The following is a 72089-nucleotide window of genomic DNA, read 5'->3' as shown; positions in this document are numbered from 1 at the left end:
GGAGAATTTGGAGGGATTTAGGGTCCTAAAACTATTGGCTGCAGCACTACAAGATAGTTCATGAGCCTACATCTACAGCCCCTAGATTTTTAGCGCGAACTGTTTTCGGTTCTGAAAACAAAAATTCTTAATCTCTAAGTGATGTAAACATTACGGTAGGCTACTAGAAGTCTCTACAATTCGAATCTATACGATAAAATCAAAATGTGAGTGCTCTAAATGCTTAAAAATCAGAGCATTACGCATAGCTCACACGCTAGCGCAGCTGGAATAATGCTAACAGCAGAAGAAAGGCAAGGGCCACGAAGGGCATGAAAATGAGATGCCCTAGGCATCGGAAAAGAACAAAAGTTGACCAAGGGAGGTCGCGTATGAAAAGTGAAAGTGAGAAGCCTGTCAAAAGTAAGTGGAAACACTGCCAGGCTCAAGTAGGAGAACCGTGGTTGCCAGCCCATGGTCCAAAGTTCAGAGCCTAATGTCCCCCATTCAGTCGCCTCTTACATTCTATAACACCCACTCACAGGGTTAATTGTGGTAGGGAGAGGGTGAAACTGTGCCCACATAGCCTACTCTTGTCGAATAACACCAAGTGGTGTGATTAGTAACTATGTACCACCACTTCTCCTATCTTGCTGAAAACATTCAGTTTTTTTAATTTTTTAATACTAACAGAACTACAACCGGGTAACCACGGTGTCAGACTAGACAGACTACGTCTCAACGATCACGGCCACCTTGTAGGCTATTCACTACTAGCAGCCAGTATTGATAAGCTGCCACCGAGCTCGATAGCTGCAGTCGCTTAAGTGCGGCCAGTGTCCAGTATTCGGGAGATAGTAGGTTCGAACCTCACTGTCGGCAACCCTGAAAATGGTTTTCCGTGGTTTCCCATTTTCACACCAGGCAAATGCTGGGGCTGTACCTTAATTAAGGTCACGGCCACTTCCTTCTCACTCCTAGCCCTTCCCTGTCCCATCGTCGCCATATTACCTATCTGTGTCGGTGCGACGTAGAACAACTAGCAAAAAAGAAATGATAAGCTGTCTGATACCCTCCAGGCGATTTGTAGATTAGATCAACAAGTTAGCTCTTTTTCTTCTTCTAATTATTATTATTAATTGGTACTAAGGAGAAAGTTCTTCCATCATCCCTTGATGCAAACAAATATTTCTTTATCAACCATTTCACGAGCAACTCTTCACGTTGCTTCTCGTAACTCACAGCGACTTTGTAACGAAGTAAATACTTCAGCTGATTCCTTCCATGTTGCTTCTTCTAGACCACGCTTTTAGGAACATACTCCTCTGTATATGATAATTTAGCGAATTATTTTGATGAAGAGGGCAACTAAAATCCCCTGATGGAACTGATGAAGATAGCCTATAAGGCGAAACAGTAGTCAAAGTACATACCTGTGGTATAATCTCAGAACCCAGGACTTTTAAGTTATAGAAATATGTTTAACGATGGAAAGCAAGGGAAAACAAACTAAAACCTCTGATGCTAGAGCCCTGATGGGTCTTGGCCTACTATTCGACAGCTAGGCTGCCCGAAGTCCAGAAGATTACGAAAACGTGTGGTTAGCGCGCTGAATGTTCTGGGTCGTTATTCTTGACTTTCTTGAGCGGAGCCATTATTTCACTGTCATTTTGCTGCTGAATAGTTCTCACGTGACTGAGATGGCCTCGAACTAACTTTCAGATCCAGGTAAAAATTCCTAATCCGGCTGGGAATCGATCCCGGTAACTCTGTGCTACAGGCAAACACGATTCTTTCCAGACTGAGTTAACGAATAACTGATTCGACAGACGCAGTGTCAGAATTCACTTCTTCAGGAGTCCTTCAAGGTGCCGGAAGCTGTCGGTGATACAGAATTTTGCTTAAATACCTTGAAATGCCACCGACATCAGGAGAGATCGATCCCATAACCATGGGAACGGAAGGCCAACGACTAATCGGCAGTGGCATTGAGGTCGGCTGCAATAACTGTAATGCAAGAACGTGGATGATAGAAATTACAGGATGTGGTCACCTGAGTTTCGTAACCCAGACATGTTCTAATAGTGTCAATTATGATAGGTAGAATTAATGTAGGATCGCATTTTTCGAACGCGTATGATTACAACAGTTTGTAATATAATAAAGATAACTGAATATTAGCATGTAAACCTGAATGGAAAATGTATTCCTTTCAGAGTTTATGCTAGGAGCACCTCTCAGCTACTGGCATAGCATGCTACCATCTACCTTATGACAACAATTATTGCGTTTTGGATGGATAAATTAGAACTTAGTTGTCGAGCTACTACTGAGATTTTATTAGTTTTGTTGATTAAATCACTCATCCCAGGGAATAACAATGTAAGTCAAAAAATGTGAAGTTCTCAGGGGAAGCATTTTTTTGTTTTTAAACAATACAAAATCACCGATTCATCAAATGTTGTCAAACCATTCAGCGTTTTATGAAACAGCATTCTAAATACTGGTTTTGGTTGTATTTTGTCAAAAAAAATGAAGTATCAGCTTTGGATCGTGAATGAAACTGACTTGTCCTGTATTGAAAGAAAACGAACCAAACCAAACCAAACCAAACCCCATGGCACTACAGTCCTTGAAGGCCCTTGGCCTACCAAGCGACCGCTGCACAGCCCGAAGGCGTGCAGATTACGAGGTGACGTGTGGTCAGCATGTCGAATTCTCTCGGCCGTTATTCTTGGCTCTCAAGACCGGGGCCGCTATCTCCTTAATTGCAATCACGTAGGCTGAGTTGACCTCGAACCAGCCCTCTGACCCAGGTAAAATTCCCTGACCTGGCCAGGAATCGAACGCGGGGCCTCCGGATAAGAATTAGGATGCTATCTGGTAAGATGCAAGTCAATGTTTTCTTTTTAACAGAAGTACTGTATGTGGCAAATTCAATGTCAATAATTCATTAACAAGATAATAATGTCTACGTCCACAGTAAACACAGAAAACGTAGTGCACATAAGATAAACTGACTTATCTTGTTGAAGCCACTGGTTATTACCGGGGACTGAATAAGGTGGAAGTGGAATATGGCTATTTCTTCAATATTATGACGAAAGGAGTTGCCTTGTTAGTGTCAAAGATTAGAGATCATTGACCTTAGCAGGTTATTACAAAAATTAAAAAATACGAAAAACTGACGTGTCTGGTTTTTCGCCAGGATGAGTGAAATATGGAATGTGTTACCAGAGATCTTTTACATGTCGATAATGTACGTGTCCTGTCCTAAATTCGGCCTAGCTCAGGGATAGAAGCGCGTGGTAGGTCCTGATGTGGGCAATATAAACATCTACCTAATACGATACACCGAAGTATATGGACAGTTAACACGTACATATAAATCTAGTGAATGAGAACTCAAGTAATCCGGTAAAATCGATTTATTAAACTAAAAACACGAAATGATTCACACTAAATAAAACAGTATAAATCAACTAAACGCCTGACGATTGGTTGCATATAATAAAGAAAAGACACACGCACGTTTACATGAATTAATATTATTAGACAAAATATTTACATACAAAACGGGTAACGACCCTGAGATATTAAAATGAAATTTGTTACATAGAATATGTCTGAATTACATTTTATTCAGTTAAGTTGCTCGCCTTGTTAAGTCCCTAGTTCTGTGACTGAGGGATCGATTTTTAACCGTTCATGACAAGCGATAGTATTACCCGATACACCAGTAACTGGCCTAAATTACACATCACCTGCACACAGCTATATAAAACACTTGTTCAGTATGCGTCTGAATTACCCATACAAAATAGTCACAGATTCTAATTATATGGGTCCGATTAAGGATAAGGTCGGAACCTTTCTTTCCAAACTAGCCATCGGGCTATGTCTCCCCATTAACAAACAAAAGACATCACAACAAAATGATATACACTGGATATAACAACACAAAACACAAGATAAATCAATCCATCCTAAAAACAAAACACACAGAATATATACACGGAAGTCGATAGAGCTGTCGGGTCGAGAACCCAATATATCCGGCCACTGGACATCGCATATCTCACACCCAGATACAGCATAGGAATAGCATTTGTTATGTCAGGGAAATCAACTGGTTGGCAACGAAAACATCAAAATAACTGGGCTCTGTGGTCAGGCAATTCACGAAGATAACGAGATTATTTGTAACAACTTTCACTTTTTCTTTCTGCACTCAGTCTACAGCTGAGTCAAAGGGGCTTCTAACTGGAATGAACAATTACACGCCAGCCCTCGCCAACATTCTCGGTGATTTAGAATAGCACTGTGACCCGCAAAATATCACTCACCGCCTTACATAATCTCATATGAAATCGGCAGGCTTCTTAACTCATCTATATCATAGCTCCAAATATAACAACATGGCTTTCACTACCTATCTCATGTCATCGCATCCCAGTAAATATTCATAGGCAATTCTCTAGCCTCATATATAAATACTCCTCTGATCGACGACCGCTACTTTCATGAATCTGCCTGCCACCTCACTTAAAGACCCTATTCTACTTTCGACGTTGAAAGATCTCCCGTTGCGTTGCGTTTCCTCACAGCTGAAATTCATGCATCATGCAATAAAACATCCTAACATATACTGTCTCTAATCTAATCCTCTTTTACATTACGATGCTGATGGTGTACAGCCCATTAGGCTTTTATGAAGAAACTGCCCATACAACTCTATTTAAAATCAACACACACGGGAATAACATAAAAAGAACACTAACACACATCTACATCTAACCTTCTCTCCGTTATTTCCATCTGAATATATACAACACTTAGCTCGGGGACTTGGGATGCAAGCAGACCTGAACGTATTTAACTTTGCTGAAGTAATCAAATCAAATGCCACTCTGGCTTACATTTAAAGATTAGTTTACTTGTTTAAATCGGCCCTAAACTAGTGCATCTAGATATCGCTTCACATGATTATAGGACAAACAAACTTAACTTGGCAGAAACCTCTCCATCAGCGACTACTCACATAACCGCTATGTCATGCTTGCTTAGCCGATGACTACGGTACAGAGCACAGAGATGAGGGTCCTCTTGTGGACTCCTGGATAGTTCATGGTTGCTGTCTCCTTGATGTCAGCTGTACCTGGAACTGTTAAGTTAGAACCATCTACTTCTCCGCTTAGCGTGCTTGAATGCACGATCGCAACCTTCGGACTGGCTATTATTTGACTACAGCCTCCGCTCAGATATGAGTTCGATCCACGCGACACTAAATTAAAGGAACTGGCCCGGTTGCAATCTGTCCTTGTCAGCGGTTATAATTTAAAAGACTCGCATACGTTAATAAAACAGTTCTCATAAGAGTTAAATACTATATATAAATGCATACCGTCACTAGCTCTTGTGAGCTGAATCACAGTGACTCTATTTCAAGTTTAATAAACTTCAGAAAGAAATTGACTTGACGGCTCTCGAATCACTACACGTCATCGTTCAAAAGCAGGAGAGCCCTTCCCCTCACAGCGCAGATTTTATAGTCTCTCGAGGTCACCAATTCCAAGGGAAACCACCAGCAAACAGACCGTCATCCTTTGTACGAGCTCGCCAAATGTTAACGGCTGCTCCCGTTAATACGCACGTTTTTCAGTTTAGCACAAGTAAATAGTTTTAACAGCCCTTGTTACTGTATAATAATAATCTTAATTACGTAGGGTGTCAGATCTGTGGAATTTAGCTTATGAGCATTGTAACCCTGAGGAATACATGGACATGAAATTGTTACTCGGGAACCACCTTTGTTCTTCAGTGGGACCGTGGATATATCTGCTACTGCATGGAAGTTGGAAAGGAAGTGAATTCCTTTCTTGTCTTTCCAAATAATTGCAACCAGACCTTGGCTACTGCACCGGAACTGCAATTCACCACGTTACATGCTCTTGTCATCATCAAAGTCCTTAGGAAATCTAACTCTTCCCTTCTTCCCATTGCCGCAAGCATTATGCCCTTCTGTCTCAGATGAAGCATATGTGGCACGCAAGTGAAATAGTTATCAAAATACACTTGATGATGTTTTCCCTCGAGCTCTTCAGTAAGAACTTCCACTATCCTGGAACTTAGACACTTCTCAATAGTTTGCCCGACCTTTCCTGTATATATTTGAAGTTTTGAAATATATCCATCTTCATTTGCACGAACCCAAACTTTGTAACCGCGTTTGATGGGCTTTTGTGGCATATATTGTTTTAGAGCTGACCTACCCTTGAATCATAACGTGGACTCGTCCACAGCCTGCTTTTCTGTGGGCTTATAGCATTGTTTATTTCACACAAATAATCCAACAACGGACGAACCTTGAAAAGTTTGTCAAAGTTTTTCTCCCCTTTCATAGGCTGAGCATCGTTATCATTCATGTGAGTATGACTAAGCAGCCATGACAATCGGTTTCGAGGCACTATTGATGATATATATGCATCTCGGAGAGCAGGGTCTAAAGACCAGTAGTCCTTATAAGAAGGACTCTTCTTTATGCCCATCAACAAATTGATGGCAAGGAACATTTTCGCTTCTTTCTTATCACTTAACTTGAAAACCATGGAGCCTCCCGAGTTTCTGGGAACAGTAAAGGTTAATCTGGTACACTATGCTTTCTATAAGGTCAACGCCATATAAACAGTGAAATATTTCAATAGGATTTTGTTTGTGACCTGGTATATTCGGTCGACAGTCTTGAGAAAATTCCCCCTTTTCATGTTCATATATGTCTTTCACCCACAAAACAATGCCCTCACTATCTTCTTCCTTATCTTCGCTATAATCACTGTTCACACGCTTATTGTTATCAGCAAAGTTAGCTTCATTGACATTCCCACTAGGTGTCAGAGATGAATTTTTATCATCGTCAAAATGGTCTAAAATCTGTTTCTATCACTAATTCTTCTTCACACTCACTATCCGCGTCTGGAATTTCGAATACAGGATCACTGGGTATTTCGTCATGAATCTGCATTATTAACTCATTCCTGAGGTCGTCTCTTCTAGAAGAACGTGACCTTCCATAGCAACACCTTATAAGGAAAGAAAAAAGTTTTAAAAAATTGTGCAGTAAATGTATCGCGTCCCAGTGGTTTCAAATTGAAACCACGTACATTTACGTACAAAGCGTCTACAGTAAATTTTAAAAATGCTTGAAAATCATTTAATCTATTCCAAGAGATACATGACTCAATATATATTGAATTAAAAAATTTTTAAAAAATGAATTTACTTCAATCTTGAACAACCACTGCACAGAGCGCATTAACTAGGAACAATGTCATCACGTCAGTCACTAACAGTCTACCGGTCCTACTGTTGTGCGCACTCTACGCTAGAGAAATTTACAGAGCTGCGCGCGGAGCTGGTATCAGTCTGAAACCAGTGGGCCGCGTTAGCAAGGCAAATGAAAATGTGGTTTCAAACAGAAACCACTGGGCCTCAAAGGGATAAGTAAATTGAAGCATATTATTATATTGTTAAATACAATACGACTAGAAACGCTGATGTGTAATGTTTCATCCTCAAGGCTCGGGCTAACTCTGCCGGTTTTGAACCTGTGATCCTGGAACCTGTAGTCTGACCTTCTATCAGTGTTCACGGATGAACTCTCAGAATGCGTTGAATACTAAGTTATCCATGCCATCTGTTCTTACTTGTAAAATTCAAGTGTAAAATCGAAAGAGAACGTGCTAGGGCTATAATGGGTAGAAATGGATAGTTTCTTGTTCTTTGTTGTGTGCCAAGTGGGAACTCCAGCTGTACGAACTGTGAAATTGAACCTGGATATGACGAGAATATAGGCTAGAAGGACAACTTCCCTGGGGTTATGGCTCTAACAATGTTCTCACTTACGATCACGAATGCAGCACTTGGTGGAGGAGCATTAAACGTGATATGACTGGAGGAGGTTATAACTTTTAGTGTCTAGTTACTCGAGTATAAAGCTGCTTCCAACATGAAGATGCTTTAAAGTTACACCAAGTGTTAAAATATCTCACATTACCGAGGCTGCAGAGTCTCACAAATACCAGGGAAATATGATTTTGGGAGTAATATCGTTTCATGTAATTTCCTGACTGCGCATATTGGTGAATATAAAAAGGTTACAATCTCGTCTATGAGCAGAAATATTCCGTGATTTTTATAATTGTGTGCTGAGCATTAAAGTGTGAAATTCAAGCAATATGACTACGGCTGTAAGAACGTGGTGTAATCCCCAAGCTAAAATCCTAACCGTGTTCCCTACACGCGTATTGGGAAAATCAATATCAGCCATGGAATAGTGGTGTGGTGGGTTGGTCGGTTTATCTATATTTTCTGAACCTAAAATTTAGCCAGTAGTTTTTGGCCCCTAAATCCCTCCAATTTCGCCTTCTTCTAATAATAATTTTTATTTCACTAGCGTATTGCATTGCAATTTTTACTAACATGCAAATATAACTCAATATCAAAATTTAAGCTCGCATGTAGAGATTACCTGTTGAGTACCGCTGATTGTATCGTGTCGGCAGCCCTGAAGATGGTTTTCCGTGGTTTCCCATTTTCACACCAGGAAAATGCTGGAGCTGTACCTTAAACAAGGCCACGGCCGCTTCCTTCCCACTTCTAGCCCTTTCCTGTCCCTTCGTCGCCATAAGACCTATCGATGTCGCTGCGACGTAAAGCAACTTGCAAAAAAAAAAAAAGAGAAGAAGGAGCCTGTCCCACACACCCCTGTGGCAATGGTTAATGAATGACAGGTGACGTATGGTAGGTAGGCTAGCAACAATGTTATTTTACTGTACAGCTGAAGAACACTGCTTTCTTATAAGTAATTTTAATTTATTATTATTATTGAAATGAAAATCCATAGCCTGTTCCCAGTCATTCGACCGAGTCAGGAATGGAATGAATGAAGCCTCCTTCTAGCGGCGAGTATAGGAATTGTGCCGGCTGCCGAAGCCTGTCGTACCGAGCTCGATAGCTGCAGTCGCTTAAGTGCGGCCAGTATTCGGTATTCTGGAGATAGTGGGTTCGAGCCCCACTGTTGGCAGCCCTGAAGATGGTTTTCCGTGGTTTCCCATTTTCACACCAGGCAAATGCTGGGGCTGTACCTTAAATAAGGCCATGGCCGTTTCCTTCCCACTTCTAGCCCTTTCCTGTCCCTTCGTCGCCATAAAACCTATCGGTGTCGGTGCGACGTAAAGCAACTTGCAAAAAAAGGAAGAAGAAGAAGCCTGTCGCACACACCCCTGTGGCAATGATCAATGAATGACAGGAGAAGTGAAATGATATTGGAGAGTGTTGCTGGAATTTAATATGATAGGGAAAACCGGAGTACCCTGAGAAAAACCTGTCCCGCCTCCGCTTTGTCCAGCACAAATCTCACATGGAGTGACCGGGATTTGAACCACGGGACCCAGCGGTGAGAGCCCGACGCGCTGCTGCCTGACCCACGGAGTCTTTATTATTATTATTATTTTATTATTATTATTATTATTATTATTATTATTATTATTATTATTATTATTATTATTATTATTATTATTATTATTATTATAGTGCAAATGTACATATGTACTCATGTACATAGATCACTCTTTATAACCATACCTATATTTCAGTTACTTTATTATGTATTGTGTTCTTTTTATGCATTGCTTATATTATTCAGTTTTTACGTTACGTTTTTATTAAAACATTTTGCCTTTTTAGCTTTAATTCTCCAGATTTCTTTTTATTTTATTGTATTTTATGTGTTGAGCTTTTGCTTTCTTCCTTCATTATATGGTCTCCAAATCTTTAACTTTTAGCTGAGTTAAGTTCTATTTGATAATAGGATAGTACATTTGTTTTATATATGTATTATCTTGTAATTTTCGTGGTTAAATGTAAGAGAAGGCCACGAGCCCTAACTTCACCAGTGCTAAAGTCAATTAAATAAAATAAATAAATAAATAAATAAATAAATAAATAAATAAATAAATAAATAAATAAATAAATAAATAAATAAATAAATAAGTACGTAACACAACAGGAGAAAAGGGGAGCGCTGCGAATTAATTTCTAACTCTATCGTTTAAATACGGAATGTGTTACCAGAGATCTTTTATACGTCGATACCGTGCTACCAGAAGTGCTGAATTGTAATGCTCCCCTTTTAAGGTACGGGCTAACTCTGCCGGTTGTGAATCTGCGATCTTGGAACCTAACCTTCTATCTGTGTCTACGGAGGAATTCTCAGAGAATATTATAATATATTTTAGTGCCTCTGGAGCAGCATGCAAGAATTCCAAACAATTTCACGGTAGGAAGAGAGGGCATCCCGTTCAGCGCTGACAACGTTCTGCGAAACAAGTTTAGAGAATCAGGTTTGGCCTTGCCTCTGAGGAAACTATGCAGCAGTGATGAAGAGCAATTAATTCATTCCTGGTTCCTGGTCACAGTGATGTGGAAGTTAGTGCCAGTAAGGTCGTTAGCTGCCCTTCTTGGAGGATGCATAGAACAGAGACTGTTTACTTCAGTGCCTGCAATATCCTCATGTAGAGCAAATTAGGGTTGGCTGTTATACCACCTGACCAGGGCAACTTTCCTTCTCTGATAAGGGAGAGAGTAGGATATTATGAGTGGTTCTGCGGAATCCTATATGATCAGGATCCAGGATCGCTCGGCTAAGTTAGCTAAGCTAACCTCAACCTCATATTATTGATTGATTATCAACAATGGCGGGTGGCGTCCGCTGTGTATGGTGAAACTGCGTTTTTGTTCGGTGGACGATAGTGTATTGTGTGAGTTATCGGGGAAAACACAAACACTCAGCCCCCGAGATAAGATAATTAATTATTTAGGATTAAATTCCCCGACGCAGCCGGGAATTGAACCCAAGGCCCTCTGCTCTGAAGGCCTCTACGCTGACCAGTCAGTCAAGTAGCCCGATAGTATTTTGCTGAGAGTACCTAAGTCCAAGGGCTGATGACCTCATGGTGGAAGCTGTAGAACAACATGTGGTACCATATAGCTTTTGAATTATGTCATTAATTTATTTCAGTTTAGTTGCTCGACTTGTTTGGTGCTTATTTGAAGGACAGTGTGAATGTTCCAAAAGTAAATATTTAGGTCATATTATAATAATAATTTTACCGTAAGGTACAGTTATCCCGGCTATTTAAACTGTGCGCCTTCTCCAGTATAGCGTCTCTGACAGCGATTAAGAGCTCTTGACTTTCTTCTCCGATGCTTAGATGGCTCTGGCATCTATTTTCTAGTGATCTCTGGTGGGCTAAGTCCCAGTTAACCTACAGAGATATTTAATTTCTTTTTTAGTTGGTAAACCTTTTTTACTTGTAATATTTTATGTGCCGAAGTTGTCAACACGTCATCTGGTTCCTCCTCTGATGTAATCTGCCTATCATTACACAGGTTAGTGAATGGAAATTTAGCCTATTAGCGCTCTGGATTTTAATATAGTCTAGAACTTTCCCCTGGTGATTTATTTAAGCCGAACGCATTAGGGCCGTCTTGTCTGATTTGCTCCGGTGATTTTGGGTGTGGCTTGAAGGAGGCTAGATGAGGAAGGAAGCATGTGGTGGACGGCTTGAAGAAGATCCAGTGCTAACAGGTAATGGCAGAATTAACCGAAATGTGTGATTGTGTCGGCGTGTGTTCTGTGTAGGAAAATAAGCGGTTTTCCTTAAAATATAATATGTAAACTTTTCATTTTTCGCTGTAATGTAAGACCTTCTGCGCAGGCTTTGAACTCAATTTATATTCCCTACTGGGAAAATATTTAAAGTAAAGGAGCATGAGTGGTTATCCTCCGAAATCTCCCCTTCCACTTTTTAGCTGGGTGACTACTGTTCACAATGTCTAAATTTGGACATTTTCCCCTGCCTTTAAATGCTCCCCTTTTAGTCACGCTTTTAGCATGGAATTAGCCTATGTGTCATTGAGCCATAAGTCCACTTAGGTACTTGTATTTCCCAGAATAATATTTTGAGGAGTGCTAGCGTTTCGCCTCCTTGCCTTTTTTGCTAGCGGCTTTACGTCATACCGACACAGACTGGTCTTATGGTGACAATGGGATGGGAAAGGGCTTGGAATGGGAAGGAAGCGGCCGTGGCCTAAATTACGTTACAGCCCCAGCATTTTCCTGGTGTGAAAATGGGAAACCGCGGAAAAACCATCTTCAGAGCTGCCGACAGTAGGATTCGAACCCACTATCTCCCACATGCAAGCTCACAGCTGCGCGCTACTAACCGCACGGCCAACTCGCCTGGTTTGCCTTTTGTTAGAGATCTGTAGTCTTTTCCTCCCTTTTTCTTTTTAAGTCCCAGTAGGATGGACAATATACGCCTGTATATGAATTATAGTTGTGCGGGTAACCATGTCCACATTTAGCTTCCTAGGGGAACAGTATCCCAACTGCTCGTGAAATTTTATAAATGATAAGCACATCATGGGTACAAACTGCTTTATGAACACCATGTGATGGTATCACCAAATTTGTTACCAGCGTAATTTAGAAGGTAGGAAGCGACATATCGCTTTATTTAGGCTAACCTATATGTAATTAGACGTCAGATTCTATAATGTTCGACCTGTTTGAAGCAATAATGCTTTTCGATAACGGAGAATTCTTCCGAATATACTTGTACCTGATCTAGTACTGTATTGTTTGAGCTGATGAGCTCTTTGTTATATATTACTATTCTCAAGTAATTTTCAACAATGTTTTTTTCTGCTCCTTGTTAAATAATTAAACTACTCTATTTGGTATTAAGAAAAGGAAGAAATAAAATTTCCATGTTTTGTTAGAGTACATTTTTTTACTCTAAGTGGTCCCCTGTCCTGCCATTATCCCCACGCGCTTCCTTACCTCTGCGGTCCACGTAAATCCGTGTAATAATAATAATAATAATAATAATAATAATAATAATAATAATAATTATAACTGATGCGGGAATATTATGGTTAACAGAGGTGAAAGAAGGTGCGGGCATGAATGGGTGGATATATGAAAATCGAAAGATTGATTTGAAACTTTAAAATTGTCAGATTTATTTCCTTTCTTAACATTTCCTTTCTTTCTAACATTATACTTTGCCAAGCAAATAACAAACAGGTACCAAAATTTAGCTCGTAAGATTAAAAAACATTTTTAGAGAATTCTAGAATAATCTGATAACAATTATTTAACAATATGAGCTTGAAGCTCCCTAATTACAAATGTTACTTGAGCACGTCTGCTCCTTTCAATCAACAATCAAGGAGAAGGATCTCCCAATTCTTTTACATCAGTGGAAGAGTTTCTTTTCACTACAAATTCACATTTTAGTAGACTATTCTCGAAATATACAAGTTCCAAGCCTATCCAGGCACAACCTACCTTTAACAAAATTGAACAGTATTCACTGTCTTAACTGCTCAACAGTCTAGTTGCCTAAAAAGTAGGAATGAATGATGTTAACTGTAACAGGAGGTAACGAGTACCCATTCTACCTCGCCTTTGGTAAAAACTAAAGTTTAAAGTTACTGGCCAAAAAATAATAATGGTGAGGAGGCTAACACTTGCGCTCTTTGAAATTTACATGAAATACTTAAAACCCTATTTGGGCTTACGGCTCGACGTTACAGAGGCTAAGCGTATACTACGGAGGTAACTAGATGAAGAAAAATGCCTAAGTTGCAGAATTTACAAGATGGATTTTAAACGTTAAAAAATGATAGTCACCTCAAGATCAAGTTAAGAGGGAATACAAGAGGGTACCTCACACTTTATGCCCTGATTTCGGTTAAGTTCTTTCAACTTGTTTGAATTTACATTTAAAGTTTGAAATTGACATTTGAGAAAATAAAAGCTACATTACTGAAGATTTGAAACCTTCCCCTCGAGGTAGCTTTGAAAGGTTATCACATAGTTAAGCAGAAACTGCCTTTACCTTGAGCTGATGGACCTCCCGAAGATGGACGAAGGAGCCTTTCCCCCATTGTCTCCGTCACGTACACACTCTAGACTGGAGCGATGAAATTTAAATTGCGTATGGCTTTTTGTGCCGGGACATTCCAGGACGGGTTCGGCTCGCCAGATGAAGTTCTTTTAATTTGACGACCTGCGCGTCGTAATGAGGATGAAATGATGATGAAGACAACACACAGCCTACACCCAACCCGCGTGCCAGGGAAAGTAACCAATGATGGTTAAAATTCCCTACCCTGCCGGGAATCGAACCCGGGACTCCTGTGACCAAAGACCAGCACGTTAACCATTTAGCCATGGAGCCTCAAACTGGAGCGATCACGAAGGACAACATGGATCACCAGCCCTCGGCTTTTATAGCGGAGATGAAATTCTAGAAAATTCTGGGACAAGGCCCTGACAAACCATCAATTCTTATTGCTTAATTTAATAAATATCATAAAATTTTGATTGGCCAACGCCTTAAGTTGGCGGGAAGAGATAGAAGTGTTGATAATATTTGAACATCAAAACAAACACTAAACACTCGAGTTCAGGAAAACTTAACACGCAAAATTTATCTTGAATTTTAATAGTTCACCTTTACCCCAGAGGGCGCGACATATGTTGATAGTAACGACATCTGTTGAGGAATGATCACACTATTTCCGAAATGAGTTCCAGATATCCCGACCTAGATGGCCTTCTTTCCACAAGACGCTAGTTTTAAATGCATGGGGCGGTTGTACCTCGGGTACAACAATAATAATATCTTCATCATTATTCAGTTACACCACCCATATTTCTGGATCATTTGTTGTTCATGTTTCATATCAACTGTCACACAATCTTTCTAATATCTATGTCAATGTTTTACTTGGATCTCCTCTATGGTCGGTTCTACAAAAATATAAAGAGGAGGGGTAGAGGCGCAACCCTGTTTCAGACCTTTCATGTCTGCTCAATTCTCACATTTGCAGATTGATTTTTTTTTTCAGGGATTGTAGATAACTCTCTCTCTGTTTGATTCCAATCGCCTTCAAAATCTCAAAGAGCTTGGGCCCTGTATGTGAGGTAAAATACTATTTGTATTCTTTGACCGTTGAACATGAAACGAGAAAAGTATATTTTATAAATTATTCTTATACAAACAAATATTGAACTGCAACACAGAGGGACTGAAAGAAACTTAATATTTGGTGTAACAGATGTATACTTAGCCTCTCAGTGAAAAAATAGTCAATACAAAGATTACACAGATATATTAAGAAAGTGGCAGAGATGCTTTTATCCGTATCCACTCGAATACATTATATCGACCATACAATGATGGTAGAATGTGGATTGCAAATGTTATTATATTACCATCTGGGTGGGGCATAAAATACAGCCACGGTTACCCCTGCCTGTCGTACGCGGTGATTAAAAGGGGCAAAGTTGGCATGGCATGGACACTACGTTTTCTCCACATTGCCTCACTCGAGGAATCACATCTAGCACCTAGACTTTGTCAATGTACCGTCGAGCAGTTTAAGCACTGATGCAGTTTTAATTTGCGCGACACTGCATCAGTTCTAACTAGTTTTTGAATGTATGAATTAATTCAATCACAGAAAAGGTTGGATAGATATTACGGTTGGTGGTGGTGCTAGAAAGGTAATCTCGGTAGTGTCATTATGTCTCCGAAAACGCTACGTCTGCTGAGAGAGGGAACTGGGAGTTGAAATAAAATTTGTGGTTGATCTACACGCAATTGAAGCGCAATGCTCTTTTATGTAGTGCCTCCGCGATAGTAGATAGTTGTTTAAATTAATAGAGCAATCAAAAACAAACAAACAATTAAACTCAACCCATTAACGGATTTGACCTGTCAAATCGACTGCTAGCGGATATTGGATTGTCACATGGTAGACGTTCTCAACCGCAATGCTCGACTTCCATAATCAAGATCTAAATTAATATTGTCATGTAAGCCGTCAACATAAAATCAAGCTTGTTATAATGATTACTTGTACTAGTATAGAACTAAACTTTGTTTCTAAACTATATGTAACAAGCTAATATTCTATCACTAATATTGCACAGATGCAAGTATCGCACACGATCGCACAGTATTGACAAGATTTAAAATGATTTAAGTTTCTGGCCGCGTAATTTAATTTTATGTTCTATGGACACTAAATTATGAAATTACACCTTGTGTATGTCTGTAGGCAATACAACAATACAACAGTACAATCTATAGAATTTCCTAGCTTATAGAAGTTAAAGCTATCAGAAATACGGAGAAACAACTGAACTGTTAACATTTATGATACAGTGGGTAGGAATGTGCAGTATATTGTTTGTGAAGGTATTATACCCGTTGTGAACACACTACGCAGGTTAAAATTCAATCTTGAGGTAGAATGGAGTATTTGTGTTGAAAATTCTATGCCAATGCCCAGTAGCAGGGATTAAAATTTCCAAAAGTCCGTGAAGTTTCAAACATTGCAACCATGTGTGTCGCTCTGGGATATTTATTCATGTGAGGTGGTAAATTAAACATTCAAGATTGGATACGGTAAGAGTAAATACCAGTCCATGGTAAGAACTGGTGGAGTAAGAAATAAAATAAATACTCATATTCGTGTGAATATTAAATATGCCCGCGTTTGGTGACGAATCGATAAATTGACGGCATATCTCGGCACGGTTATATTAATACAGTCCTCTGCCTGGTAAATGTGTCGGATGGTGTAAATATTGAAATACGAATAAGAAGTGAATTAATAATAATTTATGTCCGGTAAATGTACAATGTTTCGTGTAAATATTACATAAAGGTAAGAGTATTCAAGAAGAAACGTGTGAGATAAACTTGAAGATTCACATATATGTCTAAGTGTGTGGAATGTAAGAAAATAAAATTATATTATGTTGTTAATTAAAAATCTCCGAAAAGAAATGTGTGTTGTTTGTATAGTGTGTATCAACATGGTGTGTTAGCCTTAAATGAGCATTCGGCGAATGGCAGTGTCTGAGAACATGGCATTGTTTAGCAGAAATCCAGGTGCGTGACATGATTTGTATTCTCCAAAGTGTATTTTGCATCGTTATGTTCTGTGTACATAAGGTCCGACGTTTAAGGCCGACAGTTTGTTATTTTCCTTTGCTTTGGTTTAAATATTAAGTGCTGTGTGGCACAGAGAAGTTATGAGATGTCTACGCACATTTTATGTTGAAATTAGAGAGTTTCAGAAGCTTATGTTAAATCGGACTGAAGAAGGTGTCGGATAAAGAAAGATAGGTTTTTCGCCAATCTGTCGTTAAACAATGTGTGTGTCAAGATTCCGTGTCAAAGCCTAATATATCATATAGTTGAGTGATGGAAAATTTTGTTTTTGTGGTTATCAGATAGAGGTATCATAATGTCTAAATTAAGTCTAGATCGGCATGTTTTTTCTGTCATTTAAAATGTGATATTTGCTAGAAGTTTGTTTCAATAGTTACGTAATTTCAGTACGATGACGAATCCGTGAAATAAGCCACGAATTTAAAATGAAATATAAAATAAAAGCAAATCAAGTTAGTCCATAAAATGTATAAGAAATTAATCTGAGATCAAACAGACATCCAATAGCCATGATGAGAAAGGACAAACCATCGGAGACAATGTTAAAATGAGTTTATTTGGATTCCGGGATGGAAATGCCCCGAGGGAAAATCGAACTCAAGGTGTATTGGTCCCGGGAAGATGTAATGCCCTGAGGGAATAATATCTTATAATGCCGTGAGGAGGAAATGCCCCGAGGGAATAATGTGTTAAAATGCCCTGGGATGGATGCGCAATGTCCAGAGTTTGAGAATTGTTTGGTTTTGGAATCATATGATCTCAGAAGGCTAGATGTTATGAGAGATAAATTAATTTGTAATGAGTTTATTATATTGTGATCTGGTTTGTCTTCATGTACATTCACCGGGGGTAGAACAACTGCAGGTGGTACGGGATATGACTGACAAACCGCTAGCTGGAAGGGTGAGATAAATTTTAAATACTACGAGCCCATTATTAGACGACTATCTGGAAGATTAAGTGGGTCGAAGGGAGTAAGAATATTATGTAGGCCTAGTAATTGATAGAGATGATATATTTTATACTGGATTAACGGTCTTTGAGAGGCGGAAGAATTTGTTACGGCGAAATCTGTTCACAGTTAGTTGTTGTGGCAGTAGATTGTTAATGTCTGTTGTGGCAAGTTTATCGAACGGTACTGTTATGTACTCGTCTGTCACGCCCCCACAATTGGTATTTTGGATTAATTATTAGATGGCCTCAGTTCTGGTTGTCTGAGGGACCATCAGGATGTTGGAGATTTACAGTAGCGATCTGTTAAAGACGTAATGATTGCGGCTAGACTCATACGTAGTTTTATTAGTTGGTTAGTGGACCACACGGATAGTTGTGAGTAACGTAAGTAATTTCAGGACTAATGAATATAACGAAGCCGAATGATTATATCATGTCATTATATTACATATCTTGTAACACCAAGGAAATACATTCACTGAGAGAGATCACTAGCTATAAAGTCAGCATATATTGATGATAATTGTTTTAGCGACATAAAAGAAATCAATTACTCGAGCAGTTCAGTCTGCAATGATCAGTGTCCGGTTTATTTTCAACATACATGAAATCAATTAACTGATCAGTTCAGTCTGCAATGATCAGTGTCCAGTTAATTTACAACATTCATGAAATCAGTTAATGGTTAGTTCAGTCTGCCATGATAAGTGTCCGGTTTATATCCAACATTCATGAAATCCTTTAGATGGTTAGCTCAGTCTGCGAGGACCTGTGATTACTTAATTCTGGTGAGAGTTAACATTTTGTGGATAATCGTTACGCGAGCAGTTCAGTCTGCGATGATAGTGTGTCAGTTAAATGTTATTGTGTTGATCACTTAAGTTAAATGTGTGATAAAATTGTATTTTGGTTTATGGTATTACTGTTCATAGTTTTCAGTAGCATATTTCTTCAATGGTCAAGATGATGTTTGTGATTAATGAAATAAATAACAAGTCGTTCTCTATATGACTGAGACGTTTATCCGTGTTCTTTGCCACAGTAGTGGTCATGATTATTGTAATGTATGTTTTCTACATTCTGATGAAGACCACTTGTTTAATAAGTTCACGTTAGTTGTTATTGACAGCATGATGATGATTACTACAACACCGTCCATCGACGTTACTCTTTTAAGTTTAGTTTGTTGATATCGTTCATAGACTTTCCGATGAAATTAATTATTACTCAGTGAAGCGATAAGGTTAATTTTCAGAAATCCGAATTTATTCGTCCATTCAATTTAAATTGGTTTATTATAATGTAACATAACCTGAAATATAAACTCAAGCTCTTTGTTACATTTTATAAATATTGCAGGTCAGTGGAACAATATTCTATGTATTTTCAATTAATTAAATAATAATAAAGTGTCTGGTTGTGATACAATATGGTGCGATCTTGTATTTTTTAGAGATATTAGGGATTTGATGACAGTGAATTTTGCAGCACCATGCCTTGCGACAGGCGCAAGTTAACACGTGAATTAAATATCTTTTCTTGTGTAAAATTAATCGGCTCTTGTATAATCGGCGGTTGTTTTGGTTGGATTAAGGGTGGCTGATGATATCCTGCGTGGTATTTTGTGATCGGTTACGGAAACTAAATCTTCACGGATCAACTGAATCGACCAACGGAATTACTTGAAATCCGATAGTGATTTTCAAGTTTTTCTCACTTTTATTATTATTGAATTCTATTACGGAACGGCAATTAACGTTTAACTTAACTAAATATTAATAAAATAATTAATTGATGTCTTCATATTTCTTTGTGTCAAAGTTATATGAGCTGCTTTTTAATACAACAAACTTTCTATATTATTCGATGATTCACATCTATGGGACGTAATTAACTTCTTTTTATAATAAATCCATTTAGCCCACTTCTTAAATTTATTTCAAGTAGTAATTAGACTTCCTTATGCTTCCCGCCAGTTTATGTCAACAAGTGACTGAAGAAACCGGGACCATCTGAGATAGAAGAATCTACATTTGAAAGAGCCAGAGGCAGGTGCTGACACTCGATAGGCAAGGGTGCGTAAATAAATTGGCGCCCAACGTGGGGCTTAATTGACGATAATACTACCGTTGAGGCCTAAGCCACGATAGGGACGTAGTCAGGATATAAGACACGTTGGGTGACGTAATGAAATTGAAGCATCAACTTGATGGCTTAAGTCACATTAAGTGGGAACTTAAGTCGAATTTAGTTGAATTTTAAGTCATATGAAAAATTTTAATATTGAGGCTTAAGCCATATTAAGTGAAGATAAAATCACGATGAAAGATTATAGAGAAATATGAGCAATGTGAGGACTTAAGTCAAATCAAGAAAGCCAAGAGGGAGTGGCATGTAATAGTCAAGAAAGCTATGCAGATGTGAAGGGTTAAATCATTGCAAAATAAGGGAAAGAAAATAGTACATGATCAAATTAAAGGGAATCTAATTAGGATTGATTCACAAAATTTTATTTATGTTAAGATTTAAGAGAGCTGATACGAAAGGCATGATTAAATGGCATATTTTGAAATAGTACTTTGTGAATTACGTCTATAATTTATTGCTCTGATAGATTAATGAATTATTAACAATTTTCGACAGATGAATTTAGTAGTCAAAATTTAGTATGAGGACTTCAGACTTTTATAAGAATGTGTTATATTGTCAGTAAGCACTTTTCAGTAACGTCATGTAGTAAATCAGGATAACTTACAAATTTGATAGGAACTTGTGATCTCTACAAAAATTGGATGTTTTCAGGATAAGCAGTTCGCCGATTCGCTCAAGTTGTCATCAAAAGAAATAGGATGTAAGAAGGAGGAGATGACGCTAAAACAGCTGTTCCAAGTGATAACTCAGTTGAATGTTAGTAATAAGGAAATGAAAGATAAGAAGACTGAGAAGATGACCCAGTTCAATGTTAGTAATAAGGAAGCGATAGTTGGTATGAGAGAGGAGATGATTTGGTCAGATTTTAGGAGGAGTGAACAAATAATTCAGTTGAATGTTAGCAATAAGGAAGCGATAGTTGACATGACTTGGCAGATGATTTAATCAAATGTCATGAGGAGTGAAGAAATTAATCAGTTTCATGTTGACATGGATGTTAGGATTAAAAACTTCAAAGCAGAATTTCAGCAAGGACATAATCAGTGCAGGGAAGCAAATACAACCTTAATGGAAAACCAGCCAAATCTTATTGACTATTTGAATAAATCATTACAGAGTATTAGGGTCGACATGAACAAATCTAGTGAGAATCCTATACTTGACTTAAAAAAACGATTGCAGGAAAATCCAACAGACATTAGGTCACAGATTTGTCAATCAAATAAGGAGTGGACTTTGATAAACAGTTTGCTGAGGTTCACTCTAAGTTACCAGTAGACATTGATCAACGATTAGGCGAGAAGCGAAAGATGTATCTGTTGTGTGTGTCCTCCGCGCCTACAATCTCCGCAGGCCGCCCGACACATGGATGTTTCCAGAGACCACGAGGCAGACTGCAGTGCGCTGACGTGATCGTCTCTGACGTCAGCCAGCGCTATAAAAGGAGCAACGTTTCTCGCCTTTCCAGGACTCCTACAGTGTCCAACGACCAGACTCCACCGCAAGTCAGACACGGAGGTACCCTCTTAAAAATGTGTTCTGAACAGGTGGACTGATTTCTGGCCGTGAGGTTTCACCTCTGGACAATGCCTCATTCATCCTGCAACCCGTAGCCACGTCGAGCACCCATCTAAGCATTCTGCTACTCACCCAAGTCCCCTACAGTTCTCCGGCTCCAATCATAGCATTCTGCTATATATGAACACTAGACGCAAGTTATACACCTCCTGTTAGCATTCTGCTAATACGAACTCTCTCTACAAGTTCCACTTGTTATTATACATGACCGATAGTTTTCGACTACCAAGAACATTCTATCATTTGAATAGACTGTCTCATCAAGACAAGATTGAATGTATATAAGAATCTCCATTTGTACCTATGTAAATAATACTCAGGCCCTCAGCCTACTACCTTATATTAACATTAAACGTGTGCAACTCAACAAGCTTCAAAGAAAGTTTCGTTCTATTTCATGTACATATTGTATAAATGTGTTGAAGCAATAAACTTTGATGTTGTGCCTTGTATACCAAGTTCCTTGTGTACAACAGTATCGACCCTTTTGTAGCAATCAGGATGAAATGAAAAAGGAGTTAGACTAGCATTTGATAGCTAGTCAAGAGGCATATACACTATTACGTGAGAACCAAGTAGTGATGATAACCGGTTTAAGTAAACAAATAGAGGAGATACGTAGATACGTATGTCGATGTACAATAGCCGGGGAAAGACCATAACAATAATTGAGGAGCAGAGGGAACGTCTGTCAGTTGACACATTTCCTTTTTGCTATTTGTTCCCGAGGGAAGAGATGTTCTCTATATTGGGGGACTATGGAATTAAAGGTAGATTACTAAGATCAATCAAAGGCATTTAGGTTGACAATTGGGCTTCAGTAAGAATTGCTGGTAGAATAAGTTCTTGGCTCAGGGTACATACAGGGGTTAGACAAGGCTGTAATATTTCACCTTTGCTGTTCGTAGTTTCCATGGATCATCTGCTGAAAGGTATAAAATGGCAGGGAGGGATTAAGTTAGGTGGAAATGTAGTAAGCAGTCTGGCCTATGCTGACGACTTGGTCTTAATGACAGATCGTGCCGAAAGCCTGCAGTCTAATATCTTGGAACTTGAAAATAAGTGTGATGAGTATGGTATGAAAATTAGCCTCTCAAAGACAAAATTGATGTCAGTAGGTAAGAAATTCAACAGAATTAAATGTCAGATTGGTGATACAAAGCTAGAACAGGTCGATTATTTCATGTATTTAGGTTGTGTGTTCTCCCAGAATGGTAATATAGTAAGTGAGATTGAATCAAGGTGTCGTAAAGCTAATGCAGTGAGCTCGCAGTTGTGATCAACAGTATTCTATAAGAAGGAAGTCAGATCCCAGACGAAACTATCTTTATATCGGTCTGTTTTTAGACCAACTTTGCTTTACGGGAGCGAATGCTGGGTCGACAAAAGATGGTGTTCCGTGGTTTCCCATTTTCACACCAGGAAAATGCTGGGGCTGTACCTTAATTAAAGCCACGGCCTCTTCCTTCCCACTCCTACCTCTTACATATGCCATCATTGCCATGAAACTTTTCTGTGTCTATGCAACGTAAAGCACACAGTAAAAACTTTTATTTTCCCGTAAATTAGTCTTATATTATTCATAGAATGTTTCACGATTAGTAGTGACTTCATACCAACAGTACCGGTATATAGACGTTCGGTGTAATTATTCACGTAAGTTTGGTCTTAGAGAAATGTAATTGAAGGTTATCTATCTTTCGTTATACAGGTGAGTGCATTATTGGGATTGAAGTGGAAGTAAATTTCTAAAATCGTCAACATTGGAGTGACAGGTGCTATTTGAACACGTAAATATTGCACATCACAAAGTGAGAAGTGAATATATCGTATGGTGTATGTAAGTTATGAATAATTATGTGATGAAAGGCTAGTGAATGACATGCTGGACGTGGCTGTACCTCGTCTTCCAGTAGACAGAGTGACATAATCAATATGTACATTGACTTTCCTTTCACAGTAGCTCATAACTATGAATAGCCTACGACTGGTATTCATGGGAATCGTGTGCAATTTCTTTTAACGTCACTCTTGTGTGAATACAGATTCAAAAAAATTACACGACCATTGTTATGTGAATGGGTGTCTGTGAATTGGTTGCATTCGTTAATGGCGATGAGGCAGATTCTGGAGCTCCTCGGCCCGGGGGTGGAGAACCAATGGCGAGTTCTGTTAAGCTGATAACGCGGAAAAAAATGTCGACGAAATTCTTTGTTGTTTGATTGCGCGTATTGTTGCACATGTAGCTTTATCCAGGTAATAGCGGGCGCTTCTGGAAATTAAGGTGATATTGAGAGTTTCTCGCCAATGTGCAATACACTAGATCATATACAGAACCAGATTGGAAAAATGCATTTTACATAATAACTAAAACAATATGACACTTTTTTCAGTTATGCATCTGCCCGTCACATTATAATTGATAATACTGTAACATCCAGCTCGTTACAGATCTCTGAAGGATTTATACATACATACAGTCGTTATCATTATAGGCCGTTATGCCATCCAGCGTTCAGTCTGCAATCATCTGTGAATTTACTATATGTCGCCACAATAATATATTTGCAACTAGTGCTGTGGCCACATTTAGTTATATACCGGTACCTCTTATCGTTAAATCGTTAGAAAGTGAGCCTAACCATCGTCGTCTTGGTCTCTCTCTAATTCTCTTACCCTCCATAACATAGTCCATTATTCTCCTAGGTACCCTATCCTCCTTCATTCGCCCCGCATGACCCCACCACCGAAGCCGGTTTATGCGTACAGTTTCATCCATCGAGTTCATTCCTAACTTATCCGACTAGTCGGCTGAACGGTCAGCGTACTGGACTTCGGTTCAGAGGGTCCCGGGTTCGATTCCCTTTCGGGTTAATTCCGATGGCACGGGGGCTGGATGTACGTGTCGTCTGCATCATCATTTCATCCTCATCACGACGCGCAAGTCGCCTACGGGAGACAAATAGAAACACCTCTACCTGGCGAGCCGTACCCGTCCTGGGATATCCCGGCATTAAAAGGCATGCGACATTTTATTTCATTCCTAACTTAGGCCCTCTCTCTGGCCAAGAGATGTGGGCGGGTTGGGGAAATGTGAAGGAAGAACGAGGTGGGTAAAATTATGTGAAGAAGGAGGAGATAGGAGAGGGGTTGTGGCCTCTTGTTTAAGGGTATAAATCTTGCATAATAGATACCAACAATTTTATTTAGCAGATCTTGCTTTGGAAATACCATAATTCTACAACTTTCACAAAAATCTGAGTTATTTTCCATTGTATCCTACGCCTGTAGTTCCAGATACGGAAACAGACAGCGAATGCGAATGTTGTAAACTTACCCAGCTATTGGAAATCTATACGCCAACCTGTATTACTCGATCATGTGCGAGTGTAAAAATCGAATTCTCTAGATCATGAGATCATCAATTTGGGCCCGGTAGTGGCATATGGATCAAAAGTTTGAGAGTTTTCTTCACTTTTGTGTATGATGGTTTTAGCACTCTACATTTATTTTTTCTCATATTAAGACTTTACTTTGCAGGACGTATCCCACCCGTCTCATAGCTTCCATGTGTTCCCTTCCCTTCTTCTTAAAATTGGTTCTGTTCTCTTTAACCTTTTCCATCCCATGCCCGAGTTAACTCGGATGTCAGCATTTCTCCTGCTGTCCCAAACACGAGTTAACCCTCTACTGCATACTGTTGCCATTAGGTAACAAATAACTTATCACCTGTATACATGGATAAATATTGTAGGCAGAGGTAGTTTTACGTCACACCTTCAACTGTACAATCAATTAAACATATATTCCAGTGATGCCTTGTTTTTTTTGTTTTTTTACATAACTTAAGACAAAACAACCCTACAACCATAGGTACTCCTTCCACCCCGTCAACATCCACGCGTACCAACCACCGTTTATTTTACGTGGGCCCTCCCCATCATATTACCACAGGCTTCAGGAGTACCTCTGTCTCAACCTCAAAGACATTACCAACCTACGGTCGTGCAAGTATACTTGCGCCTTGCAATACGTACCCATGGCCAGTAGGCAGTAATGTTCGGTCTTTGAATGTTAAAAGCTTAGCGTAAAATCGTGAAAATTCGTATATATATTCCAATATGGCAATCCACATCACATACGAGTGTTAAGCTATTAGGCCCAGTTAAAAATTGCTGGTAAATCTAAAACACTGAGCGTATGTTGAACATTAAAGCTTAGATACCAACAATTTTATTTAGCAGATCTTGCTTTGGAAATACCATATTTCTACAACTTTCACAAAAATCTGAGTTATTTTCCATTGTATCCTACGCCTGTAGTTCCAGATACGGAAACAGACAGCGAATGCGAATGTTGTAAACTTACCCAGCTATTGGAAATCTATACGCCAACCTGTATTACTCGATCATGTGCGAGTGTAAAAATCGACTTCTCTAGATCATGAGATCATCATTTTTGGGCCCGGTAGTGGCATATGGATCAAAAGTTTGAGAGTTTTCTTCACTTTTGTGTATGATGGTTTTAGCACTCTACATTTATTTTTTCCCATATTAAGACTTTACTTTGCAGGACGTATCCCACCCGTCTCATAGCTTCCATGTGTTCCCTTCCCTTCTTCTTAAAATTGGTTCTGTTCTCTTTAACCTTTTCCATCCCATGCCCGAGTTAACTCGGATGTCAGCATTTCTCCCGCTGTCCCAAACACGAGTTAACCCTCTACTGCATACTGTTGCCATTAGGCAACAAATAACTTATCACCTGTATACATGGATAAATATTGTAGGCAGAGGTAGTTTTACGTCACACCTTCAACTGTACAATCAATTAAACATATATTCCAGTGATGCCTTGGTTTTTTTTGTTTTTTTACATAACTTAAGACAAAACAGCCCTACAACCAAAGGTACTCCTTCCACCCCGTCAACATCCACGCGTACCAACCACCGTTTATTTTACGTGGGCCCTCCCCATCATATTACCACAGGCTTCAGGAGTACCTCTGTCTCAACCTCAAAGACATTACCAACCTACGGTCGTGCAAGTATACTTGCGCCTTGCAATACGTACCCATGGCCAGTAGGCAGTAATGTTCGGTCTTTGAATGTTAAAAGCTTAGCGTAAAATCGTGAAAATTCGTATATATATTCCAATATGGCAATCCACATCACATACGAGTGTTAAGCTATTAGGCCCAGTTAAAAATTGCTGTTAAATCTAAAACACTGAGCGTATGTTGAACATTAAAGCTTAGATACCAACAATTTTATTTAGCAGATCTTGCTTTGGAAATACCATATTTCTACAACTTTCACAAAAATCTGAGTTATTTTCCATTGTATCCTACGCCTGTAGTTCCAGATACGGAAACAGACAGCGAATGCGAATGTTGTAAACTTACCCAGCTCTTGGAAATCTATACGCCAACCTGTATTACTCGATCATGTGCGAGTGTAAAAATCGACTTCTCTAGATCATGAGATCATCATTTTTGGGCCCGGTAGTGGCATATGGATCAAACGTTCGAGAGTTTTCTTCACTTTTGTGTATGATGGTTTTAGCACTCTACATTTATTTTTTCTCATATTAAGACTTTACTTTGCAGGACGTATCCCACCCGTCTCATAGCTTCCATGTGTTCCCTTCCCTTCTTCTTAAAATTGGTTCTGTTCTCTTTAACCTTTTCCATCCCATGCCCGAGTTAACTCGGATGTCAGCATTTCTCCCGCTGTCCCAAACACGAGTTAATACGGATTTAAAGCAATGCGCTCTTGTTCACTTCCGAGTTCAGTCCAACGCTGTTGACATGCCTTGTTCAGACGACGGACGATTTATAAATCGCTTTACCGGTTTTTGGCGATAACTATGTGCCTTGTGTTTTTCATTCACAGCTGTCTTCTGAGATGGGTGCACGGGAATGTAAAGAAAACATAACGAAAGACTATATTTTAGAAATTTTAGGCAATGATGATGAGTCTGATTTTTTATGAATATAGTGGAGATAGGTTTCAGTGAAACAAGCTGTCGACATTTATCACGCCTAGTTTTTCAACTTTTGGGAAAATTGTTAGAAGAAAACTATTGCTAATATTGTCGTTCCATGACTTTTTAGTAGTTGTGTAAATACAAAGTATTTACGGCCTATTACAACTACTGTCGAAACGTCCAGAAAATTCTGGTATGGGGCATGCATAAGGCTGAGTGAAAAGGTTAAAATTGTTTATACCTTTGTTAGGACTTGTTATTCGCACTCTTGTAAGACTGATGTTAGTGAAAAGGTTTTAATGTTCTGTCACTATTCAGATTATTTTCTAATATTATCAATTGTATGTGGCTGACACAAATTAATATTACTTCGCTTCTGACCGATTTTAATATGGTTGTTGTTTCTAATTGACATTAAAATAATCTTGGTCGTCTTGTTTTGATTGAATTCCTTCTTCTTAATCTGTTTACCCTCCAGGGTCGGATTTTCCCTAGGACTCAGCGAAGGATCCCACCTCTACCGCCTCAAGGGCAGTTTCCTGGAGCTTCAGATTTTGGGTCGGGGAGAATTACCAGTACCTCGCCCAGGAGGCCTCACCTGCTATGCTGAACAGGGGCCTTGTGGAGGAATGGGCAGATTGGATGCGACTGGCAAGGAAGAGGGAAGGAAGCGGCCGTGGCCTGAAGTTAGGTACCGTCCCGGCATTTGCCTGGAGGAGAAGAGGGAAACCACGGAAAACCACTTCCAGGATGGTTGAGGTGGGAATTGAACCCACCTCTACTCAGTTGACCTCCCGAGGCTGAGTGGACCCCGTTCCAGCCGTCGTACCACTTTTCAAATTCCGTGGCAGAGCTGGGAATCGAACCCGTACCTCCACCCCCGGCAGCTAATCACGCTAACCACTACACCACAGAGGCGGACTTTGATTGAATTTGCTGGTTCAAAAATTAGCGTTGTTATCTACCTTGTTGAACCATGACTTTTGTTCACCTTACATGACATATCTGTACCTACCACGGATACCTGTAAATTCCCAAATCCATGGTATTCACGAATATTAATATTAATATAGTTATTAACTTTAAGTCTCACTAACTACTTTTACAGTTTTCGGAGACGCCGAGTTGCTGGAATTTAGTCCCGCAGTAACTCAACCTACACGAGACTGACGTATTTCAACACCTTCAAATACCACCAGACTGAACCAGGATCAAGCCTGCCAAGTTAGAGCCAAAAGGCCAGCGCCTCAACAGTCTGAGCCACTCAATCTGGCATTATTATTATTATTATTATTATTATTATTATTATTATTATTATTATTATTATTGATCTATTCGCTACCAATATATTCGGCACCAGCACATGTAGTATCAGAGTACCATCTTCTCTATATTTCTGTATTTATTATCTTCTACCTTTGGCTTACAAACGTTCATTGCACTTTATGTCTTTTAAGTAAAAGGTCATGCCCCTTATACTAGCAATTCCAGTGATTACGTAACAGAAAATTATACCTTCCCATTAGATTTTTCAAAACTCCATTGGAAATAATCCCACCCTCATGATATGCGTGGCACATAATGTACTGTGTGACATTTGAAATGTTTTTCTTGGACATGCCTCACTCGGCTGTCACGGGAGTGCACACTCAGCTGCTATCGTGTCATACACAGCACTGTGACGTCATCTCACTCGCTGTACTCGACGACAGACCTGCTATGGTGTTAACATTATTTTGTGCACAGCGAAAAAATAATACGGGCTGTGATTAACAATGGTATTAGGATTGAAATATTAACTGAATGAGAAATAATCATAATAGTAAGTGCTTTTTCTGCCGGTACGCGGCGGTTGGCAGTACCGGCATTTTCTTTTCCTAATTTTCTTTTTAAATAATTGGAATTTATTGACAGAGCAATTTATTTAAAACTAGCGAATGTACCCGTGCTTCGCTACGGTATTCTACATTGTATTCGAATATCGAAGTAAATAGTGTACATGCAGTAAATAAGATTGTTTTAAAATTGCATGTCTCTTAGCGTTATCCGAGAAAGAGCATGGGGAGGTCCCCGTACGTTTCCAATGTAAAGTGTTTGTTACGGATTTGTGATATAACGGCAGGCTCACTTGCCTACTGGCATTCACAATCAGGTTGGGAAGTTTACATTATAATTGCAGGCCCCATTGCCTACTATGCGGACAGAATCGATTTGGGGAGTTTTCGTTAAAATGGCAGCCCCCCTTTCCTACCTCCAGACAGATTACAGTTTTTATTATAATGGCAGGCAATTACCCTACTATCACTCGAAATTGAGTTGTGCAGTTATCATTATAATGACAGGCCCCTTTTCCTACTGCCAGCCAGCGTACTGCCAGTCACACCAAGTTGGTGAGTTTCCATCAAAATAGCAGGCCACTATGCCTAATGCCAGTCACATTTTAGATGAGTACATTTCTTTATAATGGCGGGCACCCTTGCCTACTGCCAAACACAATCGGGTAGGGGAGTTTTAAACAAAACTGCATGCTCACTTACCTTCTGCAAGTCAAATCGAGAAGGGAACTATTCATTACAATTGTAGGCCTTCCTTACTAATGACAGTTACACAGGAGTTGGAGAAGGAACCCTTTCCTACTGCCAGTCAAAGTCGGTGTGGGGAGTACTGATTACAATAGCAGACCGACCCTTTCTCGATCGCTAAATCGACATCAGTGAATATATATAGATCGACATACGAAAGTATATGCGTGTTTACAATATTGAAGACCTTCATTTACAGATTAACTGCTACTAAACGTACGTCATATCGACAAAGGATTATACCATAAGACACGCCGGATTTAGTGGCCTAAATGGCTGGTCCAATGATATGTCATCTATTCTTGGGTCAGATTTAGAAACGTGGAACAGGGTAAAGGTTTTGTAAGATCATCTCACATTACATTACTTTTCGGATAATAATGTGACAGCTACATACGTAGCATTTGGCTCACATATGGCTACTGAGTGGGCCAATTTTCGTGAAGAGTTTGATGATTCTGTATTTCATATAAGTAATTGAAAGTATGAATAATGCATGTGAAAATTCCAAATTGACTTAACATGGATTAATAGAGAAAAATAAAACGTAAAAGGGATACAGATACGGCATAAAGTCATAAGACCAAGGTTGTAGATCATTCCAAATTGAACGGAGATTGTGCAATCCGTTACGTGATAGGAATTTCCGAAGGTCTGCACCATCATTAAAATTGCCTGCATATTTCGATATTCTTCGGGGATAAAAAATGAAAAATTTAATGATATAGGATTTTTCATTCGTTACGGGCTAAAACGTATAATTTTGTCAAATTTCAATTATCTTCTTATTCTTCTGGCAGATTATGCCACAATGTGGATTTTGGGCGAGGCGGGTAAAAATTAGGACTTTCAGGAAATCAAAAATTATGGAGATTGTTATTATTACCCCTTAAACGGAAAGCTGTAGGAAAATTTCGCCAAAATAGTCAGTGTAGAGGTACACAGTCGTTACGATTTGATTTATATAGATAAGGAATCTGCTCCATGTAAAACACCTTTTGGGCTATGTCCGCTGGACTTAACCTGCAAAAGTGACCATTCATGATATCTCCCTTATTAATCCTCCTGACGAAAAAATGCACATGAAAAAAAAGGTTTAGAGGTGGAATTCCATCAGGTTTGGTCGATTTCCAGTCAGGTTGGTCTTGTTCTGTATATATTTCGGTTCCTTATAAACCGCCAGTCCATTCCGGAACATGAAATGTTATTTACGTTTAAAACCTACCTTTGGACAGGTGGATGCTAAATATAAATTTTGTTTCGAATGTCTTCAGTAGTTTTCAAGTTGTAAGGAATACGCTTTACACGCACCCGCTCGTGAGTTAAGTCCGATGGGACTTGTACAGAAAAACGGTCCTTTAATGATATCTCCCTTATTGATCCTCGTATCGAAATGATGCACATGAGAAAAAAAGGTTTAGACATTAATTTCTACCAAGGTAGGTAGACTTCCATAAACTTTTGTTGTGTATATTTTTTGGAAGTGCAAAATCACTGTTTCGGTTTCGTATAAACCCCCAGTTAGTTCAGGGATTTAGAAACAATATTTGCCCTGAAACCTATCAAGGACAGGTGTATTCTAAATACGAATCTTGGTGGAAATGCATCCAGTAGTTTCTAGCATTCACGTACATACGGCGTAATTAAGGAAGAAAATAATACAGTTAAGAATGTTGAAACTAATAGAAAATGGATTATAACTGAGGACAGCCGGATAACGACAAATAAATAAATGCCGTGAGTTATGGATATAATAAAGCGCTAACAGAGGAGAAATTTAGGTTCAGTGATTCTTAGGTAAACAAATATGAAGATGACTAATGGTGTTATTACTTAATCTATTCGAGGGCGGTTATAACCTCCAACGATATTCCGCCAATATCCCGCAGATGAGCCGATTGATGCCTCTCTTGCCATCTACCCAAGGAACAACCACGAATTTAAAAGCATGATGAGGAAAATGGCAATACGTTACTTCCCTACTGGCATGCAGTCAGAGACGTTGCCATGGTAACCTGTAGGTTCGTTGTCGGTCTGTCGGTCACTAAATGCAGAGCATGATACCAGCAGAAAATTGTAAATTTCTCCGTCATGTGAAGAGTAAGGTAAATTATGAACATAACGAAAATTGTTTATAATGAAGAGACGTTTCACGTACGGTAAACGAAGTTTACAGAAAATCAATAGTATAAGAGAAAATAGAGGAAAACCACTGTGGTTTTCCTATAAACACCCCGTCTATTCAAAGATTTTAAAATTATATGCATATCGGAACCTTTTCTGGGATGAGTATACTCTAAATATGAAGTTTAGCTGAGATCTATCCAGGCGTTTCGACGTGATGGTGGGAAAACCACTCTGGTTTTCCTATAAACCCCCCGTCTATTCAAGGATTTTAAAATGATATGCATATCTAAACCTTCCCCGGGATTAGTATACTCTAAATACAATGTTTGGTTGAGATCCATCCAGCCGTTTCGACGTGATGGTGGAAAAACCATTCTGATTTTCCTATAAACCCCCCATATATTCAAATATTTTAAAATGATATGCATATGGAAAACTTCCCCGCGATGAGTATCCTCTAAATATGAAGTTTGGTTGAGATCTATCCAGCCGTTTCGACGTGATGGTGGAAAAACCATTCTGGTTTTCCTATAAACCGCCTGTCTATTCAAGGATTTTAAAATGATATGCATATCAAAACCTTCTCCGGGATGAGTATACCCTAAATATGAAGTTTGGTTGAGATCTATCCAGCCGTTTCGACGTGATGGTGGAACAGACAAACAGAAACAATTTTATTTATATAGATTTTTACACTCGTTCTTCACCCCCTTTCCATCCCCGCCCAAAGGAGTCCTATGAGTCCCTTACACAACAGTATATTTTTTTCCCAGATATTAAGTCTTATTTGTACCTATTTTGGTTGACAGCTATGCCCAAACGTACATGCATAATCTCATTGCTCTAGAATCCTGGAGCTGACGTTGCCATGGTTACGGCAGTTCATTTCTTTATCCGATTCCTAGAGCAGGGGTAGTGTGGTGCCAATATCTCCGTAACGGTTGGTTTTAGGGCCTTAAAACATGGTTTTCGGGCCCGTAGGGCTTACCGAGTTTTGTTCTTTGCGTCAAGAGGATTAAATTGAGCTTTGTCTCGTCCTTATACGACAAATTCGATATTTTGCCTATAATAGTATAAGAGAAAATGGAGGAAAACCGTTTTTCCTATAAAACCCCCGTCTTTTCAAAGATTTTAAAATGATATGCATATCGAAACCTTCCCCGGGGTCAGTATACTCTAAATATGAAGTTTGGTTGAGATCTATCCAGCCGTTTCGACGTGATGGTGGAACAGACAAACAGACAGACAAACAGACAAACAGAAACAATTTTATTTATATAGATACTAGCAAATGTACCCGTGCTTCGCTACGGTATTCTGCATTGTATACGAATATTGAAGTAAATACTGTACATGCAGTAAATAAGATTGTTTTAAAATAGCATGTCTCTTAGCGTTATCCGAGAAACAATATGCAGAGGTCCCCATACGTTGTGTAAAGTGCTTGTTACGGATTTGTGATGATAACGACAGGCTCACTTCCCTACTGCGATTCACAATCGAGTTGGGAAGTTTACATTATAATTGCAGGCCCCATTGCCTACTGCGCGGTCACAATCTATTTGGGGAGTTTCCGTTACAATTGCAGGCCCCCTTTCCTACCTCCAGACATATTACAAATTGAAGAGTTTTTATTATAATGGCAGGAAACTTCCCTACAACCAGTCAAAATTGAGTTGTGCAGTTATCATTATAATGATAGGCCCCTTTTCCAACTGCCAGCCAGCTTCCTGCCAGTCACACCAAGTTGATGAGTTTCCATCAAAATAGCAGGCCAGTATGCCTAATGCCAGTCACATTTTAGATGGGTACATCTGTTTATAACTGCGGGAACGCTTGCCTACAGCCAAAGACTGTATGCTGCATGCTCCCTTGCCTTCTGAAAGTCAAATCGAGAAGTGAACTATTCATTACAATGGTAGGCCTGCCTCATTAATGCCAGTTACACAGGAATTGGAGAAGGACTCCATTCCTACTGCCAGTCATAGTCGGTGTGCGGAGTACTGATTACAATAGCAGACACACCCTTTCTCGATCGCTACAAAATCGACATCAGTGAATATATATAGTTCGACATACGAAAGTATGTGCTTGTTTACAATATTGCAGACCTTCATTTACAGATTAACTGCTTCTAAACGGTACATCATATCGAGAAAAGATTGTACCATAAGACGCCGGATTTAGCGGCCTAAATTGCTGGTCATATGATATCTCATCTATTCATGGGTCAGATTGAGTTAGAAACTTGGGTAAAATTTGTGTAAGATTATCTCACATTGCATTGCTTTTCGGATAATTATGTGACAGCTACATACATAGCATTTGGCTCACATATGGCTACTGGGTGGACCAATTTTCGTGTAGAGTATGATGATTCTATCTTTCCTCTAAGTGATGGAAGGTATGAATTATGTATGTGAAAAGTACTACTTTACTTAAGATCGAGAAATAGAGAAAAGTCAAACGTAAAATGGATATAAATACGACAAAAAGTCGTACGACCAAGGTTGTAGATCACTCCAAATTGAACGGGGATTGTGCCATCCGTTATGTGATGATACTTCCCCAAGGTCTGCACCATCATTAAAATTGCCTCCATATTTCGATATTCTTCGGGATAGAAAGGGAAAAATTTAAAGCTCTTGGAAGTTTTCCGCCCGTTACAGGCTAAGTCGTAAAATTTTGCCAAATTTCAGTTTTCTTTCTCGACTGGCAGATTATGCCGCAATCTGGGTTTTCAGTGAGAAGTGTAAAAAGTAGAACTTTCAAGATACTAAACCAAAAAATATGCAGATGATCATTATTACCCCTTAAGCGTGTAGCTGTACGAAAATTTCGACAAAATAGTCTATGTACAGGCACACAGTAGTTACGATTTTATTTACATAGATAAATAAGGAACCTGCTCCACGTACAACACCTTTTGGGCTATATCCGCTGGACTTAACCGGAAAAACGGACCGTTTATGATATCTCCCTTATTAATCCTCCTGTCGAAAAAATGCACATGAAAAAAAGTTTTAGAGATGGAATTCCATCATGTTTGGTCGATTTCCAGTCAGGTTGGTCTTGTACTGTATATATTCTGGAAGAGTAAAATCACCATTTCGGTTCCCTATAAACCGCCAGTCCATTCCGGGAACATGAAATGTTATTGACGATTAACACCTACCGTTGGACAGGTGGATGTTAATATAAAGTTTGACTCAAATATCTTCAGTAGTTTTCAAGTTGTAAAACATACGCTTTACACGCACCCGCTCTTGAGTTAAGTCCGGTGGGACTTGTACCGGAAAACGGTCCGTTAATGATATCTCCCTTATTAATCCTCGTATTGAAATGATGCACATGAGGAAAAAGGCCTAGAAATGAATTTCCATTACGGCAGCTAAATTTACATTAAGTTTGGTTGCAAAATGACGGTTTCGGTTTCGTATAATCCCCCAGTCAATTCAGGGATTCAGAAACAATACTTGCCCTAAAACCTACCAAAGGACAGATGGATTTTAATATCAAGTTTGGTGGAAATATATCCAGTAGTTTCCAAGTTTTAGACAAACAGACAAACAAACAAACATACAGACACAAAAAGAGAATATATGCAGATGGTCATTATTACACCTGAAACGGATAACTGTACGGAAATTTCGCCAAAATTGTCAATGTACAGACATACTCTAGAAGTGTAGACCTTTATTTCGATAGTTACTGCTTTGCAACTGTACGACGTATCTACAAACGGACTTCACCATCAGACGCCCCTTTCAGTGCTCTACATGGTTGGTCCTATGACATCTTCTCGTATCTCCTTTATTTATGGGTTAGATTGAGTTAGAGTCATTGAATGGGGTGAAATCTTTTACAGTTTTTGAATGCTACTTTATATTTTTGATTCTCATGTGACAGCTAGAATCATAAAATTTGGCTATAACATTGCCAATGGTCATGTCAATGTGCGTGCCGAATGTCATGATTCTACCTTTCCTATAAGTGTGCCAAATGATAACATATACGTGTAAAAGTACAAAATCAACTTGTGTTTAATGTATTAGGGATAGAAATACGACGAAAAGTCACAGGACAAAAGTTGTAGATCTCTCCAAAATGAAACGCAATTTGCTTTGTGACTTTTGATACGACTTACTGATTAGCCACCAATTACCCCGAAACGAAGGTCTGCACCGCCGTTAAAATTGCATCCATATTTCGGAATTTTCCTGGGCCAGAAGTTATACATTTGCATAGCTTAGAATATTTCCTCAAAGGAAAGAGTGTACAGCATTCGGGATTAGCACTCGCATACATACGTGGTAATTAAGGTAGAAAGTAATACAGTTTAGTAAGTTGAAATTAATAGAAAATAGATTATAACAGAGGACATCCGGATGACGACAAATATATAAATACCAAGTGAATGTATTGGAAAATCAAATGCTCCTCAATAAATTATGCCGGAGTGAGTTATGGATATAAGAAAGCGGTAATCGGAGAGAAATTTAGGCGCAGGGATTCTTAGGTAATCAGATAAGAAGATGAATATTTGTGTTATTACTTATGCTATTCGAGGACGGTTATAACCTCCAATGATATTCCGCCAATATCCCGCAGAATGGCCGATTGACGACTCTCTTGCTTTCTACCCAAGGAACAACCACGAATTTAAAGGAATGATGAGGAAAATGACAATACGTTACTTCCCTGCTGGCAAGCAGTCAGAGACGTTGCCATGGTAACCCATATATTCGTTATCGCTCTGTCGGTCCCTCAATGCCGAGCATGGTATCGGCAGAAAATAGTAAATTTCTCCGTCATTTGAAGAGTAAGGTAAATTATGAACACAACGAAAGTTGTTTGTGATGAAGAGACCTTTCACATACGGTCCACAGAGTTTGCAGAAAATCAATAGTATAAGAGAAAATGGAGGAAGACCGTTGTGGTTTTCCTATAGACCCCCGTCTTTTCAAAGATTTTAAAATGATATGCATATCGAAACCTTCCCCGGGGTGAGTATACTCTAAATATGAAGTTTGGTTGAGATCTATCCAGCCCTTTCGACGTGATGGTGGAACAAACAAACATTTTTATTCTTTTTATTTTGCTAGTTGCTTTACGTCGCACCGACATAGATAGGTCTTATGGCGACGATGGGACAGGGAAGGGATAGGAGTTGGAAGGAATCGGCCGTGGCCTTAATTAAGGTACAGCCCCAGCATTTGCCTGGTGTGAAAATGGGAAACCACGGAAAACCATTTTCAGAGCTGCCGACAGTGGGGTTCGAACCTACTATCTATGGATTCGAAACTGTTTATTTTTTATTTTTTATTATTTCTATATCTCACCCCCACCCTTTGCTCCCCACCTAAAAGGGGGCTCTACCGGGCGAGTTGGCCGTGCGCGTAGAGGCGTAGAGGCGCGGCTGTGAGCTTGCATCCTGGAGATAGTAGGTTCGAATCCCACTATCGGCAGCACTGAAGATGGTTTTCCGTGGTTTCCCATTTTCACACCAGGCAAATGCTGGGGCTGTACATTAATTAGGCCACGGCCGCTTCCTTCCAACTCCTAGGCCTTTCCTATCCCATCGTCGCCATAAGACCTATCTGTGTCGGTGCGACGTAAAGCCCCTAGCAAAAAAAAAGGGGGGCTGGACTTTAAAAAATTCTAGAGTATTACTTTTCAACTCAGCGACCCCGAAAACTATGAATTCGACACTATTCTCGATTATTATTGTAACTACCCCCCCTGACCCTCTCCCTTAAGGGCGCTAGGGATGGCTTAACCCCCACAGTGCTCGTCTCCCGATAGTAAGTGATACGTGTACCAAGTTTGGTTGAAATTGCTCCGGTGGTTTAGTTGGAGATGTGTCATTTACACACACACTTCCATTTCTCCCTTTCCATCCCCGCCCAAAGGAGTCCTATGAGTGCCTTACACAACAGTATATTTTTTTCCCAGATATTAAGTCTTATTTGTACCTATTTTGGTTGACAGCTATGCCCAAACGTACATGCATAATCTCACTGCTCTAGAATCCTGGAGCTGACGTTGCCATGGTTACGGCAGTTCATTTCTTTATCCGATTCCTAGAGCAGGGGTAGTGTGGTGCCAATATCTCCGTAACGGTTGGTTTTAGGGCCTTAAAACATGGTTTTCGGGCCCGTAGGGCTTACCGAGTTTTGTTCTTTGCGTCAAGAGGATTAAATTGAGCTTTGTCTCGTCCTTATACGACAAATTCGATATTTTGCCTATAATAGTATAAGAGAAAATGGAGGAAAACCGTTTTTCCTATAAAACCCCCGTCTTTTCAAAGATTTTAAAATGATATGCATATCGAAACCTTCCCCGGGGTCAGTATACTCTAAATATGAAGTTTGGTTGAGATCTATCCAGCCGTTTCGACGTGATGGTGGAACAGACAAACAGACAGACAAACAGACAAACAGAAACAATTTTATTTATATAGACTAGCGAATGTACCCGTGCTTCGCTACGGTATTCTACATTGTATTCGAATATCGAAGTAAATAGTGTGCATGCAGTAAATAAGATTGTTTTAAAATTGCATGTCTCTTAGCGTTATCCGAGAAAGAGCATGGGGAGGTCCCCGTACGTTGTTTCCAATGTAAAGTGTTTGTTATGGATTTGTGATATAACGGCAGGCTCACTGCCTACTGCCATTCACAATCGAGTTGGGACGTTTACGTTATAATTGCAGGCCCCATTGCCTACTATGCGGACAGAATCGATTTGGGGAGTTTTCGTTAAAATGGCAGCCCCCCTTTCCTACTTCCAGACAGATTAGAGTTTTTATTATAATGGCATGCAATTACCCTACTACCACTCGAAATTAAGTTGTGCAGTTATCATCATAATGTCAGGCCCATTTTCCTACTTTCAGCCAGCTTACTGCCAGTCACACCAAGTTGGTGAGTTTCCATCAAAATAGCAGGCCACTATGCCTAATGCCAGTCACATTTTAGATGAGGACATTTCTTTATAATGGCGGGCACCCTTGCCTACTGCCAAACACAATCGGGTAGGGGAGTTTTAAACAAAACTGCATGCTCACTTGCCTTCTGCAAGTCAAATCGAGAAGTGAACTATTCATTACAATTGTAGACCTTCCTTACTAATGACAGTTACACAGGAGTTGGAGAAGGAACCCTTTCATACTGCCAGTCAAAGTCGGTGTGGGGAGTACTGATTACAATAGCAGACCCACCCTTTCTCGATCGCTACAAATCGACATCAGTGAATATATATAGATCGACATACGAAACTATATGCGTGTTTACAATACTGAAGACCTTCATTTACAGATTAACTGCTACTAAACGTACGTCATATCGACAAAGGATTATACCATAAGACACGCCGGATTTAGTGGCCTAAATGGCTGGTCCTATGATATGTAATCTATTCTTGGGTCAGATTGAGTTAGAAACGTGGAACAGGGTAACGTTCTTGTAAGATTATCTCGCATTACATTACTTTTCGGATAATTATGTGACAGCTATATACATAGCATTTGGCTCATATATGGCTACTGGGTGGGCCAATTTTCGTGAAGAGTTTGATGATTCTGTATTTCATATAAGTAATCGAAGGTGTAAATTATGCATGTGAAAATTCCAAATTGACTTAACATCCATTAATAGAGAAAAATCAAACGTAAAATTGATATAGATACGGCAAAGAGTAATAAGACCAAGGTTGTAGATCATTCCAAATTGAACGGAGATTGTGCAATCTGTTATGCGATAGGAATTTCAGAAGGTCTGCACCATTATTAAAATTGCCTGCATATTTCGATATTCTTCGGGGATAAAAAGTGAAGAATTTAATGATCTTGGATGTTTTCCGTTCGTTACAGGCTAAAACGTATAATTTTGTCAAATTTCAATTATCTTCTTTTTCTTCTGGCAGATTATGCCGCAATCTGGATTTTCGGCGAGGCGGGTAAAAATTAGGACTTTCAGAAACTAAACCAAAAATTATGCAGATGGTCATTATTACCCCTTAAACGGAAAGCTGTACGAAAATTTCGCCAAAATAGTCAGTGTAGAGGCACACAGTCGTTACGATTTGATTTATATAGATAAGGAATCTGCTCCATGTAAAACACCTTTTTGGCTATGTCCGCTGGACTTAACCTGCAAAACTGACCGTTCATGATATCTCCCATATTAATCCTCCTGACGAAAAAATGCACATGAAGAAAAGGTTTAGAGGTGGAATTCCATCACGTTTGGTCGATTTCCAGTCAGGTTGGTCTTGTTCTCTATATATTGTGCAAGAGTAAAATCACCATTTCGGTTCCCTATAAACCGCCAGTCCATTCCGGAATATGAAATGTTATTTACGTTTAAAACCTACCTTTGGACAGGTGGATGCTAAATATGAATTTTGGTTCGAATGTCTTCAGTAGTTTTCAAGTTGTAAGGAATACGCTTTACACGCACCCGCTCGTGAGTTAAGTCCGATGGGACTTGTACAAAAAAACGGTCCGTTAATGATATCTCCCTTATTAATCCTCGTATCGAAATGATGCACATGAGAAAAAAGGTTTAGAAATTAATTTCTACCAAGGCAGGTAGATTTAAATTAACGTTGGTTGTGTATATTTTGTGGAAGTGCAAAATCACTGTTTCGGTTTCGTATAAACCCCCAGTCAGTTCAGGGATTTAGAAACAATATTTGCCCTAAAATCTATCAAGGACAGGTGTATTCTAAATATGAGTATTGGTGGAAATACATCCAGTAGTTTGTAGCACTCGCGTACATACGGCGTAATTAAGGAAGAAAATAATACAGTTAAGATAGTTGAAAGTAATAGAAAATGGATTATAACTGAGGACAGCCGGAAAACGACAAATATGTAAATGCCAAGTTAATGTATTGGAAAAACAAATGCCCCTCCATAAATTATGCTAGTGTGAGTTATGGATATAATAAAACGGTAACAGAGGAGCAATTTAGGTCCATTGATTCCTAGGTAAACAAATAATAAGAAGATGACTAATGGTGTTATTATTTAATCTATTCGAAGGCGGTTATAACATCCAACGATATTCCGCCAATATCCCGCAGATAGGCCGATTGACGCCTTTCTTGCATTCTACCCAAGGAACAACCAAGAATTTAAGAGCATAATGAGGAAAATGGCAATACGTTACTTCCCTGCTGGCATGCAGTCAGAGACGTTGCCATGGTAACCTGTAGATTCGTTGTCGGTCTGTCGGTCACTCAATGCAGAGCATGGTACCAGCAGAAAATTGTAAATTTCTCCGTCATGTAAAGAGTAAGGTAAATTATAAACATAACGAAAGTTGTTTATAATGAAGAGACGTTTCACGTACGGTAAACGAAGTTTACAGAAAATCAATAGTATAAGAGAAAATGGAGGAAAACCATTCTGGTTTTCCTATAAACACCCCGTCTATTCAAAGATTTTAAAATGATATGCATATCGAAACCTTCCCCGGGAGGAGTATGCTCTAAATGTGAAGTTTGGTTGAGATCTATCCAGCCGTTTCGACGTGATAGTGGAAAAACCATTCTGGTTTTCCTATAAACCCCCCGTGTATTAAAGATTTTAAAATGATATGCATATCGAAATCTTCCCCGGGATGAGTATACTCTAAATATGAAATTTGGTTGAGATCCATCCAGCCGTTTCGACGTGATGGTGGAAAAACCATTCTGGTTTTCCTATAAACCCCCCGTGTATTCAAGGATTTTAAAATGATATGCATATCGAAACCTTCCCCGGGATGAGTATACTCTAAATATGAAGTTTGGTTGAGATATATCCAGCCGTTTCGACGTGATGGTGGAAAAACCATTCTGGTTTTCCTATAAACGCCCCGTGTATTCAAAGATTTTAAAATAATATGCATATCGAAACCTTCCCCGGGAGGAGTATACTCTAAATATGAAATTTGGTTGAGATCTATCCAGCCGTTTCGACGTGATGGTGGATAAACTATTCTGGTTTTCCTATAAACCCCCGTGTATTCAAAGATTATAAAATGATATGCATATCGAAACCTTCCCCGGGATGAGTATACCCTAAATATGAAATTTGGTTGAGATCTATCCAGCCGTTTCGACGTGATGGTGGAAAAACCATTCTGGTTTTCTTATAAACCCCCCGTGTACTCAAAGGTTTTAAAATGATATGCATATCGAAACCTTCCCCGGGATGAGTATACTCTAAATATGAAATTTGGTTGAGATCTATCCAGCCGTTTCGACGTGATGGTGGAAAAACCATTCTGGTTTTCCTATAAACCCCCCGTGTATTCAAAGATTTTAAAATGATATGCATATCGAAACCTTCCCCGGGAGGAGTATACTCTAAATATGAAGATTGGTTGAGATATATCCAGCCGTTTCGACGTGATGGTGGAAAAACCATTCTGGTTTTCCTATAAACACCCCGTGTATTCAATTTTTTTTAAATAATATGCATATCGAAACCTTCCCCGGGATGAGTATACTCTAAATATGAAATTTGGTTGAGATCCATCCAGCCGTTTCGACGTGATGGTGGAAAAACCATTCTGGTTTTCCTATAAACCCCCGTGTATTCAAGGATTTTAAAATGATATGCATATCGAAATCTTCCCCGGGAGGAGTATGCTCTAAATATTAAGTTTGGTTGAGATCTATCCAGCTGTTTCGACGTGATGGTAGAAAAACCATACTGGTTTTCTTATAAACCGCCGTGTAATCAAAGATTTTAAAATGATATGCATATCGAAACCTTCCCCGGGATGAGTATACTCTAAATAAAATTTTGTTGAGATCCATCCAGCCGTTTCGACGTGATGGTGGAAAAACCATTCTGGTTTTCCTATAAACCCCCCGTGTATTCAAAGATTTTAAAATGATATGCATATCGAAACCTTCCCCGGGAGGAGTATACTCTAAATATGAAGATTGGTTGAGATATATCCAGCCGTTTCGACGTGATGGTGGAAAAACCATTCTGGTTTTCCTATAAACACCCCGTGTATTCAATTTTTTTTAAATAATATGCATATCGAAACCTTCCCCGGGATGAGTATACTCTAAATATGAAATTTGGTTGAGATCCATCCAGCCGTTTCGACGTGATGGTGGAAAAACCATTCTGGTTTTCCTATAAACCCCCGTGTATTCAAGGATTTTAAAATGATATGCATATCGAAATCTTCCCCGGGAGGAGTATGCTCTAAATATTAAGTTTGGTTGAGATCTATCCAGCTGTTTCGACGTGATGGTAGAAAAACCATACTGGTTTTCTTATAAACCGCCGTGTAATCAAAGATTTTAAAATGATATGCATATCGAAACCTTCCCCGGGATGAGTATACTCTAAATAAAATTTTGTTGAGATCCATCCAGCCGTTTCGACGTGATGGTGGAAAAACCATTCTGGTTTTCCTATACACCCCCCGTGTATTCAAAGATTTTAAAATGATATGCATATCAAAACCTTCCCCGGGAGGAGTATACTCTACATATCAAGTTTGGTTGAGATCTATCCAGCCGTTTCGACGTGATGGTGGATAAACTGTTCTGGTTTTCCTATAAACCCCCGTGTATTCAAAGATTTTAAAATGATATGCATATCGAAACCTTCCCCGGGAGGAGTATACTCTAAATATGAAGTTTGGTTGAGATCTATCCAGCTGTTTCGACGTGATGGTGGAAAAACCATTCTGGTTTTCTTATCAACCCCCGTGTAATCAAAGATTTTAAAATGATATGCATATCGAAACCTTCCCCGGGATGAGTATACTCTAAATATGAAATTTGGTTGAGATCTATCCAGCCGTTTCGACGTGATGGTGGAAAAACCATTCTGGTTTTCCTATAACCCCCCCCCCCGTGTATTCAAAGATTTTAAAATGATATGCATATCTAATCCTTCCCCGGGAGGAGTATACTCTAAGTATGAAGTTTGGTTGAGATCTATCCAGCCGTTTCGACGTGATGGTGGAAAAACCATTCTGGTTTTCCTATAAACCCCCCGTGTATTCAAATATTTTAAAATGATATGCATATCGAAACCTTCCCCGGGAGGAGTATACTCTAAATATGAAGTTTGCTTGAGATCTATCCAGCCGTTTCGAAGTGATAGTAGAAAAACCATTCTGGTTTTCTTATAAACCCCCCGTGTATTCAAAGATTTTAAAATGATATGCGTATCTAAACCTTCCCCGGGATGAGTATACTCTAAATATGAAGTTTGGTTGAGATCTATCCAGCCGTTTCGACGTGATGGTGGAACAGACAAACAGACAAACAGACAAACAGAAACGAACAACTTTATTTATAAGATTATTTTTATACCATTCCCCTCGCCCCCTGCCAAAAGGGTGCTAGGGGTGTCTTACCCTTACGCGGTTTGTCTCCTGATACTAATTGATAAGTGTACCACGTTTGGTGAAATTGCTCCAGTGGTTTAGGAGGAGATGTGTCATATACACACCCACACCCACACACCCACGCACACACATACATCAATTTTTATATATAGTAAGAAGAAGAAGATAATATTTTTATATGTAGTTTTTCGATTAATTTTATATCTCACCCCCTTCGCTCCCCACTTGGATTTGCAAAAAATCCGGAGTAATACTATTCATCTCAGAGACCCTGAAATCTATGGATTCGAAACTGTTTTTAATTATTTCTATATCTCACCCCCCCCCCCACCCTTTGCTCCCAACCTAAAAGGGGGCTGGATTTTAAAAAAATTCTAGAGTATCACTTTTCAACTCAGCGACCCCGAAAACTATGAATTCGACACTATTCTCGATTATTATTGTAACTACCACCCCCCTGACCCTCTCCCTTAAGGGCGCTAGGGATGGCTTACCCCCCACAGTGATCGTCTCCCGATAGTAAGTGATTCGTGTACCAAGTTTGGTTGAAATTGCTCCAGTGGTTTAGTTGGAGATGTGTCATTTACACACACACTTCCATTTCTATATATAGTAAGATTTTTACACTCGTTCTTCACCCCCTTTCCATCCCCGCCCAAAGGAGTCCTATGAGTGCCTTACACAACAGTATATTTTTTTCCCAGATATTAAGTCTTATTTGTACCTATTTTGGTTGACAGCTATGCCCAAACGTACATGCATAATCTCACTGCTCTAGAATCCTGGAGCTGACGTTGCCATGGTTACGGCAGTTCATTTCTTTATCCGATTCCTAGAGCAGGGGTAGTGTGGTGCCAATATCTCCGTAACGGTTGGTTTTAGGGCCTTAAAACATGGTTTTCGGGCCCGTAGGGCTTACCGAGTTTTGTTCATTGCGTCAAGAGGATTAAATTGAGCTTTGTCTCGTCCTTATACGACAAATTCGATATTTTGCCTATAATAGTATAAGAGAAAATGGAGGAAAACCGTTTTTCCTATAAAACCCCCGTCTTTTCAAAGATTTTAAAATGATATGCATATCGAAACCTTCCCCGGGGTCAGTATACTCTAAATATGAAGTTTGGTTGAGATCTATCCAGCCGTTTCGACGTGATGGTGGAACAGACAAACAGACAGACAAACAGACAAACAGAAACAATTTTATTTATATAGACTAGCGAATGTACCCGTGCTTCGCTACGGTATTCTACATTGTATTCGAATATCGAAGTAAATAGTGTGCATGCAGTAAATAAGATTGTTTTAAAATTGCATGTCTCTTAGCGTTATCCGAGAAAGAGCATGGGGAGGTCCCCGTACGTTGTTTCCAATGTAAAGTGTTTGTTATGGATTTGTGATATAACGGCAGGCTCACTGCCTACTGCCATTCACAATCGAGTTGGGAAGTTTACGTTATAATTGCAGGCCCCATTGCCTACTATGCGGACAGAATCGATTTGGGGAGTTTTCGTTAAAATGGCAGCCCCCCTTTCCTACTTCCAGACGGATTAGAGTTTTTTTTATAATGGCATGCAATTACCCTACTACCACTCGAAATTAAGTTGTGCAGTTATCATCATAATGTCAGGCCCATTTTCCTACTTTCAGCCAGCTTACTGCCAGTCACACCAAGTTGGTGAGTTTCCATCAAAATAGCAGGCCACTATGCCTAATGCCAGTCACATTTTAGATGAGGACATTTCTTTATAATGGCGGGCACCCTTGCCTACTGCCAAACACAATCGGGTAGGGGAGTTTTAAACAAAACTGCATGCTCACTTGCCTTCTGCAAGTCAAATCGAGAAGTGAACTATTCATTACAATTGTAGACCTTCCTTACTAATGACAGTTACACAGGAGTTGGAGAAGGAACCCTTTCATACTGCCAGTCAAAGTCGGTGTGGGGAGTACTGATTACAATAGCAGACCCACCCTTTCTCGATCGCTACAAATCGACATCAGTGAATATATATAGATCGACATACGAAACTATATGCGTGTTTACAATACTGAAGACCTTCATTTACAGATTAACTGCTACTAAACGTACGTCATATCGACAAAGGATTATACCATAAGACACGCCGGATTTAGTGGCCTAAATGGCTGGTCCTATGATATGTAATCTATTCTTGGGTCAGATTGAGTTAGAAACGTGGAACAGGGTAACGTTCTTGTAAGATTATCTCACATTACATTACTTTTCGGATAATTATGTGACAGCTATATACATAGCATTTGGCTCATATATGGCTACTGGGTGGGCCAATTTTCGTGAAGAGTTTGATGATTCTGTATTTCATATAAGTAATCGAAGGTGTAAATTATGCATGTGAAAATTCCAAATTGACTTAACATCCATTAATAGAGAAAAATTCAACGTAAAATTGATACAGATACGGCAAAGAGTAATAAGACCAAGGTTGTAGATCATTCCAAATTGAACGGAGATTGTGCAATCTGTTATGCGATAGGAATTTCAGAAGGTCTGCACCATTATTAAAATTGCCTGCATATTTCGATATTCTTCGGGGATAAAAAGTGAAGAATTTAATGATCTTGGATGTTTTCCGTTCGTTACAGGCTAAAACGTATAATTTTGTCAAATTTCAATTATCTTCTTTTTCTTCTGGCAGATTATGCCGCAATCTGGATTTTCGGCGAGGCGGGTAAAAATTAGGACTTTCAGAAACTAAACCAAAAATTATGCAGATGGTCATTATTACCCCTTAAACGGAAAGCTGTACGAAAATTTCGCCAAAATAGTCAGTGTAGAGGCACACAGTCGTTACGATTTGATTTATATAGATAAGGAATCTGCTCCATGTAAAACACCTTTTTGGTTATGGCCGCTGGACTTAACCTGCAAAACTGACCATTCATGATATCTCCCTTATTAATCCTCCTGACGAAAAAATGCACATGAAAAAAAGGTTTAGAGGTGGAATTCCATCACGTTTGGTCGATTTCCAGTCAGGTTGGTCTTGTTCTCTATATATTGTGCAAGAGTAAAATCACCATTTCGGTTCCCTATAAACCGCCAGTCCATTCCGGAATATGAAATGTTATTTACGTTTAAAACCTACCTTTGGACAGGTGGATGCTAAAATATGAATTTTGGTTCGAATGTCTTCAGTAGTTTTCAAGTTGTAAGGAATACGCTTTACACGCACCCGCTCGTGAGTTAAGTCCGATGGGACTTGTACAAAAAAAACGGTCCGTTAATGATATCTCCCTTATTAATCCTCGTATCGAAATGATGCACATGAGAAGAAAGGTTTAGAAATTAATTTCTACCAAGGCAGGTAGATTTAAATTAACGTTGGTTGTGTATATTTTGTGGAAGTGCAAAATCACTGTTTCGGTTTCGTATAAACCCCCAGTCAGTTCAGGGATTTAGAAACAATATTTGCCCTAAAATCTATCAAGGACAGGTGTATTCTAAATATGAGTATTGGTGGAAATACATCCAGTAGTTTGTAGCACTCGCGTACATACGGCGTAATTAAGGAAGAAAATAATACAGTTAAGATAGTTGAAAGTAATAGAAAATGGATTATAACTGAGGACAGCCGGAAAACGACAAATATGTAAATGCCAAGTTAATGTATTGGAAAAACAAATGCCCCTCCATAAATTATGCTAGTGTGAGTTATGGATATAATAAAACGGTAACAGAGGAGCAATTTAGGTCCATTGATTCCTAGGTAAACAAATAATAATAAGATGACTAATGGTGTTATTATTTAATCTATTCGAAGGCGGTTATAACATCCAACGATATTCCGCCAATATCCCGCAGATAGGCCGATTGACGCCTTTCTTGCATTCTACCCAAGGAACAACCAAGAATTTAAAAGCATAATGAGGAAAATGGCAATACATTACTTCCCTGCTGGCATGCAGTCAGAGACGTTGCCATGGTAACCTGTAGGTTCGTTGTCGGTCTGTCGGTCACTCAATGCAGAGCATGGTACCAGCAGAAAATTGTAAATTTCTCCGTCATGTAAAGAGTAAGGTAAATTATAAACATAACGAAAGTTGTTTATAATGAAGAGACGTTTCACGTACGGTAAACGAAGTTTACAGAAAATCAATAGTATAAGAGAAAATGGAGGAAAACCATTCTGGTTTTCCAATAAACACCCGGTCTATTCAAAGATTTTAAAATGATATGCATATCGAAACCTTCCCCGGGAGGAGTATGCTCTAAATGTGAAGTTTGGTTGAGATCTATCCAGCCGTTTCGACGTGATAGTGGAAAAACCATTCTGGTTTTCCTATAAACCCCCCCCCCGTGTATTCAAAGATTTTAAAATGATATGCATATCGAAACCTTCCCCGGGATGAGTATACTCTAAATATGAAATTTGGTTGAGATCCATCCAGCCGTTTCGACGTGATGGTGGAAAAACCATTCTGGTTTTCCTAGAAACCCCCCGTGTATTCAAGGATTTTAAAATGATATGCATATCGAAACCTTCCCCGGGATGAGTATACTCTAAATATGAAATTTGGTTGAGATCTATCCAGCCGTTTCGACGTGATGGTGGAAAAACCATTCTGGTTTTCTTATAAACCCCCCGTGTACTCAAAGGTTTTAAAATGATATGCATATCGAAACCTTCCCCGGGATGAGTATACTCTAAATATGAAATTTGGTTGAGATCTATCCAGCCGTTTCGACGTGATGGTGGAAAAACCATTCTGGTTTTCCTATAAACCCCCGTGTATTCAAAGATTTTAAAATGATATGCATATCGAAACCTTCCCCGGGAGGAGTATACTCTAAATATGAAGATTGGTTGAGATATATCCAGCCGTTTCTACGTGATGGTGGAAAAACCATTCTGGTTTTCCTATAAACACCCCGTGTATTCAAAGATTTTAAAATAATATGCATATCGAAACCTTCCCCGGGATGAGTATACTCTAAATATGGAGTTTGGTTGAGATCTATCCAGTCGTTTCGACGTGATGGTGGAAAAACCGTTCTGATTTTCCTATAAACCCCCGTGTATTCAATGATTTTAAAATGATATGCATATCGAAACCTTCCCCGGGATGAGTATACTCTAAATATGAAATTTGGTTGAGACCTATCCAGCCGTTTCGACGTGATGGTGGAAAAACCATTCTGGTTTTCCTATAACCCCCCCCCCCCGTGTATTCAAAGATTTTAAAATGATATGCATATCTAATCCTTCCCCGGGAGGAGTATACTCTAAGTATGAAGTTTGGTTGAGATCTATCCAGCCGTTTCGACGTGATGGTGGAAAAACCATTCTGGTTTTCCTATAAACCCCCCGTGTATTCAAAGATTTTAAAATGATATGCATATCGAAACCTTCCCCGGGAGGAGTATACTCTAAATATGAAGATTGGTTGAGATATATCCAGCCGTTTCGACGTGATGGTGGAAAAACCATTCTGGTTTTCCTATAAACACCCCGTGTATTCAATTTTTTTTAAATAATATGCATATCGAAACCTTCCCCGGGATGAGTATACTCTAAATATGAAATTTGGTTGAGATCCATCCAGCCGTTTCGACGTGATGGTGGAAAAACCATTCTGGTTTTCCTATAAACCCCCGTGTATTCAAGGATTTTAAAATGATATGCATATCGAAATCTTCCCCGGGAGGAGTATGCTCTAAATATTAAGTTTGGTTGAGATCTATCCAGCTGTTTCGACGTGATGGTAGAAAAACCATACTGGTTTTCTTATAAACCGCCGTGTAATCAAAGATTTTAAAATGATATGCATATCGAAACCTTCCCCGGGATGAGTATACTCTAAATAAAATTTTGTTGAGATCCATCCAGCCGTTTCGACGTGATGGTGGAAAAACCATTCTGGTTTTCCTATAAACCCCCCGTGTATTCAAAGATTTTAAAATGATATGCATATCGAAACCTTCCCCGGGAGGAGTATACTCTAAATATGAAGATTGGTTGAGATATATCCAGCCGTTTCGACGTGATGGTGGAAAAACCATTCTGGTTTTCCTATAAACACCCCGTGTATTCAATTTTTTTTAAATAATATGCATATCGAAACCTTCCCCGGGATGAGTATACTCTAAATATGAAATTTGGTTGAGATCCATCCAGCCGTTTCGACGTGATGGTGGAAAAACCATTCTGGTTTTCCTATAAACCCCCGTGTATTCAAGGATTTTAAAATGATATGCATATCGAAATCTTCCCCGGGAGGAGTATGCTCTAAATATTAAGTTTGGTTGAGATCTATCCAGCTGTTTCGACGTGATGGTAGAAAAACCATACTGGTTTTCTTATAAACCGCCGTGTAATCAAAGATTTTAAAATGATATGCATATCGAAACCTTCCCCGGGATGAGTATACTCTAAATAAAATTTTGTTGAGATCCATCCAGCCGTTTCGACGTGATGGTGGAAAAACCATTCTGGTTTTCCTATACACCCCCCGTGTATTCAAAGATTTTAAAATGATATGCATATCAAAACCTTCCCCGGGAGGAGTATACTCTACATATCAAGTTTGGTTGAGATCTATCCAGCCGTTTCGACGTGATGGTGGATAAACTGTTCTGGTTTTCCTATAAACCCCCGTGTATTCAAAGATTTTAAAATGATATGCATATCGAAACCTTCCCCGGGAGGAGTATACTCTAAATATGAAGTTTGGTTGAGATCTATCCAGCTGTTTCGACGTGATGGTGGAAAAACCATTCTGGTTTTCTTATCAACCCCCGTGTAATCAAAGATTTTAAAATGATATGCATATCGAAACCTTCCCCGGGATGAGTATACTCTAAATATGAAATTTGGTTGAGATCTATCCAGCCGTTTCGACGTGATGGTGGAAAAACCATTCTGGTTTTCCTATAACCCCCCCCCCCCCGTGTATTCAAAGATTTTAAAATGATATGCATATCTAATCCTTCCCCGGGAGGAGTATACTCTAAGTATGAAGTTTGGTTGAGATCTATCCAGCCGTTTCGACGTGATGGTGGAAAAACCATTCTGGTTTTCCTATAAACCCCCCGTGTATTCAAATATTTTAAAATGATATGCATATCGAAACCTTCCCCGGGAGGAGTATACTCTAAATATGAAGTTTGCTTGAGATCTATCCAGCCGTTTCGAAGTGATAGTAGAAAAACCATTCTGGTTTTCTTATAAACCCCCCGTGTATTCAAAGATTTTAAAATGATATGCGTATCTAAACCTTCCCCGGGATGAGTATACTCTAAATATGAAGTTTGGTTGAGATCTATCCAGCCGTTTCGACGTGATGGTGGAACAGACAAACAGACAAACAGACAAACAGAAACGAACAACTTTATTTATAAGATTATTTTTATACCATTCCCCTCGCCCCCTGCCAAAAGGGTGCTAGGGGTGTCTTACCCTTACGCGGTTTGTCTCCTGATACTAATTGATAAGTGTACCACGTTTGGTGAAATTGCTCCAGTGGTTTAGGAGGAGATGTGTCATATACACACCCACACCCACACACCCACGCACACACATACATCAATTTTTATATATAGTAAGAAGAAGAAGATAATATTTTTATATGTAGTTTTTCGATTAATTTTATATCTCACCCCCTTCGCTCCCCACTTGGATTTGCAAAAAATCCGGAGTAATACTATTCATCTCAGAGACCCTGAAATCTATGGATTCGAAACTGTTTTTAATTATTTCTATATCTCACCCCCCCCCCCCACCCTTTGCTCCCAACCTAAAAGGGGGCTGGATTTTAAAAAAATTCTAGAGTATCACTTTTCAACTCAGCGACCCCGAAAACTATGAATTCGACACTATTCTCGATTATTATTGTAACTACCACCCCCCTGACCCTCTCCCTTAAGGGCGCTAGGGATGGCTTACCCCCCACAGTGATCGTCTCCCGATAGTAAGTGATTCGTGTACCAAGTTTGGTTGAAATTGCTCCAGTGGTTTAGTTGGAGATGTGTCATTTACACACACACTTCCATTTCTATATATAGTAAGATTTTTACACTCGTTCTTCACCCCCTTTCCATCCCCGCCCAAAGGAGTCCTATGAGTGCCTTACACAACAGTATATTTTTTTCCCAGATATTAAGTCTTATTTGTACCTATTTTGGTTGACAGCTATGCCCAAACGTACATGCATAATCTCACTGCTCTAGAATCCTGGAGCTGACGTTGCCATGGTTACGGCAGTTCATTTCTTTATCCGATTCCTAGAGCAGGGGTAGTGTGGTGCCAATATCTCCGTAACGGTTGGTTTTAGGGCCTTAAAACATGGTTTTCGGGCCCGTAGGGCTTACCGAGTTTTGTTCATTGCGTCAAGAGGATTAAATTGAGCTTTGTCTCGTCCTTATACGACAAATTCGATATTTTGCCTATAATAGTATAAGAGAAAATGGAGGAAAACCGTTTTTCCTATAAAACCCCCGTCTTTTCAAAGATTTTAAAATGATATGCATATCGAAACCTTCCCCGGGGTCAGTATACTCTAAATATGAAGTTTGGTTGAGATCTATCCAGCCGTTTCGACGTGATGGTGGAACAGACAAACAGACAGACAAACAGACAAACAGAAACAATTTTATTTATATAGACTAGCGAATGTACCCGTGCTTCGCTACGGTATTCTACATTGTATTCGAATATCGAAGTAAATAGTGTGCATGCAGTAAATAAGATTGTTTTAAAATTGCATGTCTCTTAGCGTTATCCGAGAAAGAGCATGGGGAGGTCCCCGTACGTTGTTTCCAATGTAAAGTGTTTGTTATGGATTTGTGATATAACGGCAGGCTCACTGCCTACTGCCATTCACAATCGAGTTGGGAAGTTTACGTTATAATTGCAGGCCCCATTGCCTACTATGCGGACAGAATCGATTTGGGGAGTTTTCGTTAAAATGGCAGCCCCCCTTTCCTACTTCCAGACGGATTAGAGTTTTTTTTATAATGGCATGCAATTACCCTACTACCACTCGAAATTAAGTTGTGCAGTTATCATCATAATGTCAGGCCCATTTTCCTACTTTCAGCCAGCTTACTGCCAGTCACACCAAGTTGGTGAGTTTCCATCAAAATAGCAGGCCACTATGCCTAATGCCAGTCACATTTTAGATGAGGACATTTCTTTATAATGGCGGGCACCCTTGCCTACTGCCAAACACAATCGGGTAGGGGAGTTTTAAACAAAACTGCATGCTCACTTGCCTTCTGCAAGTCAAATCGAGAAGTGAACTATTCATTACAATTGTAGACCTTCCTTACTAATGACAGTTACACAGGAGTTGGAGAAGGAACCCTTTCATACTGCCAGTCAAAGTCGGTGTGGGGAGTACTGATTACAATAGCAGACCCACCCTTTCTCGATCGCTACAAATCGACATCAGTGAATATATATAGATCGACATACGAAACTATATGCGTGTTTACAATACTGAAGACCTTCATTTACAGATTAACTGCTACTAAACGTACGTCATATCGACAAAGGATTATACCATAAGACACGCCGGATTTAGTGGCCTAAATGGCTGGTCCTATGATATGTAATCTATTCTTGGGTCAGATTGAGTTAGAAACGTGGAACAGGGTAACGTTCTTGTAAGATTATCTCACATTACATTACTTTTCGGATAATTATGTGACAGCTATATACATAGCATTTGGCTCATATATGGCTACTGGGTGGGCCAATTTTCGTGAAGAGTTTGATGATTCTGTATTTCATATAAGTAATCGAAGGTGTAAATTATGCATGTGAAAATTCCAAATTGACTTAACATCCATTAATAGAGAAAAATTCAACGTAAAATTGATACAGATACGGCAAAGAGTAATAAGACCAAGGTTGTAGATCATTCCAAATTGAACGGAGATTGTGCAATCTGTTATGCGATAGGAATTTCAGAAGGTCTGCACCATTATTAAAATTGCCTGCATATTTCGATATTCTTCGGGGATAAAAAGTGAAGAATTTAATGATCTTGGATGTTTTCCGTTCGTTACAGGCTAAAACGTATAATTTTGTCAAATTTCAATTATCTTCTTTTTCTTCTGGCAGATTATGCCGCAATCTGGATTTTCGGCGAGGCGGGTAAAAATTAGGACTTTCAGAAACTAAACCAAAAATTATGCAGATGGTCATTATTACCCCTTAAACGGAAAGCTGTACGAAAATTTCGCCAAAATAGTCAGTGTAGAGGCACACAGTCGTTACGATTTGATTTATATAGATAAGGAATCTGCTCCATGTAAAACACCTTTTTGGTTATGGCCGCTGGACTTAACCTGCAAAACTGACCATTCATGATATCTCCCTTATTAATCCTCCTGACGAAAAAATGCACATGAAAAAAAGGTTTAGAGGTGGAATTCCATCACGTTTGGTCGATTTCCAGTCAGGTTGGTCTTGTTCTCTATATATTGTGCAAGAGTAAAATCACCATTTCGGTTCCCTATAAACCGCCAGTCCATTCCGGAATATGAAATGTTATTTACGTTTAAAACCTACCTTTGGACAGGTGGATGCTAAAATATGAATTTTGGTTCGAATGTCTTCAGTAGTTTTCAAGTTGTAAGGAATACGCTTTACACGCACCCGCTCGTGAGTTAAGTCCGATGGGACTTGTACAAAAAAAACGGTCCGTTAATGATATCTCCCTTATTAATCCTCGTATCGAAATGATGCACATGAGAAGAAAGGTTTAGAAATTAATTTCTACCAAGGCAGGTAGATTTAAATTAACGTTGGTTGTGTATATTTTGTGGAAGTGCAAAATCACTGTTTCGGTTTCGTATAAACCCCCAGTCAGTTCAGGGATTTAGAAACAATATTTGCCCTAAAATCTATCAAGGACAGGTGTATTCTAAATATGAGTATTGGTGGAAATACATCCAGTAGTTTGTAGCACTCGCGTACATACGGCGTAATTAAGGAAGAAAATAATACAGTTAAGATAGTTGAAAGTAATAGAAAATGGATTATAACTGAGGACAGCCGGAAAACGACAAATATGTAAATGCCAAGTTAATGTATTGGAAAAACAAATGCCCCTCCATAAATTATGCTAGTGTGAGTTATGGATATAATAAAACGGTAACAGAGGAGCAATTTAGGTCCATTGATTCCTAGGTAAACAAATAATAATAAGATGACTAATGGTGTTATTATTTAATCTATTCGAAGGCGGTTATAACATCCAACGATATTCCGCCAATATCCCGCAGATAGGCCGATTGACGCCTTTCTTGCATTCTACCCAAGGAACAACCAAGAATTTAAAAGCATAATGAGGAAAATGGCAATACATTACTTCCCTGCTGGCATGCAGTCAGAGACGTTGCCATGGTAACCTGTAGGTTCGTTGTCGGTCTGTCGGTCACTCAATGCAGAGCATGGTACCAGCAGAAAATTGTAAATTTCTCCGTCATGTAAAGAGTAAGGTAAATTATAAACATAACGAAAGTTGTTTATAATGAAGAGACGTTTCACGTACGGTAAACGAAGTTTACAGAAAATCAATAGTATAAGAGAAAATGGAGGAAAACCATTCTGGTTTTCCAATAAACACCCGGTCTATTCAAAGATTTTAAAATGATATGCATATCGAAACCTTCCCCGGGAGGAGTATGCTCTAAATGTGAAGTTTGGTTGAGATCTATCCAGCCGTTTCGACGTGATAGTGGAAAAACCATTCTGGTTTTCCTATAAACCCCCCCCCCCGTGTATTCAAAGATTTTAAAATGATATGCATATCGAAACCTTCCCCGGGATGAGTATACTCTAAATATGAAATTTGGTTGAGATCCATCCAGCCGTTTCGACGTGATGGTGGAAAAACCATTCTGGTTTTCCTAGAAACCCCCCGTGTATTCAAGGATTTTAAAATGATATGCATATCGAAACCTTCCCCGGGATGAGTATACTCTAAATATGAAATTTGGTTGAGATCTATCCAGCCGTTTCGACGTGATGGTGGAAAAACCATTCTGGTTTTCTTATAAACCCCCCGTGTACTCAAAGGTTTTAAAATGATATGCATATCGAAACCTTCCCCGGGATGAGTATACTCTAAATATGAAATTTGGTTGAGATCTATCCAGCCGTTTCGACGTGATGGTGGAAAAACCATTCTGGTTTTCCTATAAACCCCCGTGTATTCAAAGATTTTAAAATGATATGCATATCGAAACCTTCCCCGGGAGGAGTATACTCTAAATATGAAGATTGGTTGAGATATATCCAGCCGTTTCTACGTGATGGTGGAAAAACCATTCTGGTTTTCCTATAAACACCCCGTGTATTCAAAGATTTTAAAATAATATGCATATCGAAACCTTCCCCGGGATGAGTATACTCTAAATATGGAGTTTGGTTGAGATCTATCCAGTCGTTTCGACGTGATGGTGGAAAAACCGTTCTGATTTTCCTATAAACCCCCGTGTATTCAATGATTTTAAAATGATATGCATATCGAAACCTTCCCCGGGATGAGTATACTCTAAATATGAAATTTGGTTGAGACCTATCCAGCCGTTTCGACGTGATGGTGGAAAAACCATTCTGGTTTTCCTATAACCCCCCCCCCCCGTGTATTCAAAGATTTTAAAATGATATGCATATCTAATCCTTCCCCGGGAGGAGTATACTCTAAGTATGAAGTTTGGTTGAGATCTATCCAGCCGTTTCGACGTGATGGTGGAAAAACCATTCTGGTTTTCCTATAAACCCCCCGTGTATTCAAATATTTTAAAATGATATGCATATCGAAACCTTCCCCGGGAGGAGTATACTCTAAATATGAAGTTTGCTTGAGATCTATCCAGCCGTTTCGACGTGATGGTGGAAAAACCATTCTGGTTTTCTTATAAACCCCCCGTGTGTTCAAAGATTTTAAAATGATATGCGTATCTAAACCTTCCCCGGGATGAGTATACTCTAAATATGAAGTTTGGTTGAGATCCATCCAGCCGTTTCGACGTGATGGTGGAACAGACAAACAGACAAACAGACAAACAGACAAACAGAAACGAACAACTTTATTTATAAGATTATTTTTATACCACTCCCCTCGCCCCCTGCCAAAAGGGTGCTAGGGGTGTCTTACCCTCACGCGGTTTGTCTCCTGATACTAATTGATAAGTGTACCACGTTTGGTGAAATTGCTCCAGTGGTTTAGGAGGAGATGTGTCATATACACACCCACACCCACACACCCACGCACACACATACATCAATTTTTATATATAGTAAGAAGAAGAAGATAATATTTTTATATGTAGTTTTTCGATTAATTTTATATCTCACCCCCTTCGCTCCCCACTTGGATTTGCAAAAAATCCGGAGTAATACTATTCATCTCAGAGACCCTGAAATCTATGGATTCGAAACTGTTTTTAATTATTTCTATATCTCACCCCCCCCCCCCACCCTTTGCTCCCAACCTAAAAGGGGGCTGGATTTTAAAAAAATTCTAGAGTATCACTTTTCAACTCAGCGACCCCGAAAACTATGAATTCGACACTATTCTCGATTATTATTGTAACTACCACCCCCCTGACCCTCTCCCTTAAGGGCGCTAGGGATGGCTTACCCCCCACAGTGATCGTCTCCCGATAGTAAGTGATTCGTGTACCAAGTTTGGTTGAAATTGCTCCAGTGGTTTAGTTGGAGATGTGTCATTTACACACACACTTCCATTTCTATATATAGTAAGATTTTTACACTCGTTCTTCACCCCCTTTCCATCCCCGCCCAAAGGAGTCCTATGAGTGCCTTACACAACAGTATATTTTTTTCCCAGATATTAAGTCTTATTTGTACCTATTTTGGTTGACAGCTATGCCCAAACGTACATGCATAATCTCACTGCTCTAGAATCCTGGAGCTGACGTTGCCATGGTTACGGCAGTTCATTTCTTTATCCGATTCCTAGAGCAGGGGTAGTGTGGTGCCAATATCTCCGTAACGGTTGGTTTTAGGGCCTTAAAACATGGTTTTCGGGCCCGTAGGGTTTACCGAGTTTTGTTCTTTGCGTCAAGAGGATTAAATTGAGCTTTGTCTCGTCCTTATACGACAAATTCGATATTTTGCCTATAATAGTATAAGAGAAAATGGAGGAAAACCGTTTTTCCTATAAAACCCCCGTCTTTTCAAAGATTTTAAAATGATATGCATATCGAAACCTTCCCCGGGGTCAGTATACTCTAAATATGAAGTTTGGTTGAGATCTATCCAGCCGTTTCGACGTGATGGTGGAACAGACAAACAGACAGACAAACAGACAAACAGAAACAATTTTATTTATATAGATTCAGCGTTCACGAACTGAATTTTCAGTTTTGATTCTAACAAGTTGGTACGACGTTGACATGATTCATAGGCTTGTTTTGGGAATATGTAGTAACGCAGACGGAGACAGAAATTGGTGCTCAATTTCTGACTGTTTCCAAGGTCAGACTATCAATATCCGCTCTGCAATATGCAGATATTCAAGTGCGCTCTTAATAAATATACTCCAAGTTCAATACGTGCGAGCATTATTCAAAATGGGTAAAATAAGTAATTGCTTTTGGCCAATAAACGAAATAAGGAAGTAGAAATTGTCAAATCTACTTGTAATCATATAAAATACAGAATTAGTACCGAAAATACCCCACTATCGGCAGCCCTGAAAATGGTTTTCCGTGGTTTCCCATTTTCACACCAAGCTAATGCTGGGGCTGTACCTTAATTAAGGCCACGGCCGATTTCTTCCCACTCCTAGCCCTTTCCTGTCCCATCGTCGCCATAAGACCTATCTGAGTCGGTGCGACGTAAAGCAACTAACAAAAAAAAGAAAAAAAAAACACATGGTGAAGAGGATCAGAAAACCAAGATTTACGGGATCAAAATGAAATAGACACATTTGAAAGGAAAAGCTTCAGCGAGAGATATGAGTCGGGGATGGTGACGACGAGGGTATTTCGGTGTGTATGTTAGAAGTGTGGAACTTTTTGTAATCTATTTCTCCTTTCAGTTCAATGTTCGTTCCAGGTTAAATTAACCTCGTACTTCTCTGCGGCTTTTGGAACTCTTGTAACATTAACGGATGATTTCGAAAAAATCTTCTTCTTCTTCCACCGCTTTTTCCAAACACATTGGGTCGAGGGTGCTATCTGTGTAGTTTTGGCCCTGTTTAACGACCGGATGCCCTTTCTGACACCAACCCTATGCGGAGGGAAGTAATTACTATTACGTGTTTCTGTGGTGTGTTGTCTGAATTTGAAAAGGAGAGTTTTTTGTACAAACACAAACGACCAGTCCCTTAGCCATAATAATTAATCAAACGCAATTAAAATCCCCAACCTGGCCGAGAATCTAACCCGGGACCCCTGTGACCAAAGGAAAGCACGATAACCATTTAGCCATTTAGCAGGACGATTTCAAAAAATACGTTTGTATAATATTTTTCAAAACAAAACTCTTCTTCTTGCTCCTTAGAAAAATGCACTGTTAACTCTGACAGCTTATGCTCTAAACATGGAACGTCTAGTAGAGATATGTCATCGCGTCACTAAATTGATGGTTAGCTTTTCGGAGTATTGACATAGAAATTTCAGGTTTTTCGCTTAATGAAACTCTGCTAGTTTACATTTCTTCAATTTTTCTTGTATTGATTCTCTGTGGTTCTTCAATCTGTCAATTGTATTGAACTATTCTGTTCATTCGTTAATAAGCGATATTTCGCAACATGGCGCCAAATGTAAGGGCGTGATGCCGTCTAGAACGCGGGAACTTGGAGGTGATTCCCTAGGCAGGGTGTGGTTATGCATGAGTGAAACAGAAGATATGTTGGAGAAGGAAAGAGAGATAAGAATTTTGTTTTGGGAAGTACCATACCACCCTAACAATATTTTAAGCGGGGGTAGTCAGGTTCACCACATCACGGGAATCGAGTGAAATCTCCTCTATCTGAAGGATTTCAAGAATAATAAGATGATGAAAATTATCTCCAGAATTTTAAGAAGCCAATGATACGTTTTATGCCGTTAACAAGCGCCGTTAACAAGTAACGAGATTAATAACTTCGCAATAATCCGACTACCGTAGGAAACTGTTTAGTGGCTGCATACCAAACTCAAAAGTGTTTCGAGGGTGTTTCCCTGGCATCACTTCGCGTTCTGCTCCCTATAAGAGCTGAGAGATGTGGAGGGAGGCTGTTCATTCCACGGTGAGATTGCTGCTAGTGCGTGTCGCGCATCTGCACCAGAAACCTTTGTCTGAACAAACACTGTAATTACTTCAGTGCGTTCACGCTAATTTTATTCATCGGAGAAGTGATTTGTAAATTTGTTCAATAACTATTTTAACATGTGACTATATTAAGATTTTTGTTGCGGCGCGGTCGCGAATTTGCGAGCATTCAACTAGAAACATTGCCATATGTATAGACTTCCTCGTAGAAGTGGCAAGGGCGAATGTAGCAATAGACGATCTGGGCAATAGGATCAAAGCCGCTAACAAAAATTATTCAGGTTTTGTTTATGGGACACACATGTGCGGTAAAGTTGAGCTAAGTGAAGTGTCAATGTAGTTCAGCGGATAAGGCTACGAATTTTGCATTTAGTAAGTAGGCCTATACACATGTTAAGACGTAATCTCGTCCATTGACAGGACAATAACATTAACGTCATGATATACCAGTCATTTATCTTACACTCATGAAAGTCAGTAGGAGAGACGGTGGTGTTGTGCGTTTATTAGCTAAATATCTCATTCCAGTAAGTGTCGTAACGAGTTCAAGTCCGAACGCACGAAGTCTTCAAGCTGGTCTTCGGGAGGATAACCTTAGAATGGAGTCACCTACGCTGATGGGAGCAAGAGGATCGATCGAGGACCACATTGCAACCATGATGGGCTAAGAAGGCACAGCCTAACCCTTAAGGAGGGATAAGGAGGTAACCAAATGTCATATAAGTGAACCATACTTGTAAGCATGTGTTAGGAATGGCGACAGTTACGCAGAAATTTAGTAATTAAGTATGTAAATAGTAGAATACGACTTGATTATAGCCCATCAGGCTATATATTATGATTGTTTTAAAATCACTAAAATTACAAGGTATAAATGTTTTTATGTAGGGAATAGCGAAGTGAGTTCTGTTACGTGGTGGGGAGAAGAGTGCCAAGTGTTACTTAAGGTTGTTTAGTGAATATTAGATCAGTATATTCCTTAGTATCTGCCATCGGATCAAATTTTCATGTAAGTAAGTATCATTTGGATTAGTTTATCATTCCCTCTATTAGGAACGATAGATAGATCTGCGTAACGTAGTGTTTGCATACTGCCTGAGTACGATTTATATGCATGTATCTATTTGATTGAATCCTGGTGAGAAATTAAAACCATGTTGTATGCAGTGTCATTAAAATCTTTGATTCCGTTTCACTCTGCCAAACATGGACTTGAACCTTGGACCTAGAGGGTATCAGGCATGTCATAAGCATAGACTGTCGTGATTTTATGATAAATAGTACGGTATAGTACTTTGTATGAAATGAATTAGGCCCGAGGTTGTCAGTCATTAGAGCCAGATATATAGAATGAGAATTGGCTCCTGACTCGTTCTAAGAAGTTATGTTATGGCTTACAGGTTTGTCAAGAGAAGACGAAAATGAAAGCCCTCTTGTGATGTTGAATACAGAACTCAGAGAAACCAGGTCACTGGCAGCCTTGTTTACGGTTTTTTGTGCGATGGGGGAGACTTTACTGGCTAGACAACCAGGTCAATGGCCCAACACTGCTCTCCAGGAAGTCGCGGCCATTTTTAAATACCAAGGGTTGTAAGGGGTTCTTTCTTTCAGGCCGAGAGCTATTTGTGACAACGATTCTTTCTTTTTGTTTCTCTTTTCTTTTCCACTTACTTGTCAATATTGATGTATATGTGTATATTATGATATCTTGGTACTAGTGGATTCTGATTATTAGATTATCTAGTAAGTATAAAGATTTCCAAGAGGATATGTGTTCACATCCCTACGAATTCTTATAAGTAGTCGGGTAACATATAGCTTCAATGTTTAGTTTATTTTAGTCGTCGTTTGTAATATGCGGAGTTGCTATTTACATGTAAATATTTCCCCCAAAATGTGAGGGAACCTTAGTAGAAGCTTTATTTCTGCGAAACGTCCCAAATCCTAGCATCATGCTTTTATTTTGTAGGTCCAATGGTGTTGTTCCCTAAAGAGGGATACAGGTTTGATTCACGGATCTACTCCTCCGCACCGCATCATCACGTTACCTTTGTAAATTACAGTAACGTCATTTATTTTGTTTTGAAAATTATATATATAAGCCGTTCATGGCATTTATTCTTGCACCATGAGTGCATCATATTATATAAAGTTTGTGGCAACAGAAATTCATAAACTGACTATGCTTTGTCGATTAAATAGTTGAATCGTTATTTAGTTCCTCACTTCTTAAGTAAATTATTAGAGTAATATCCCTGTCAAGTTATACTCTCGTCATAGAACCCGAAATGCCCATCTGCCGGTAGAAGCTAGGCTGGTGCAGTTTATTTTATGGACAGGTAAGTAGGTAAGTATTGTAATCCATTTTCGCTTTAGATATTTGTGCCCTGTAGGGTATAGTATAAGGTGTTATTTATTTGCATAGATCAAGTCAAGTGAGGTACAATGAAGTTTGTGGAGCAATGGTAAGATATTATTATTATTTGCAACTACTTCCAATGCGACAATAAATAATGTAATGACAGGTAACACACCAGTATGGCCGATATGACTTTTCTGGGTCGCCATGGTGTCAGTGACAAGGACGATGGGGCTATGAAGTTCTCTATTATCCCTCATACTCTCTGAATTAAGCCCCTGCGATTTTGATTTGATGTCGAAGATGAAGGAATCGCTTCTTGCATCCGCTTCCGAGCTGCTCCAGAAGTTCTGTTGTAGATAGACAACTTCATCAACCCATCCATAAAACAGGCAGCTGCAGGGATACTATGACTTCCGATTATGCCTCAAAATTCACGGGCTAAAATTATGAGAAAATATTATCAAAACTCACGACTACAAACTAGTAGCTAAATCAACATTCTAATGAGTCTCAACATTCACGATTTCGGACAGCAGGTGCCTCTAGTGACCGCAGAGGGATGCGGGCCGCTGTGACTGAAGCTGCCCTTCAACCCATGTTTGTCCATGCAATTGGGATATCCCCTGTATTGTTAACAAACATTATCATCCTACCATAGACCAAATTCTCCAATTATAACACGGATCTTCACTCAGTTTTTCTGCTTGGTGTCATCGGGCAGTGCACAACATGGAATTCATTGCTTCGCAAAATGGTAAATTTAATGTGTATATAACGCTTATAGGTAAAACAAGCCAGGAGAAACAGTATGGTTTTGTCATAAAAGACTGTCATCCGCGTGTGCCGGTAAAGTCACAATTACTGGTAACAATAGCGTTTTAAGTGAAACAGCCCACCAGTGTATGTTTGATGTCCGTGGGTTTCTCAACCTCCTATCGCGAAGGCTTTGTGCGAGGCTACACGACATACCCACCCCTTGATGAGAGAGGTGCCAATTACAAAAGGGCACGCAGTTCCGGCTGGCGCTAGCAATGACCCTTTCCGCACAATTCCGATAACATTTTCAAATTTCAAAAGTCTTTGTGTGCATAGGGTGCGCATTTATCCATTCAAAGAAATGGCCCGAATTGTGAGTTCAGAGACTGGCCCAGGTCTTAACTAATCATCTAATTAGAATTCGTGAATTTTGATACTCGTGAGTTTTAAGACTTGTGTGCTCTGAGATGACACGTGACTTGCACATCGCTGGCAACGGCTTGACCACAATGCTGGAAACTATATTGAAAAACTGTAGACGTTTCACAAATGTATCCCTTTTTTGTTGATTGTACTTGACAGTTGCCTCTAATCAAGAAATAGCCCTCGTATATTGAAAATTCCCTTATTCGCCAAATAGTAGCTGCATTTACTAAAAACAGAAACATAAATTTTAGCCAGCTTAGGTGGCGATAGGGTGGGGGGGGTAGTCATGGAGTAATAACCCCTCTCTAAATCCACCCCTGCTGTGTAAGGGAGTAAAGTAAACATTTAATAAATATTTACATATAACTTTACGTCTAATAGCTCTCAAGATATATTGTTGATAGTTTTATTGAAATAAAATCTGTGTGAGCATCCCAGGTCAGCTTGGTATAATATAATAAAAGTAAACGTTATCGATGCATTTTTATAGAAAACGCATACAAGTTGTATAAAAATGTGTTATATGATGCGTCTGGGATATCGCCCTGCCGGATGTCCGTGTTCTACCGAAGAGGGAATTACGTCTCAGACTGAAGAATGTAACGCCGCTCTCTAAGTCACGAATACCGGAAGGGCACGCCCTCTTTTATTCTTTCCCTTCTTTTCGTCTTCACCCTTCTTTAATAAATCAAATTTTTAGGTGACTACATATATTTCTTTCATCTATTAACATCCTGCCGCCCTCCCTCCTTTTTATTCCCCTTTTTATGCTGTATTTGATTATTCTCACACTGCAAAGGAAAAATATCTTCTGTATCTTCTGAGGTATGAATTCCAAGCAGTACCAAAGTTACCTTCCCTTACGGCCTTAATCGTACATCTTAATGTTCCTGACGTAAGAAAATGAAACAAGAGGAAGGCAGAATATAAAAATACGTCTCTGGGGAAAGAACATTAACAACAATGTGACATCCCATCAGTTTCTTTACTACCTACGAAAGCGTAGTTTCCATTCTTCTTTCGCCATTTTCTTTCTAAAAGGTTTATGTCTGCGTTATTTGAAAGCAAGCCCCATGAATCGGTTAGTTCCAAAACTCAACATGTCCATGTTAAAGTGAATTGAGTTAAAATGGAAAAACTGTTATCAGTGTTAATATCATAATTAAATGATAACGATGTGTATGATGATAAAAGCAATTGTTATGATAGAAATAACAACAATGACAATAATGCTTTTCTTTTGCTAGTGGCTTTACGTCTTACCGACACAGGTAGGTGTCATGGCGACGATGGGATAGGAATGGCCTAGGAGTTGGAAGGAAGCAGCCGTGGCCTTAATTATGGTACAGCTCCAGCATTTGCATTGTGTGAAAATGGGAAAACACGGAAAATCATCTTCAGGGCTGCCGACAATGGGATTCGAACCCATTATCTCCAGGATGCAAGCTCACAGCCGCGCGCCCCTAACCGCACCGCCAACTCGCCCAGTAAAACAATAAAGTAGGATTTCACTAAAATTGAATAATAATGAAAGTTTGTTGGATATGTTGAGTTTTGGAACACACTACAAGGGACACAATGTGATTTGGAAAGGATTCTGAGGAAGGTTGTAGGTTTAATACAACTAAACATTCTTATTTTTACCTCAATTTCAAGACAGCTCTTATTTGAAGACAATGCTGTATTTTCCAATGGGAAAATTGGGAAAATTTTCATCTTCAGTATCTTCAACATTAAGATTAAATTAATATTTTATTCTTGGAGAACACTTTCAAATAGCATCGCTGTCAATCATTGGCTCATCTTCCTCCTCCTGTTGTTCTTCCTGCTTTTGAAAGTTTAGTTGTCTAAAATTTGTCGGTACCTTGTAGAAACTGATATCTGTATTAGATTCCCATTCATTACCACAAAGCTTTTTGAGTAGTTTTAAAACGTCAATGACTTTTGTAACTTTAGATAAAACATAAAGTTGTATTGGTTCACTAAATATTTTGTTTATGTCCTTTCCCCTTCTGCAAACACTTTCGGCTCACCCAGGTTTTTTCCTTTGTATGATGATTCATTTCGTGGGAGCCAGTTTTGAAATGCCACTTAGCAGGTGGTTTTATAACTTCACTGACTGATTTATTCCAGTGGCAGAAAAGATTACAGTTCCAAATTCTGAAAAATCTCCCGGCTTTAGAATGATTTCCCGTCTTCGAATTTCATATTCAGTGCGACCAAATGCTCAGTCTGGTGGTATAAAAGAATGTCGTATTAACGGGAAAACTGTTTTTATGTGATTTAGAGCGTCACCTTTCAACCACTTACTTTTAATTTTATATCAGTTTTGCCATCCCCTTTCCGCAGCCATAGGCAAAAAGGAGAATAGTATGCACAATCGCGCAGGAAAGACCATGTTATTTAACATGTGATGAGCACAACAAGCTATTTCGTTGGAGTCTTTAAATCCGTCACTTTCTGTCCAGCAGTAAATACATGTAAATACATACTCAGTTTTGGAACAGAACTGAAATTTTAAGGTTTAATATCTAAGGAATAAAAAGAGCCTCCGTGGTTCAGACGGCAGCGCGTTGGCCTCTAACCGCTGGATACCGTGGTTCAAATCCTGGTCACTCCATGTGAGATGTGTGCTGGACAAAGCGGAGGCGGGACAGGATTTTCTCCGCGTACTCCGGTTTTCCCTGTCATCTTTCATTCCAGCAACACTCTCCATTCTCAGTTCATACCATCTATCAGTCATTAACAAAATCACTTTTGGAGTGGCGACCCCATCATTCCTGACCCGGTCAATGACTGGTCTAAGGAATAAAAAGAGTTATGGAACAAAGCATTATGACTTTTTAAATAGAGATCCCCAAGAATCATATAACATTATCTCTTTCTTTTATTTTTGTGGACATGTTGAGTTTTGGAACTAACCGACTCAAATAAGCTTTGTTAGGAACTATAATTTGTAACGTTACGTAATCTGTATAAACACATTTTCCCGTTTTGTATGTGAACCTTCATTACGAAAATAATAATTTTGTTTGACTAAAAAAATTTCCATGTCATATGAGGAACGTAGTGGCCACTGATTCAATTCTTGCCTGCATATTTGTATGACACTTGGCATACATATTGCAATTGTGTTCAGTTAGATCCTGAACTAACTGTTATTACAGTATTCAAAGCAGCAATTTGGACTAACAAAGGACATTCTGGAATTGCTTGACCGATAATGAAATACGATGGAAATTTAAGCTGTACACAATGCTTATTGTACATATTTTATCTAACTATAGTGTCAACTACACATATTTTATAATAATTAATACGAAAGCAAACGCTGCTATACTACAAATACTTAAACTTCATTGCTGATCTTGATGTAGAAATATGTTAAGCACAAAATATAAAAGCCAATAGTCAGTGTAGTGGGAGTTTCGAATCTTCAGTGCCTCAGGCAACATTGTCAAGAGCATCAAAGGCATCGTATTCAGCTGCAAATGTAGCTTTCTTCCGGGCATGCTTAATCATCTTATTTGAGTTCGAAGGCAATGAACTGATTATGAATAAACATATGAAGGTTGATATAGCATCCCGCCTCTGGCGGTGAGTTTTCAATGTTGTCGTGTAAAACTCGCTCATGGACTCCTTCCATTGACGAAAGAAATATACATCCAAAGACTGAACAACGTAAGTTGCACGAACAAGGAAAACCTTCCACCTGTAAATCCCTGGTCTGACCGAGGTTTGGTACAGCGACTTTATTCAGTCATATCAAAATTAGATGTCAAGTCGTGTATGTAGCACCTGTTATGGGGTGTCGAAGTTTCCTCATTTAAACACCGCGTAGATAGGAGTGAGAGGCGGAAAGCAGGTAGGAGGAGGGGTGGCGGGTCGGTTCATGTGTCACGCTCTCACTCTTCCTATCTCGCATACACATTATTGCCCTGCGTCTGCCTGCTTCCCACCACTAACTTCTGTCTACGCGGTACTTAAATGAGCGAAATTTAACACCATAAAAAAGGTTCAAAATGTACGACTGTGCATCTAATTTTGAAATGGCTGAATAAAGCATTCCCATTGCAGTCGTCGTACCAAATCTCAATGAGATCGGAGACTTACAGTTGGAAGAGCTTCCTTGTAAGTGCAGTGGTTATTATCTGAATATATTTATCCGGAATTACGAACAGAGTTTGTTGATGGAGTAGAAATGAACGAATAAGCATGAGAACCAAAAACTTGCGTTACTACCATCTACAGGATCTTTTATGCATATTTACAAAATATGAGACAAGTACCCGGCAGACACTTCTTGTGGGTTCCATGTAAGGAACGGGTTTAAATGGTTTCTAACCCATATTTCTTAAACTGTCATATTTATTTATAAATGTTTCAAACAAACTTTACTCTTAACTTTACTGTTATGCCATGGCAGCCTTTTTGATAGGGCCAAACATCTCCTCTTCTAATTGGTCTTTCACCACTTACTCGGGGTCGGCACTATGTCTGGATTATGCCCAGTTTTGCTACCATTCCGGACGCCGGCCCTATGTTGAAGGATTTAGTCACTGTCGTGTATCTGTGGTATTTTGTAGTGCGATATGTTGTATGAAAATGAAGACGAGCATTAAGACGAACTCAAACAACACCCATTCCCCACAATAGAGGAATTAACTAAACATGGCTAAAATCCCCGAATCGGCTGCGAATCAAATCTGGGGCCCTCTGAAAGAAAGACCAGTACACTGGTCATTCAGTCAAGGAACCGAACTTCACAAAACCAACCCCGGCATATACGAGTTGCGAATAGCCTACGAAAAGGCCTTTGGCTCCTAATCAACAATAACATTACAGTGAATGGCTGCTGTTGATTGACGTGTACTCTATCTCTTTTGCTCATCTCTACTAGACAGCATTACTGCTGCAGTTGTACAAAACCCAACTGGTCGAAGACAAGTGCAACTATTTAGAAACAAAATAAATAATTTAATTGTTACAGTGGTCAGCATTCACACACGCGGCAAAACATTAGACTCATGTATTACATGATAACTACTGTGCATTGCTCGAAAACGAAATTTGATATTTGGACCACGACTGATGCGTCTGAGTGGCAAGGCACCGCATGTTCAGTTGAGGCAAACGCACCCGCTCTCCTCGAATGACTTCAAGGGCTTTTAATGTTCGCTGTGGCAGATTTACCACTCGGATGCGTTGCTCAAGATGGTCCTAGATTTGTTCGATCAGGTGCAAGTCGAGACTTGTGGATGCTCACGCCGTTCGTTGCACGTGCTGCTCTTGCAGGAATCTCGGAACGATGTTCGCATCTTGCGTTCTAGCATTATCATGCATGAATACTAAGTTTTCGCCAAGTTACCTGACGTGAGGAATCACGTGTTGCACTAAGATCTCATCAAATACAGTAGAGACAATACGCGACACTTACGGATTTCACCTTGCTAAAATGGGAGACAATTCAAAGGTCGCGCTCCTAGTGACTTGACCTGAACAAATCGCGCTAAATTGAAATATGAATGGAAAAGTATATACGGAAATGGATAAATAAATTACGTCTAGAAAGAAAGTGGTATTGAGATATTAACTTCGAAGTTGCTAAAGCAATTCTGGATAAATGAATGAAGAATTATTTAAAAGGTTATTATTCAAAGACTGAAATTAGACACAGAAACAAGATATGAAATGGGCTGCTGTGAAATGGCTTGATCTTTCATTTATGCATTACTTTTTTAGCTTTAGCATTCCTGCCTGAACTTTTACGGTGGGATTTGTCTTTTTGCTCATTTAAAAAGCATTGTATGATCACATTAAGACACTTGTCAATAAAAATATCGGCACATTCCTTACACACATGATGCAATAAATTAACATTTAAAAGCTGGACAATTTTCCTCTTAACATGAAGCCTACTAACAGAAAGAAAATCTATAAAATTCCGGCTTTAATCTGAGAAGAGGGATTAAAGAAAGAAAAGTATGAAAATGTAGTCGATAGTGATGCTTTGAGGAATATTTACGTACAAAGGAGTAAAAATATAACATACCCTTGGCTGTATAGTCGAGGATTTTTAAAGTCGCTGGCCTGAAAACGATCTGAACAGATCTTATAATTCTTATATACTGTAAGCGTAACGCCCCTTCTTTCTTGTACACCTTATCCAAATCACTTCTGTGACATTTCAAAACCCACAGATCACACCTACAACAACACATCGGTATTGAAGGTTAACTGCTGCACTATACAATAAAATATGCGTATTACATTTTACGCCAGTTAAAATACGAGTCGAGCAGGTCAGAAGATTATGAAGTACTATAAAAATCTCTGTCACTGGAAGAATATATATGCAAACACAATATTACTTACATGTTCTTGTCACGAGGGAACCTGAAGAACGACCGCGCATTTTCTCTACTTCGTAATTTCTGCAGCCAAACACAGCACATACCTTTCCCCTCATGTTGAGAGGAGATATCAAGGAATGACACACGCTACTATTTAATTATGTCAACTCACTGAAAACGCATAAATAACACCAAACACTTCGCACAAAAATACACGTGCTCTTATGAGAGAATCAGTACTGTTCAGGTCTATCCGCTAGAGTGAGCTCCAATAGCTGTCCCTCGATATCTCGCTCAGTGTCGCGTATTGTCTCTACTGTATTTGATCTCATCAATGTAACCTCGATCAGTTAAGGATTCATAGGGAGTGATCACGAGAACAGTTTTCGTGTTACGAGATATGCTTGTCCATCCCATTACAGATCCGCCTCTATACACAACGGTAGATTGTAAAGCTGTCGGACGAAATCGCTCCGCATGTTTTCTTTAGATTCTCAGTCATCTGAGCGATATAACGCGATTCGGGATTCGGGATCCATCCGATATCACCACAGGATATCAGTGTCTTAGTTGCCAGTGCATTTGAACTCTGGCAAACTGCAGTCTCCTCCACGATGTCCTCAATCCAGGTACTTTAACGGGTCGTCTGGATCTCAGATTGGTCTTTTGAATCCTGTTTCTGACTGTCTTGTCACTCACTCGCACTCCAGAAGCCTGTTGTGGGTTCGTCTGTAGTGTTCATGCTGTAACTTGACTGTTTCGGAGAGCTTATAAAAGCACAAAACGGTTCTGCTCTGCTGATGTTTACATTTAATGGCCCGTAACATGGCGCCTGAAAACACTTCCAGTGCCCTTGAAACATTTCCACTGACACAAATCGTATTCTGAGAAACCCGTATGATTCTGGCAACGTACCTCCGTGAGTAGCCTTCGGAAAGTAGTGTAAGTTTACGAATGGTTTTATTCGACGAAAATTGCTACCTCCCATTGTCTCCCCCGACCCCCACAATCATCACCCATTCAATTAACCAGTAATTTAAAGAGAACGGAATGGAAGGTTAAATCTATCCATTTCCCTTTTTA

The sequence above is a fragment of the Anabrus simplex genome, chromosome 3 (assembly GCF_040414725.1).
Source record: "Anabrus simplex isolate iqAnaSimp1 chromosome 3, ASM4041472v1, whole genome shotgun sequence".
NCBI classification, from domain to species: Eukaryota; Metazoa; Arthropoda; class Insecta; order Orthoptera; family Tettigoniidae; genus Anabrus; species Anabrus simplex.
The sequence above is the reverse complement of the archived record's forward strand: the minus strand, read 5'-3'. Positions refer to the sequence as shown.